The sequence below is a fragment of the Pelobates fuscus genome, chromosome 5 (genome assembly GCF_036172605.1).
Source record: "Pelobates fuscus isolate aPelFus1 chromosome 5, aPelFus1.pri, whole genome shotgun sequence".
In the NCBI taxonomy this organism is placed as follows: Eukaryota; Metazoa; Chordata; class Amphibia; order Anura; family Pelobatidae; genus Pelobates; species Pelobates fuscus.
In genome coordinates, this window is record NC_086321.1 from 152,982,604 (window position 1) to 153,053,732 (window position 71,129).

The 71,129-nt window shown below is 40.7% G+C and overlaps 1 protein-coding gene across 1 annotated transcript; it reads left to right on the forward strand.

Moving 5' to 3' along the window:
- Positions 1 to 17,264: 17,264 nt before the first annotated feature.
- GGT5 (gamma-glutamyltransferase 5) lies at positions 17,265 to 59,991 on the forward strand. The gene is made up of 12 exons (XM_063454518.1): positions 17,265 to 17,547; positions 25,319 to 25,449; positions 32,555 to 32,650; positions 38,961 to 39,156; positions 39,892 to 40,049; positions 42,508 to 42,654; positions 44,015 to 44,154; positions 47,346 to 47,533; positions 48,730 to 48,830; positions 49,728 to 49,840; positions 55,440 to 55,550; positions 57,159 to 59,991. Exons 1-12 carry the CDS (start codon positions 17,378 to 17,380, stop codon positions 57,303 to 57,305), a joined length of 1,698 nt encoding a protein of 565 aa, XP_063310588.1. The 5' UTR covers positions 17,265 to 17,377; the 3' UTR covers positions 57,306 to 59,991.
- The last annotated feature ends 11,138 nt before the right edge of the window (positions 59,992 to 71,129 follow it).

Below are 71,129 nucleotides of genomic sequence, written 5' to 3' on the forward strand. Positions count from 1 at the left end.
CCTGCATAGCAACCCCCCAACCATTGTGGCACCAACAGTCACTGATGCGACTCCTTGCTCTCGCACCGGGTTGGCGGCTCCTTGGATACTTACTCCTCAAAAGGAAAAGCTATAAACAAATAAGGGTAACAAGGAGCACTCTCTAGAACACCTACCCTGCCCCTCAAGCAGTATAATGCTCTCAAGGTATCCAGACTTCCCATAGTGTTGTGAACTAAGGCAGGCAGTTAACATATGTCTTGCTACCCTAGATGCTTGAGAAGTTTTTTTTTTTTGTAAATCTTTTTATTTGTTTACGGTATAGTTACAGGAATGTTAGGCTCGTAGGCCATCATGGAAGTCAATTGGGAAGGTACATTTCAGATTTGGTAATAAACATTTGATCATAATATAACATTCTGTGTAGTAGTGCTTAATTACCTTATTGCATTATGATTCCTTTTTTATTTTTTTATTTTTTTTATAGAAAAACATATGTATGGAGAAGATAACAGGAAATGTAGGCTCGCAGGCCTTCAGTAGAAACACTCGTAACTTCAATACATGTCCACATCTTATATTTCTCTGCCTATAAGTTACCAGTATTTCAACATATTGTTCATGTTTATACCATCGTTATGCATAAGATATAGTATTCATTTCTGTAAGTGTATAGTGGAATTACGTCAGGACGTTGTTCTACTGTAGTGTGTGTGGGTAAGCATAGATACCGTGCTCCCACGGTTAGGGTATGTCATATCGTACATGGGTACCTATTTTCCTCCGGGTAGAATATACGTGACAGTATCTATGTTAGATGTCTTTGTTAGTTAGGGAGAGGGATCAGAGTGTTGTTAAGCGATATGGAAGGTAGAGTGGAGTAGCGTTTGTGTCAGTGCCCCCCTCCGTGTCCCTGCGGCGCAGCCCCCATGGCAAGCAAATTCCAAGGTCAAGTGAGAGACGGCGTGTCTCACTTGGGTCACTTGTCCCCAGCGTCAAATTATGTGTGTGGGAGATTACAACATAAGTCTAATGTTGAGGTTGCTATTCTCGGGGATATTCCCTTAATATTAAGGTGTCCATGTTTCCGGTAGTGTTATCGTGCGGTGTTATGTTCCAATTCCCGACCTCTGGTCCCCCGCCCTTGCGCTGCGCATGGGTTGTTTATTGTCCTCTAGCTTTGTACATGAACCATGGCTGCCATATCTCCGCGAGCCTGGTTTTTCGACCCGTTAGAGATGCCTGCAGTGCTTCTGCCAGTTGTATGTCTCCGACCCTTTGGTGCCACTCCTCAACCGTGGGGGCCTCGGTACGTTTACAGTACACAGGAATAAGGGCCTTGGCTGCGTTCAATAGGTGGCGATGTATGGACTTCTTATATCCAGCTATGGACTGAGAAGTGATATGGAGGAGGGCCAGTTCCTTGGACCACTCCATGTCATCCCCCTGGATTGTCTTGATTTCTGATCGGATTCGTTCCCAGTATGGTATAATGATTCTGCAGTCCCACCACAGGTCTATCACCGCCCCTCTTTCCTCCTGACATCTCCAACAGGTTGGGGACACCGCAGGGAATATCCTGTGTAGGGCAACTGGTGTTCTGTACCACATGGAGATCAATTTATAATTGACCTCCTGATAGTGGGAGCTGGAGGAGCTCTTGTGCTGCCACAGGAGCGCTGTGTCCCACTTCGACGGCGATATGGGTTCTCCTAGTTGATCTTCCCATCGTCTTTTGAAGGTGTGATTATTCGTGGCGGCTCCCACCAGTAGGTGCTGGTAGAGTTGTGAGACTGCCTTGTCGAGCGTGGCTCCTTGGTGTCATAGGTCCTCAAACCAGGTGAGGTCTCTATGCAGTTTTTCTTTGTATGGGAGCGATTCGTAGTAGTGTGTTAGCTGCATATGTCGGAGGGATGCCATTGGCATGTTAGGTCTATTGGCCAGTAACGCGTGTAGGGGTTGTATCGTTCCCTCCCTGAGCACTGTGTGAATCGGGATGTATTCCCTCTCCTCTAGGAATATCCAGGCCCTGGCCGGGATGCCCCCCCCCCTATTTCTGGGTTAGGGGTAATGGGGATCAGGGGGCTAGGAATCGGGGAGACCTGCGTGGTTTTCCTTATATTTCCCCATGTCATCAGTGTCTGTGCCACTGGGTTCCCCGTTCCACCGCCTTTGTGACGTCCCGATCCCCCTTGCCACACCGCCGCTTTAAGTTTATCTTTTGAGTCTCCTCTGTCCAGAGTCACCCATTGCTTCGGGGATGCTTGAGAAGTTTATACACATATGCTAGGTGATGCATATGCTATAAAACTTGAACCGTGTGATTAATAGGATATGGTTGCAAATTTAGTGTGCCGTATGTATGTAAACTACATTTCACGTGATGTTCAGCTTCACATAATTATGTCAGGCCTAAAGCAGCACAAAACCTAAAAACATCACAGCTCAAGGCCATTCATTCAATGTTCACTTTGCAGGTGTAACGAGAATATACTCCAACACGCAGGATCCAGCTAAACAGAATAGAACTGTGTTGTCTTCTAAGTTAATTTTAGAAGTTGGTATGTTTATTTGTAGGTTTAGTAGCCATCACAGAAAACAAAATTGCGACACAAAAGTATATATTTATATAAAGTAGACCAGTGTTTCCCAACCCAGTCCTCAAGGCACACCTACCAGTCCAGGATTTAAGGATTACCCAGTTTTGTCTAAGGTGTTTTTAGAAAAAAAAGAAAAAACACCTTAGACAAAACTGGGTAATCCTTAAATTCTGGACTGGTAGGTGTGCCTTGAGGACTGGGTTGGGAAACACTGAAGTAGACATCACAGGCTATTTACCTAAAGTTAGTTTGAGACTTTTTACATAGCCATTTCATCGCCAATCTCTGCTAAATATTGGAGTAAAATTGTGTTTTTTTTCTCTATTTTGGCATATACACATATAGCACGGTTTTTGTAATGTGTATTTCGGAAAGCTGGTGTGTGCTATTCCTGCACAGAATTGTGCTCAGCTACATCTGCTGAGTATAACGATACCCCCATTGTATGCCTTTGGCATTATTATGTGAAGATACAATGCTATATAAGAGACAATGCTATTTCAGTTTCTATAGTTAGAATTTTCATAGATGGATTTGATGGGCCTATGTCTCATTTTAGGGTATTATAGCAGTGTGCCTGTTCAAATAACCACACAAAAGGCTTTAATTTAATAAAGCAGATACCCCAGGGTATCCTATGTGGTGTATATTGTGCCTTAACTTGTCACAATTTTCTCACCAATTTATGTCAATGTTTGTGGTGAAGGCAAAAAAATTAAATTTTTACATTTATGTTGCAATTTTTCTGAGTATTTCTTACAGCTGTTGTTTATGAATAGCCAAATCACCAATGTAATATAGTAATTTGCCTGAATTAAAGACAAACAGAGAAGTAATGGAGGGATCAATAATTTACCCCTCGGTTACGTCCATGGCTTGCCATCTTTTTTGACTCAAGGGATTGCGCTTCAACAGTATTTCTTACAAATTATATGAATATGTATACAGTTGTTTTATAAATACACGTGTTAGAAGATACAGTTGTTTTAAAGAGTTACTCCATCCATCATGACCACTTCAGTGATTTAAAGTGGTCATGGTGGGAAGAGTCTGTATGTGTAGTTTTTCTGCAGCAATGCAATCGCTTTTGTGCTGTTGGCTATTTACACCCATGGCTCATGTGACTTAAGCTATCCAATATCAAATCTGTGCAAAAATTACATCTAAAACTCGACCGAGAGAATGATCTTCAACCTTGCAACCAGCTCTCATTCCCCATGTGCACTTCATGCCTTCACTTAACAAATTGCTATTTTTTTTTTTTCTTTAAATGAAAAATTACTTCTTCCCTTCCCTCGCTAGCTCTGAAATGGGGAAACGGTCCAATCAAAGGGAACAGGGCATTGTAAATCCAAAAATGGGTTACATTAAAAAGGGTTGGAGTAACACTTTAAATTCTTTTCAGAAGGGACCATGGCCTTACTCAGACATTTGTTTCACTAGTATTGTTTTAAGTTTCCTAACACAAATTTGGTTGAAATAAATAATTTGCCTTTCGTAAGCAGCCAAATTGCGACAACTGAACAGCATTGGTCTTCTGTTTGAAGTTTAGTGAATAGACCATAAATCCGTTAAACCTGTAGAGCTGGGGGGCCCAAAAGGTAGATCCCCAGATGTTTTAAGACTAAAACTCCCATGATGCTTTGCATGCCTTTTAGAATACCTTTAGAATGGCAAAGCTGACGTTTTAAAACATCTGGGGAGTCTACTTTTTGGGCACCCCTGCTGTAGAGCAATGACATGCTGAAAGCACTGGGGGCGATTTTATTCACTGAATGAAAGTGAATGGAAAAATAAGTTGCTATATTTAGGAGGATGGGGGAGAGGAATTGTAAACTTTCTTCAACATAGCTATTGTCACAGTCAATTAGGGATTATTCTAGCTTTAGTGAACGAATAATCTAAATTTTATTAACGTCAGGAGGCGAATATTTGCTTGTCTTTCTTTACTGAACCTCCCAGCAGCAGAAATAGTTAACAATGATGTAAACATTTTAACCAGAGTGTATAACAAGATCATATAATGTCATCAAGCTCCTCCCAATTCCTCTTTCTTGCTGTAGCAAAGTGTAGCAGAGATCAACCATGTAAACAATAAAAACAATATAACTTCATGAACAATGGACAAAACTGAAGGTCCTGTGCTTGGTCAACCTTGTAAACCGAGAACTGAGTTGCAGACTCCACTTTATAATAATCGTAGGAGGTCTTCACACTAAAAGGAAACAGAGAGAATTCCATGAAAGTATAAGTTTAGGAAACACATATAGTGAACAGCAATCCTTGGCATACTTCATATTAAAGATTAGTGAAAGACTGATAAATTCCTGAACATAATACTAGAGTGTAAACCTATGTCAGATGTTGCGTAGATTGTAGCGTTGGAACGGATATGCACCTTTAACTTATCTAATAACTTACTTTAAAGGGTGGGAATAAGCGATATAAAGGGGGTGGAGGAGGGAATATTCGCCTATATGATAGACGATACAGCATGTGGCATAGGTTTAAAATAGAAGGTACGAAATATCAACTCTCTGGACCAATCTGCAGAGGATAGGATGTCTGAGAGGGAACTGCCTGCACGAAAGGCAGAGGTAGGTTGCAGCTGCTACTCTGACTGAGAGTGCTCCAAAGGAAGGGTCAATCCCTGCCTGGACAAGGATCCATCTGATCCACCATACGACAGTGGGATGGAAGACCGGCTTGTGCGGTCTGACGTAAGAAACCAGAAGGGGCCCCGTAGGGGAACGCAGCGTGGACGTGGTATCTATATAACGCGCCACACAGAGGGACAGTCTGAGAACCAGTTTCCCACGCAAACGAAGTCCCTCAGAAGATGGATGCCTTCCATGTTTAAATGGCGATATCTGATATGCCGATTCAGATCTTTCAGATTGATAATTGGGCGAAGATCTCCTGTCTTTTTGCGGACCAGGAATATGTTGCTGAGAAAAGTATGTAGGAAAGGAGATCTTTTGATGCTCCTTTTTCCACCAGTTTGTTCAATTCTTTGTAATGCCAGATTGTCTGTTATAGACATCCGTAACGGCGTAGGTGGTGTGTCCTGGAAGGGAATGGAAAGGAAATCTATTCTGAAACCCTTGACTGTGTGTAGGATCTATAGATCTTGTGAAAGCAATTCCCACTGTTGGAAAAAATGGGTTAGTTGACCTGCTATAGGTACATTGAAAAAAAGGAAAGTTGATTACCTGGAGCAGTGTGTCCGCGTAGGGAAGTAGATCCACGTCCCCGGATGGATCCTCTGTTGGTGAACAACTGTCGGTGGTATGGTCGGGTGGCTCCCAAATTCCAGTAATTTTGTGTGGGACGAGGCCTGTAGTCTGTAAAGGCAGCTCTGCTGGTCGTTCAGCCCCTATAATGATCAGTTCTCCCAGAAAAACGGTGTGACTGGAAAAGAAATACCCTGCGTTGGGAGGATTGGGCTTTATTTAAGGTAGTAAATACAGATACATGTTTTGAGAGATCTCTCATAAAAGAGTCTCCAAATAATAAGCCATTGGCTTCTGGTCCCAATTCTCTGGAACTCAAATCCACTTATTTAGTGTCAATTTTGTATAGTGCCGCCTTACGTTTCTCAGTGGATATAGCTACATTGGCATTGCCCAGGAAGCATTAAGCCCTCTGGGCCCATTCTCGCACCGTGTGCAGATCAAATTCTCCACTAATAATAGCTTTGTCAGCCAAAAGAAATATCTGGATAATGGGACCAGCAATATCTAGAAGCTTGTCCTGAGTTGCCTTGAGATACTGCGCCCAAAGCATCCAGAAGGGTGTCTGAATCAGGCTCCTTGGGTTTAGTATTACCCGAATCTGGGTCTCTCTTGGCAATAAATGTCTCCTTGATAAATTCCAACGAGGGGTCCCATAGCGCATTCGCCGAGGACTCCTCATCAGAATAGCCGAGGTAGTAATCACCTACCACATTGCCCTCTAAGGGGTCTAAAGTAGCCTGGACTGGGCGAGTGAAAAACAATTTAAGGGACTTGGCAGGAGCCTTGCCTGCAGATACACTATCCCCTTTCCAAGGGCGTTTGCGCGTGACTTTCTCCTGATCTGAAGGCTGAGAGTCCTCTGAATTAGAGAGCAAGCACGCAGTGGGGTTAACTTCGGTAGAAGTTTTGTCATGAAAGGCTACTAACGACTTGGGAATAGATTCCACAATAGTAGAAACGAGCCATGCTCGAAGTACTTGTGAGATGGTAGCCTCAGTGTTATCAGACATGTTGAGTCTTATCGAAATAGGGGATGTACCAGCGCTAATGTGAAACACCGAAAATTATATATCCCAATTGGGTGTAATAAAATATACTTCAAGCTGCTATAACACCAAAATCTTATCTTTAACAAACGGATAAAAATGTGGGGTGAAGGTGAAGCGCTATATATTGAATAAAATATAAGAAATGGAAATATTGGAGATAAGTGAATATACCTGAAAATCACTTCTTTCTTGCAACCTTAACCTTGATCTAAGATTCCTTAAAAGTATAAACACAAAAAATATCTCATAGTGTAAAACTGTAGTGTACACAATAAAATATATACATAAAGTCTTTCTCACTCACACTTTTTAGAGCCAAAAGATTTTAGCTCAGTTCAAGCGTCTGTAGGGTCCGTAAAGGCGACCCTCTCCCTTCTTGGGAACCTTTGTTCTTCTTTTTCCAATCTAAGATATAGAGTATATATAGTGCAGTACCTTTAGTAAAATTTTCTAAAATGTGAAAAATATAAGGAGGGGTACTCACAAACCTAGAGCCTTCAATCTAGGCTCAATGGGACAGCATATGTGGTTAAGGACCACAATCCTTCTTTCTTGTAGCAGGAATAAATTTTGCCAAATAGTGTCTTAGTAAAAATATATATTTATTGACTATCACTTTAAAAAAGTATATAAAAGTATAAAACAATTTCTATACAAATATCACTATATAGGCAAAATCCAAAAAAAGTCCAATAGTTACAGTCTTTTCATATTCCAGGACGCGTTTCGCCAAATAGGCTTCCTCAGCTGGATCGAAAAAAGTCTTTGTGAAGATCCTTGGACCAGTTCCTGCTTTTATATCCCTTCTTCTTATCCTAATTATTGCTGTTTGGGCTTTTCTATTTCGCGGGCTATTACCATGGTAACCGTAATGCCCTGCGTGTCAAGCCTCTCTCGTGTGTTTGCTTCCGTGTTCGTCACTTCCGGTATGACGTCTTTCCGGTTTTTCGTGCGTTTCAACTTGCGGTTCATTCACGGGTATTTCCGGATCGGCATGATTATGAAAGGAGAGAGGGAGAATGCATCCCGTAAACGTTCAAACATATTTTCTATTTTCTTTCTATGACCCATAAGGGTCTTTAGATCTATACATTAAAGTCTAAAGCCACAAGTTTAAAGCGTACAGTTTAAAATAAACCACTAGAACTACTCCACATTTATATTTCTTCAAAATTGGTGCTAGAAGTGGGTAAATATTATACATAAGAGAAATGGACAGTAAGTTGGAATAAACCACTATAGGTGCTAAACTTTCGTTTCCTAAAAATAATATAGCTCTAAAACCTTACAAATAAGATGGGCACAAATACATATATATTAAAACAAACCACTTAAGGTGCTTAGGATTTAGTTAAAATTATATAATACTAAAACTACCCAAACTAAATCCCTTAAAATGCTCTGCATGGATAAGGGTAAAACATAGAATAAAATCAATCGTGGGCGGGAGGTTCTTAATTCCAAAGGAATTATGTTATTTGAAGAGTTACCTTAACATATGGCCTGCTAAAAGACTTAGTGGATTTATAAGGGCTGGTAATGTATATGTATACATACAAATCCGTCTATAACAGCGTCCATAAAAATGTCCATTTTTTAATAACGGAAGGGGCAAAGATTGAGTCTATTTAAGAAAATGGCACATCTCAAAATCTGCGTTCAGCCCGTTTGGAATGAGGGTATCTAGTTTGAAAATCCACTCCATTTCTTGTTTGCTCATTTTTGCATCAAAATTGCCTCCTCTCCAGTCTTTCTCTACTTTTTTTATACCTAGGAATCTAGTGTTTTTGAACTCACAGTTGTGAACAGATTTGTAATGTAAAGAGACGCTGTGATTTTCAAATCCTTTTGTAATATTACGGCCGTGTTCCTCTATTCTGATATGTAAGGCTCTGGTGGTTTTGCCCACATAAAATAAGCCACACGGACATATTAGTGCATAAATCACGTTATTTGAGTGGCAAGTTAAAAAGTCTTTAATAGAATATTCTGTACCATCTTTGTTTATGAAGGATTTTATGTGTCTCTTTTTGTTCGTAGATCTTTTACAGGCCAGGCATTGGCCACAGCCGAAGAATCCTTTTTCAGAATTTAAAAAAGAATTCTCTATTCTTTTTTTCTTTTTAATAAAGCTTGATGTTAATGTGGTGCGTAGATTATTAACTCCTCTATGTATGAACCTAGGTTTATCTGGAAGAAATGTTTTTGCAATGGGGTCCTGTAGTAAGATTGGCCAGAATTTGGAGATTATCTTTCTTACTTTAAAATTATCACTACTGTAATTGCATATGAAAGGGATATCTTTTGTTGTATTTTCTTTTTTCTCCTTATATTTTAAAAGGCTGTTTCTTTCTACTCCCTTCACTTCTTCTCTGGCTTTTTCTAGTTTCTGTTCTTCGTATCCCTTCTCTAAAAAGTCACATTTAATTTTATCTGATTGGACTTTAAAAACATTAAGATCAGTGCAATTCCGCCGAATTCTTAAAAACTGGCCTTTCGGGGCATTTTCCAGCCACGGTGAAAAATGACAACTTTCTCTTTCTATATAGCTGTTGGCTTCTACAGTTTTGAAATGATTCTTAGTTTTGATGGTATTTTCCTCTATATATATTGAAAGATCCAAAAATATAACTTCTGTTCTACTCCAATTACTTGTGAGTTTAATCCCCCATGAGTTCGAGTTTAAAAAGTTTAAAAACTCCCCAAGGTCTTTTTCTTCTCCCTTCCAAATGAAGAAGATGTCGTCGATGTAACGGCCATAGGTGACCAAATTGTCCCTCCAGCTATGTGGGCCGTAAATGAATGTGTCCTCCCAATGGGCCATGAACAAATTTGCATAGCTGGGGGCAAACTTGGTCCCCATGGCCGTTCCATTGATCTGTAAGTAGAATTCCTCACCGTACCAGAAAAAATTATTGTTTAAAATTAATTCAATCCCTTCTAAAATAAAATCCATTTTCGTCTCGGTTAAATCTGAAAAATTGTTTAGGTGATGTTTTACTGCATTGTATCCATATTTATGGGGAATGTTGCTATAAAGTGCTGCTACGTCACTTGTAACTAAAATATAATTACTCTTCCAAATACATTTATTTAAAAGATTTAAAACCGTAATTGTGTCCTTTATATAGGAGATTGTATTCTTTACTAGAGGTTGGAGATGTAGATCCACATAATGGGACAGTCGGCTAGATATGGAGTCTATCCCCGCCACTATGGGTCTACCTGGGGGATTGCTGACATCTTTGTGGATTTTCGGGAGAAAATAAAACACAGGAGTTTTGGGGTGCTTAATATTTAAGAAATTAAATTCTTTTTCATTCAATATATTCATTTCTAGACCTTTCTTTAAAAACTCTTGAAACTTTAAAATCATCTCATCTCCAGGATTAAAATTTAACTTTTTATAGGTAGTGTTATCTGCGAGTATTCTGCCAGCTTCCTTCTCATAGAATTCTTTAGACATAAGGACTGTTCCCCCTCCCTTGTCTGCGGGTTTAATCACTAGGTTTAAATCTGTTTTTAAATCTTTTAGAGCCTTTCTTTCTTGTGAGGTCAGGTTATGATTGAAATTGTCTTTTTTGTCCAGTTTTTTGATTTCCGTCATAACCATCGTTTCAAATGCCACCATTTTTTCTGAGATCATTTGTTTAGGGTAAAATTGGGATTTTTCTTTTAGACTTGTATGCCTTGTTTTATCTTCATCATTTAATTGGAGCTCTATAGGGTTTTTTACAAAATATTTTTTTAAACATAAGTTTCTTTTAAATTTATTTAGATCAATATAAAATTCGAATTGATTCAGTGGTTTATTCGGGGCGAATTTAAGTCCTTTAGTTAATACCTTTTTATGATGTTCTGTTAATACTTTTTGGCTTAAGTTATAGATACCTCTCATTTCTACTAATTTCTCAGTGGTTTCTCCCTTTTTCCTTTTTTGGACATATTTTCCTCCTCTAGTGCCTCTATGCTTGAATCTCTCCTTCTCTTGTATGGAGTCATAGTGTTTAAATCCTCTCTTTTGTGTCTGTCTTTTCCCCTGCTTCTCCAAAAATCCTGGTCTTCAAATTCATCCAGAATTTGGAAGCGATTCCTAGTAGCCAGAGGTTCTTCTTTCCTGTATTCTGTAGGTAGGTTATACGGCGTTTTTTCTCTTACTTCATTCCTGTATTCCGTTTTTCTTTCTTGTCTCTCTCTCTCATATCTAGGTCTCCTGTCATATCTCTATCTTTCATAATAGGTATTGTTTTCTTGGTATCTATCTTTATATCTATATTGTGGATATTTCGGTTTGGGTTTATAATTCCAGTTCCTATATGGACGTTGTTCATAGTGATTTCTCTGGTAAAAATGGTATGGTTTATTTTCTCTTTGTCTTCCAATGTTATTATCTCTTTGGATTTCTAGATCAGGATTTCTTTTGTGAGTTATAGGTTTAAGTGTCTCTCCTCTAATTTCTAAATGTGTCTCTTGTTGGTTATGTTTGGAAAAGGTCCTTTTCCAAACATAACCAACAAGAGACACATTTAGAAATTAGAGGAGAGACACTTAAACCTATAACTCACAAAAGAAATCCTGATCTAGAAATCCAAAGAGATAATAACATTGGAAGACTAAGAGAAAATAAACCATACCATTTTTACCAGAGAAATCACTATGAACAACGTCCATATAGGAACTGGAATTATAAACCCAAACCGAAATATCCACAATATAGATATAAAGATAGATACCAAGAAAACAATACCTATTATGAAAGAGAGAGATATGACAGGAGACCTAGATATGAGAGAGAGAGACAAGAAAGAAAAACGGAATACAGGAATGAAGTAAGAGAAAAAACGCCGTATAACCTACCTACAGAATACAGGAAAGAAGAACCTCTGGCTACTAGGAATCGCTTCCAAATTCTGGATGAATTTGAAGACCAGGATTTTTGGAGAAGCAGGGGAAAAGACAGACACAAAAGAGAGGATTTAAACACTATGACTCCATACAAGAGAAGGAGAGATTCAAGCATAGAGGCACTAGAGGAGGAAAATATGTCCAAAAAAGGAAAAAGGGAGAAACCACTGAGAAATTAGTAGAAATGAGAGGTATCTATAACTTAAGCCAAAAAGTATTAACAGAACATCATAAAAAGGTATTAACTAAAGGACTTAAATTCGCCCCGAATAAACCACTGAATCAATTCGAATTTTATATTGATCTAAATAAATTTAAAAGAAACTTATGTTTAAAAAAATATTTTGTAAAAAACCCTATAGAGCTCCAATTAAATGATGAAGATAAAACAAGGCATACAAGTCTAAAAGAAAAATCCCAATTTTACCCTAAACAAATGATCTCAGAAAAAATGGTGGCATTTGAAACGATGGTTATGACGGAAATCAAAAAACTGGACAAAAAAGACAATTTCAATCATAACCTGACCTCACAAGAAAGAAAGGCTCTAAAAGATTTAAAAACAGATTTAAACCTAGTGATTAAACCCGCAGACAAGGGAGGGGGAACAGTCCTTATGTCTAAAGAATTCTATGAGAAGGAAGCTGGCAGAATACTCGCAGATAACACTACCTATAAAAAGTTAAATTTTAATCCTGGAGATGAGATGATTTTAAAGTTTCAAGAGTTTTTAAAGAAAGGTCTAGAAATGAATATATTGAATGAAAAAGAATTTAATTTCTTAAATATTAAGCACCCCAAAACTCCTGTGTTTTATTTTCTCCCGAAAATCCACAAAGATGTCAGCAATCCCCCAGGTAGACCCATAGTGGCGGGGATAGACTCCATATCTAGCCGACTGTCCCATTATGTGGATCTACATCTCCAACCTCTAGTAAAGAATACAATCTCCTATATAAAGGACACAATTACGGTTTTAAATCTTTTAAATAAATGTATTTGGAAGAGTAATTATATTTTAGTTACAAGTGACGTAGCAGCACTTTATAGCAACATTCCCCATAAATATGGATACAATGCAGTAAAACATCACCTAAACAATTTTTCAGATTTAACCGAGACGAAAATGGATTTTATTTTAGAAGGGATTGAATTAATTTTAAACAATAATTTTTTCTGGTACGGTGAGGAATTCTACTTACAGATCAATGGAACGGCCATGGGGACCAAGTTTGCCCCCAGCTATGCAAATTTGTTCATGGCCCATTGGGAGGACACATTCATTTACGGCCCACATAGCTGGAGGGACAATTTGGTCACCTATGGCCGTTACATCGACGACATCTTCTTCATTTGGAAGGGAGAAGAAAAAGACCTTGGGGAGTTTTTAAACTTTTTAAACTCGAACTCATGGGGGATTAAACTCACAAGTAATTGGAGTAGAACAGAAGTTATATTTTTGGATCTTTCAATATATATAGAGGAAAATACCATCAAAACTAAGAATCATTTCAAAACTGTAGAAGCCAACAGCTATATAGAAAGAGAAAGTTGTCATTTTTCACCGTGGCTGGAAAATGCCCCGAAAGGCCAGTTTTTAAGAATTCGGCGGAATTGCACTGATCTTAATGTTTTTAAAGTCCAATCAGATAAAATTAAATGTGACTTTTTAGAGAAGGGATACGAAGAACAGAAACTAGAAAAAGCCAGAGAAGAAGTGAAGGGAGTAGAAAGAAACAGCCTTTTAAAATATAAGGAGAAAAAAGAAAATACAACAAAAGATATCCCTTTCATATGCAATTACAGTAGTGATAATTTTAAAGTAAGAAAGATAATCTCCAAATTCTGGCCAATCTTACTACAGGACCCCATTGCAAAAACATTTCTTCCAGATAAACCTAGGTTCATACATAGAGGAGTTAATAATCTACGCACCACATTAACATCAAGCTTTATTAAAAAGAAAAAAAGAATAGAGAATTCTTTTTTAAATTCTGAAAAAGGATTCTTCGGCTGTGGCCAATGCCTGGCCTGTAAAAGATCTACGAACAAAAAGAGACACATAAAATCCTTCATAAACAAAGATGGTACAGAATATTCTATTAAAGACTTTTTAACTTGCCACTCAAATAACGTGATTTATGCACTAATATGTCCGTGTGGCTTATTTTATGTGGGCAAAACCACCAGAGCCTTACATATCAGAATAGAGGAACACGGCCGTAATATTACAAAAGGATTTGAAAATCACAGCGTCTCTTTACATTACAAATCTGTTCACAACTGTGAGTTCAAAAACACTAGATTCCTAGGTATAAAAAAAGTAGAGAAAGACTGGAGAGGAGGCAATTTTGATGCAAAAATGAGCAAACAAGAAATGGAGTGGATTTTCAAACTAGATACCCTCATTCCAAACGGGCTGAACGCAGATTTTGAGATGTGCCATTTTCTTAAATAGACTCAATCTTTGCCCCTTCCGTTATTAAAAAATGGACATTTTTATGGACGCTGTTATAGACGGATTTGTATGTATACATATACATTACCAGCCCTTATAAATCCACTAAGTCTTTTAGCAGGCCATATGTTAAGGTAACTCTTCAAATAACATAATTCCTTTGGAATTAAGAACCTCCCGCCCACGATTGATTTTATTCTATGTTTTACCCTTATCCATGCAGAGCATTTTAAGGGATTTAGTTTGGGTAGTTTTAGTATTATATAATTTTAACTAAATCCTAAGCACCTTAAGTGGTTTGTTTTAATATATATGTATTTGTGCCCATCTTATTTGTAAGGTTTTAGAGCTATATTATTTTTAGGAAACGAAAGTTTAGCACCTATAGTGGTTTATTCCAACTTACTGTCCATTTCTCTTATGTATAATATTTACCCACTTCTAGCACCAATTTTGAAGAAATATAAATGTGGAGTAGTTCTAGTGGTTTATTTTAAACTGTACGCTTTAAACTTGTGGCTTTAGACTTTAATGTATAGATCTAAAGACCCTTATGGGTCATAGAAAGAAAATAGAAAATATGTTTGAACGTTTACGGGATGCATTCTCCCTCTCTCCTTTCATAATCATGCCGATCCGGAAATACCCGTGAATGAACCGCAAGTTGAAACGCACGAAAAACCGGAAAGACGTCATACCGGAAGTGACGAACACGGAAGCAAACACACGAGAGAGGCTTGACACGCAGGGCATTACGGTTACCATGGTAATAGCCCGCGAAATAGAAAAGCCCAAACAGCAATAATTAGGATAAGAAGAAGGGATATAAAAGCAGGAACTGGTCCAAGGATCTTCACAAAGACTTTTTTCGATCCAGCTGAGGAAGCCTATTTGGCGAAACGCGTCCTGGAATATGAAAAGACTGTAACTATTGGACTTTTTTTGGATTTTGCCTATATAGTGATATTTGTATAGAAATTGTTTTATACTTTTATATACTTTTTTAAAGTGATAGTCAATAAATATATATTTTTACTAAGACACTATTTGGCAAAATTTATTCCTGCTACAAGAAAGAAGGATTGTGGTCCTTAACCACATATGCTGTCCCATTGAGCCTAGATTGAAGGCTCTAGGTTTGTGAGTACCCCTCCTTATATTTTTCACATTTTAGAAAATTTTACTAAAGGTACTGCACTATATATACTCTATATCTTAGATTGGAAAAAGAAGAACAAAGGTTCCCAAGAAGGGAGAGGGTCGCCTTTACGGACCCTACAGACGCTTGAACTGAGCTAAAATCTTTTGGCTCTAAAAAGTGTGAGTGAGAAAGACTTTATGTATATATTTTATTGTGTACACTACAGTTTTACACTATGAGATATTTTTTGTGTTTATACTTTTAAGGAATCTTAGATCAAGGTTAAGGTTGCAAGAAAGAAGTGATTTTCAGGTATATTCACTTATCTCCAATATTTCCATTTCTTATATTTTATTCAATATGTTGAGTCTTATTGTTGTAAACTGACAGTCGAATAAAGGGAACTGTGCAATTAATGGGGGTCACCCAAATGAGATCAGTGATATTTGTAAGGGCAGCAACACAAATAGTCAGTGGGATTAGCCACTAGAATTACAGTAAGTGGGTTAATCCACTATAATATTAATAGAAAGTTGGGTCACCACTTGTAAGGGGTCAAACAAAGTGGGTATGTCCACAATAGTAGAAAATAAAGAGTGGGGTTACCACTGTTAAATCAGAAGGTGGAATTCACCTGTAAGTAATATTTCTGGAAATTAAGTGTGGGTTACCCACTGCAATATTGGTGTTGGTACACCTTAACTGAGTAAAAATAAATTATACATGGGGGTCACCCACAATAACACTCAGAATATATACAGAAAAAGGTAAGTGGCGGTCACCCACAAAAGCCCTCCTTTATTATTGAAATAAAATTCATAGCAGGTCTGGTAATTTCGTTGTGATCTGTTAAAAATAAAAACAGATAAAATAAAATGAGTAGCTAATAGAATACTAGCACAGTAATTGTGCTAAAATGAATAGAAATTAGTACTTGCCAAATCCTGAAAATCCTTGAAAAGCAAGCAGTGGAATCCCGACCGTTGTGCTGGGTCTGTGTCCGAAAAAGAGCGGGAACAAACCGATTGAGAGATGGCCGCCGTCAAAGTTTAACCATTCAGAGTGCATAACAATATCATATAATGTCATCAAGCTCCTCCCAATTCCTCTTTGTTTGTAGCTTGCCTTTTCAGTAATATGTGTCAGTTTTAGTCTTGTTTCCTATTGAATTAACAGCCTTCTTGCGTCAATCAAGTAGGCCGGAAGGGAAACGCATCAGAAGTGCAGACGCGAATGGGCGGGAAAGCATAAAGGGCACGAAACAGCGTTTAGCTGCAGACTCATGGGAAATAGAGTCCGCGGTATTGAGGAAAAAAGAGTGAGGAAGTTGGACCGCGGTCTTTTACTGAGGAGAGAGTCTGTGGCTATTAATATAATAACGATCGCGGGGAAAACCCCACAAACACCCGCTGGCCGTGGGATTTAAAGAGATATGTGTATGTGCGCTATAAATAGAGTACCAAGAAGGCTGCTAATTCAATAGGAAACAAGACTAAAACTGACACATATTACTGAAAAGGCAAGCTACAAACAAAGAGGAATTGGGAGGAGCTTGATGACATTATATGATATTGTTATGCACTCTGAATGGTTAAACTTTTTACATCATTGATAACTATTTATTTGCAGCTGGGATGTTCAGTGAAGAAAGATAAGCAAATATAAAGCTTCATGTCCTGCCATAAAATTCACAAGGGTTCAGTTTCCCCCTCACTAGCGTTAAATGTTTAGTGAATAAGCCCCTTCACATTGTGCGCATCCTAAAAGTGCTTTCGTAATAGCAGAGTGCCTTCCCAGTCAGAACACGTTTTCCGAGGATTCTGTGCTCCTAGTAAAGTGGGAGTGGATAAAACGGTGGGAGTTACATTATTGTTATTTTTCTCCCCATAGCTAATCAGTGAACGCACAAAAAACTGAAGTAAAAAGATAAAACCATGAGTGAACGGAAATTACAGTGAGGAGGATTAAGACAGAGAGTTGGAGTTCCAGTGTGAGGGGACTGATAGAGGATGGCGGTCTCCCGTGCCCTGTGGGTGTTTTTCAGCATTCTGTTGCTTTCACTTGTGGTTGCAGTCACTTTCACTGTGATCCATGTTCTGAGGCAACAGAAGTCGTGTTCAGGAGGGTTCCGTCATGGAACAGTGGCTGCAGACTCCAGGGTGTGCTCTAATATTGGAAGGTTAGTGGGTGCAGCCAGGCTGGCTGGGTGCTGAGAGCTAGGGCTGCCCATAAAAGGAATGCCGTGTACTTACTTTACTCGCTCTCGTTACTGTGCCGATTATCTGTATATGTAGATTATTATTGCACGTCATGAGTTACACATCGTGCAAGCTGCTCGTATTATAGGTATTAGTATTTTATATGCTCACTTATATTGGATTTAACCTATTTAGGATACAAACAATTCAGTTTGTTTATTTTGTACAAAAGAAAGCGAGCAACTTTTGCCAAGTGTGTTCAACCTCAATTTTTAGCTTTGTCATTTATTGCACAACCACTTTTTATGACTTTTTTTAAAAGGATAAAATAGGCTTTAATATGATTTGACATAAATATAGCAATTATTTGTAGAAATATAAGGAATATTCTTTTTACAGTTTTGGCAATTATATGTGCATAATTAGTGCAGTTTAAGAAAAAATATTATTCAAAATAAATTCATTCATTTTTCTCTGATTTACAGAGTGCATAATATATCTAGGGTTTCAGTGTATTTTTTATTTTTTTAGTTACAGGTCACAAAATACAAGGAGTAAAATAAAATTTCAATGTAGAGCAATTTTTAGAATTTGTTTGTATTGTAAACTTAAACGAACACTCCAGGGCCATAACCTCTTAAACAAAAGGAAGTTATGGTGCCAAGCGGTACCTGGGTGTTTTCTTACTTGAAGGAGTTGAAACATTCTCTAAATATTTAACCACAAAGGTTGTATCCAGGAATGGATTTACAATTCCCCCAGCTTCATCATGCTTCTCCAATTAGCTTTCAGGAACCGCTGAGTGCCGCAGAGGCACCACTGATTGGCTAGAGCGATCAGTTTACGATCTAAACCAATCAGTAGCACCCCATTTACAAAAGAAGGTACTTAACTTTTTTTTTATGATGTATGGCTTTGGGTCTATGTTGCAAAGTTACAGTGCCATATAAGAGACATGATTTTTTTGGGATGAATTTGGTGGCCCTTTTCTGCATTTAGAGGCATATAATTATTCGACACTTCAATTTTCCCTTAGATGCATACCATTTGTGAAAGTAGACAAAACGGTTTGTCTTATGCTATATTTTGAACCTTATTAAATAGCCATTTTAGCACCAATTGCTTTCAAGGATTATGGTATTTTTTATTTTTTTTACATGCGCTTTGCAATTTAGTGGTTTATTTTTTAATCTTGTTATGTGATACTGTACTAAAAATCACTAAATTGTGTTCGGCTATATCCCCTAAGTACAGAATGACCTTTAGCATACCCTTGTCAGGGTTTTTCTTGTTTTTTGTTGTTGTGTTTTTTTAAAATATTTTTTTTAAACGGCAAATTCAAGATGGACTTTGACTGCATTTTCGTAGCTCACATATTCAAATTACTCCATAAATGTGGACACCATGGGTACTCTCACATGATGTTTTGAGCTTTATTGTGGGGCCATTTTTTCAGTTTGTGGTTCTTTTTAAAATTTTACATACACATTGTATTTTTGCTGCCTATTTTTAAAAAAATCTCATGTGAGCCACTATAACAAAATTTAGCTTGCTATGTACTCTATAACATCTCCAAAGTACAACAGTACCCCGTATGTATACTTGCAAAGTAACAATCTTAATCCTAAACCAAACCAGTTATTCTAAACCAATTCCTAATCCTAAATTTAATCATAAACTTAACCCTAATCCTAAACACAACCTTAATCCGATCTTCATCCTAACCCTAGCAATAGAATTAGGATTTCCCTTGCTGATTTCAGCAGAGTGATTCACTTGCTGGTCCAAACTCTAATCCTAATACTATTCCTAATCCCAAGTGTTTCCCTCTGCTAATATCTTTACTGATATTAACAAAGGGAATTGTAAGTTAAAACAGAGGGGTATGGGGGGTGGGGCCTAACAGCCAAGATGGCCGGACGTGCTCTTGGTGAGCTCCTGCATAACTGAGCAAAAAATCGAAAATCCCGACTACATCTACCGATATAGCTACACAAACGACCCCAAAAACGGTGCAGAAACATACAAGGCACAGAAGGATGCCCATTCAGCACCACAGAACGATGCAGACACTCTCACCAAGCACGAGGCCTACAAAGCAGCGGGACCCGAGGCCTGGAGGAGGCGGCCGACCCTCCAGCACGAGACCTGCACGACAACAAGCGTCGAGTGATGCCCTGCTACCCCCCCCCTCTGGACCGGCGGGGGTCATCCCGGTCCTCGCTGGGGGTGATCACCCCAGCACAGCAGCCTAAACAGACGACCAAACCTGCACCTCACCGAGACGGTAGGGGACCAGGCAAGATGGCGATACGAGCGCGCCCGGCGCCAAAAAGCCCCCTCTCCAAGCCACCCAGGGACACCCTGGAATTCATTATCAGGCTAAGTAACAGCCTCAAGGCACAGTCCAGCAACATGGGCCAATCCCTCCACCAAGCACTGAGGGTGATAGCGGCATGGATTCGCCCGACGATCCGGCGCCACATAGGCAGATACCTGCCTTGAGCCCCCAGAGCGACTTCCAGCCAGAAACAGGGAACAAACTGGCGGGAAAAGGCAAGTGGTCCCTCATGTGCCGACAACCGACCCCACACACACCAGGGAGAGCCCACTCACCACTCAGCTACACCGGACACCTCTGACCACCGAGACACGAGTCCACAGCTAGGTCGCCGCAAGGCCGCCCGGGAAGCAGCACAGTCTCCTCCTGGTGAACGGCACAAGCGAAGAACCCCACGGAGGCACTTGGGACAAGGACTTCTGCCGCAACACCAACTCTGCTACTGCCCCTGGCCCACTCATTTGGCCTCCAAGGCCGGCATCGGCTAAACGGAACTGACTACACCGGAGACAAGTCGTGCCCCCACAGGCACAACTGCAGCAATGCAGCGCAAGCCCACTCTCTGGACTATAATTAAGAATAATCAACGCCGCTGAAACAGGCTATGTTTGTTATAGGCTTTGGCATAACAGTTTTATGTTTTATAGTTTCTTAAAACCCACCGAGCAGCACAACTTAGCTTAGCCTGGTCACAGTCTAGGATGTCAAATATTTTAAACATTAAGCAGGCTGGACATGTATCACCTTACTGTTAAACCCATACAGTTCCATTTACTCATACAGCCATCTGCATATAAGGAATAATCGTATTAGAGTAACCTCATCCATGGTTAGCCAGAAACATAGGCTGCATAGCTAAATGTACATAGCTCCTGACCCAACCAATAGATACTAAGCAGCAGGTGATTACTAGCAGAACGTTTAACATGTGCTGGAGGCTATTTTTCGTATTTGCATTGTTATACTGCCTGTGACCTGTTATTTTGCTTTTTTGCCCTATCTACTAAGCGGTTCAATGAAGGCATTTTATGGTCCGTCTCTCGAGCAATAAGCATATATCGCGTATTTAAGCTTATAATGATCTAGTCAGCAGGCTTAGCCAGATACAACTAATCACTAGCATGTCTATTACATAGTAACATCAGCTTGAACGACTAGCCTGCAATGTTCTCTGTTACCATTATAACCTGTATTACACTAATTTAGTTTATTTTTACTAACAGTCAGACTAGATATAACTCGATAAGTGTTAAAAATTTAAAAATGTGCAAAGTTTTTCCACTGCCTAATTGATGTAAACCTTTGTTCAACTCTGCATACCCGGACTATTGTGGCACGGTGTGCTATATGTGAATTTCCATGCACAAATAAAATAAAGAATTGAAAAAAAAAAACAGAGGGGTATGTTGCTGCCTTTTACTGGCTGTTTTTGGTATGACAGGCAGACATGTTACACTGAAAATCGCATGCCCAATACTTTGTGATAGGTGCTGGACAACTGACAATAGTGTTGTGGCATGGAGGGAGATGCTTTAGGGTTTGTTCAGATAGTTAGCTACCAAGCATAGCCAGGTGAAGCCACCTTATATTGATACACAGTCCAGTGACTTTCCACATGACTGGAAAATCCACACGTCCAGGTAACAGCTAATTAAATTTATATGACGTCAACCTTAGGTTTGGATGTTTACTAAGCAAATGTCACCACTCTATATTTCTATGTCTAGCACGCTTACTCTTTGCAAATCTATGTTTAGATATATGTACATAGCATGTTCTTATAATCTTGTTTCTACTATAAAATTGTGCACGCCTCTCTAATACCCCAAATGTAACACATGATACTATGCCTGAGGATTGCCCTTGGGATACATCAGGCTTGTCTGGTATAACCTTATGCACTGCAAAAAAAATTTTTTTTTTAAATTGGTTTCGTGTAGGTACCTTGTGTTGTCAAAACAACTCTGATACGTTGAGGCATGAACTCCACAACACCTCTGAACATGTCCTGTGGTATCTGGCACCAAGACATTAGCAGCAGATCCTTTAAGTCCTGCAAATTGGGAGGTGGGGCCTCAGTGAATAGGATTTGTCGTTCCAGCACATCCCACAGTGTGCTAAATTGAATTAAAATCTGTGGAATTTGAGGGCCAAGGCGCTACAATTATTTCAACACCTACTTTTCCTGTCACAATTTTCTTTGAATTATGCAGTTTGTGGTAAATGGTAACACATTTTATAAGGCTAATGTAAACAGGGGATTTTTAGTTTTGTTAATGTACTTTAGAAATATTCTTGGCTGTATGAGAATCCGTTTCCCTTTCCTCCCACTCAGGTAATATTACTTGTAGCTTTGAACTATTGTTTCAATAAAGAAATGGAAATCTCTTTACTGAATCACTAGCTACTGGTCATTGTAGTAAATATGGTGCTATACGGCTATGGGTGGCCAACCTGCCCATTGTTACTTATTATCATTTTTGTTTTTTCTAGGTTATCCCAGTGCTCTTAGCCTGTCATTGCTATTCAGGTTGGATAGAATCCCATATGTATCAAAATAACGATAGGATTAACATTTCTATTTCTGTAAAAAAACTAAGCTTGTCCGGAAGACAGCCACTAGAAGCTGGCTTAACCCCAAATGTAAACATAGCTTGGCTAGCTGCTAATCATTGTTCTAAGGTCTGTCTTTTTCTGTCATTGAACATAGTACGTGAAATTGGAGAAAGAGAAACCATTTATAAACACGTAGATACATTGTATATGTTCCTTTTTTTACTATTACATTAAATACTTTTTTTTTTCTTTCTTGTATAGTGTAGCGGAGCCCTAGTCCTGACCTGGACTTTCTTCCGCTGGATCACCAATAGTAGAAATCAGGAACAAGATACTGCCAAGTAAATAGCCCACCTCCTCCCCAGTAACTGGACGACACACAGTTCTGGGAGTACAACTGCCTTTATTCTGCCAAACACGGCTTTTATGCACTGGCCCCTAGCATGGGGTTTACACATCAAAACCACAGGGATTTCTTCCCAGGAGCCTATGTGTTTGAGAGATAATTGAGCTCAAATTAGGATAACTCAATTATCTCTCAAATACACACATTTTAAAACCCCCAAATATACATGAAAATAATACAGGAACCCCACAAAAATCATATCCACCGAATAGCTGTGATCTGAGCGCACAACATTTCCAAAAAGCTCTCAGATTGGTTCAAAAGAACAAATTTGCTGTTCAAATAAAGTTTTGACCGACCGGCTACGAGGCGATAGTACAAGACAATTCCAAAGGATTGGGCAGGGTGGCTGTCGGCTTTCGGGGGTTCCTGTGCGAACACTGATGAACGCTCCCCCTGACTTTTATGAAGCGAATGCTCCCCCCAGTCTGTAGATCATATCTCCTGAACGTTGTTCGTGTGGGTGGTCGGGAAGTTGAACGGGCAGCGGTACGAACTCCGTCCGGGTTCACGGACTTGCGTGGCCGAATATAGTTCCAGGCGTTAGACCATGTACCGCTGCCTGTGTTCAGGAAACAAAATGGCTGCCATGCACTAGACCACGTGTGTTCAGTTATACGAATGTGGCAACCCAGGAAAAGCACTCAAGCTAATGTGTCAAGTTGTTAATTTGTGGTTAACAGCCAGGGGAGGTTGGTGTTCGCTGAGGTAAAAAAGGGGGACCACAGACCAGTCATTTGGGAGACAAACAAGGGGGTACGGCCAACTGAACACAATGGAATAGACTCTGCTACATATAGTATGTGACGAAAGCCACTTAGCCACTGGGCTTTGGAGAGGACTACTTGCCAGCCTTTTGCCCTGTGACTATGGCCCCTTTAATTTGTTTTGGCTGAGAAACCCTATTTGTGGCTATTGGGACTTTAAAATGGTTCTTTGAACTCCCGAACAGTCGAAGTGGCCGCAATTCGACAATCGAACACATGGTGGTGGCCATCTTGTTCGCACGGACCAAAACCGGGAATATACTTCAGGGGGACTTAGCCGCGAATGCCCTGGAACTATTTTCGGCATGAAAACCTCGCGGGTCCCGGTTGGTCCTCAAGCGGCACTTAGCCACAAATCTATGGAACTGTTTTGGGCATGAAATCCTGCGTTCGCCTGTGCAAAAACATGACTTCCATAACATTTCTGAATAAATTGTTCACCCAGATCAGAGCTATCAGGGGATGTAACATTGGGTGGGGATGGGGGTGTTGTGTTTGGGCGTACTTATGCTACTTTATAAAAATTTGTGGTTTTTTTCTGCCTGGGGATAATTAAGTTAAAGCATTATCTGCCTTAATTATATCACAGGCAGAGGGGATGGACTGTGTACTGTATGTGGGAGTGTTGTTCATTGTTACATTGTTTTTATTGGTCTGTACATTTTGTAATTCGGTGCCCCATCAGGTCCAGAGGGTGTTCCTCTGGCCTGGGGAATTGTATATAAATCCAACCTGTACCAATAAACCTTCAGACCTTCTTACCCTCAACTTGCAGCCGCGTCTCGTGTTGTAGGGAATTACTATATCACTACAAGGGATTGCTATGATCATCATACTCCCTTGGATAATCACTAGCTCTTGTAAGAGCTGTTCCTTCTACGCTCTCTGAAGGAAGAGAGGTTCACCCACTGGAGCCTGGTCGTAGGTCCAGGGTGGGTAGGACCCCAACCAAGCTGCGGCGGTTCGTGGGGTCTGCTGTGCTTATGGTGTCTGGAGAAGTGCTTGTAGCCCTCGGTAAGCACTAGTAGCATCCGTCACATAGTACATTTAATTTACTAGTATTTTCCACTTTTTTTCTGTTCTTGTTTATCTTGGCGTAAAAATAAACAAAAAAATGAGTCAGAATACTCTTGTTTTTAGCTAGTGGAACATAACTGCAAAACAGCAAGAAATTGATGCTTTTCCAACTATTTGAACACTAATAAACACTGATAAAACTTCCCCGCAATGTGTGCCCTGGACTGAGTTAAATTATGACTTCAGTTAAAAACTTTTTAGTTCAGTTTATGGACTGCATACTTCCTGGTGCTAAACATAGAAATCTTACTGGTGCAGTCATAGACACATGGTGGCCAAAACCTTGTCAAAGTGGATAGAAATTAATGGATCAGAGCACAAGACGTTAGGGTATGGCAGATATTAACTGGAATGCAGTATCCAGGCAATGAAGTTTTGACCGATTTAATGTGTTTTTTTTTTTTTAAATCAAATTAGTAAATCTTTAAACTGGCTCTGATGAGTTCAGATGTGAGTCTTCTCAACCTTGGAAATAGTTAAATTGAGTTACTATTGTCATTTTGCCCAGTTTGCCTGTTCCACAATTTATTTCTAATTTAAAACTAATGTGGTCTGTCATTTTAGAGTTATTTGTAAACCATAGCTTTCTTCTCATCTCCACACAGAGATATTTTGAAGCAAGGAGGGTCTCCTGTGGATAGTGCTATAGCAGCTTTGCTGTGCACTTCGGTGATTAACCCACAGAGCATGGGACTTGGGGGAGGTGTGATATTCACAATATACAATGCTTCAACAGGTAAGTACGGAGCACATACATCTATCATATACTCTGTTAACGTAAAGCTAATGTCAAATATGAACTTCAATTTTCAGAGGTACATTCAAGAAATCTTGTATTGTTATGGTGCATGAACGACTAAAAGTTTCAGAACTAATTAAAGCGCATTAAAAATAGCATTCAAAAGACCAAAAATTGGAAAAAAAATCTTCTGAAAAAATAAGAATCCTTTTCTTAAACGTAATAGTAAATAAATATTGATATGCTGCTTCACACTTTAGTGCCTACACCCAAGGAGGCAAACCCCTAGCACACACCAAGATAAATATAAATAAATATAGAAAAGTGGAGTGCAAATATACTTAAGTTGATTCTTTGACTTCAGGATTCCATAAACATTTAAAAACAGGAAAATAATGCAAAATAATGTAATTCTGTTAAACGTGAGACGTGTATTAATACATAGCTTAGTAATGATAATATTAATAAAATACAAAGATGTAGCAATAAATGAATATACTATTTATTTAACACATATTAAAAAAGAATATATATTAAAAACTTATATGTATATTGCACATAGTATGGAGATGAGTATAACTGCCTCTTACTGGAGATTGGTGGTGAGCATATGCGGTATGGAACACCGCTTCTCACAATCGCTTGGATCTTCAGACGGTCATCTATAGTTGTCAAGATTCCTATCTGGTCTGCTACCTCCGTGCAATGTCTGTGGAAACCAAGCTCAGTCTCGTATATTTCTTGTATCTCGCGGCTTACACTGGCTCTGCCATGAAAACCCCAGACCTTATTCCACTTCCAAGATAATGTATAAATTTCACTTCTGCATTATTTGTACATGTTTGTCCGTGTTTAGATAGGAAATCATAGTCAGTGAGTGCTAGGTAATGCTAAACCCTGTGCCCACATCCTATTCTTTATGTCCATATTTGCATGTGTACTACAGCACACTAATAATTGTTTTACTGGTACCGTATTAGCTAGTAATCAAAATAAGAATAAAAAAAAAAATTTGTGTAAGTGCTACCGTTATTGGCTGATGAAAGAGGAATATTTTGCTAAATTTCCCTATATCATGCATTTCTGTTGGGTGAAGCTCAGACATGTTCGTACATAGTTTACAGGAAAAAGAAAAAATACAAACAAATAACATTAGGATGAAACTGTTCGTTTGTGATGGAAAATTATTTCACATAGATGTGTGTAGTGTTTCCTTTTGGTAATGTTGGTGTCTCCAGATTATATTTTGAGGACAGTTAAGATATGCTAGAACAGGGACATACATGACCACCATTTGGCTTCTGTGCCAAGGATTCAAAACCGTGCATTAAACATTAACATATAGTAAAACATAAAGCACAATAGAATATATGACGGTAACACCGATCATCAGAACGAAAAATATACAGTTGTGCTAAAAAGTTTGCATACCATTTGAGAATTGGTGATATATGTACCATTTTTTAAAAAAAAACATGAGTGAGCAGGCAAAACACATTTATTTTATTTCTTATGGGATTCATATTCAACTGTAGGTTATAACAGAATTACACAATCCTAAAAGAAAACATGGCAAAAAAAGGATATGACCCCTGTTCAAAATTCTGCATACCCTTAGTTCTTAATACTGTGTATTGCCCCCTTTCTCCCTTTAGCATCAATGACAGCGTACAGTCTTTTGTAATAGTTGTCTTCTATGAGGCCGACATAAGTTGGGCATATTGTAACCAGGCTTTTTTGTGGCATTGGCTCAGTAAAGGCTTCTTTCTGGTAACTCAACCATGCAGCTCATTTTTGTTCAAGTATCGTATTGTGCTACTTGAAATAACCACACCGTCTTTTTCCAGAGCAGCCTATTTTTCTTTGTATCCCGAAAAAAATCTGTCTTGGTCTACTTGACCTTGGCTTGGTGCCAAGAGATTCACAAATTTTCCACTTCTTAGTAATTGATTGAACAGTAATGGCATTTTCAAGGCTTTTTATATCCTTTTCCATCTTTATAAAGTTCCATTACCTTGTTATGCAGGTCTTTTGATAGTTAATTTCTGCTCACCATGGCCCAGTATCTAGCCTGCTCAGTGCATCCACTTGAGAGCTAACAAACTCATTGACTATTTATACATAGACAATAATTGCAATTTAAAAAGCCATAGGTGTGGAAATTAACCTTTTAATTGCCATTTTAACCTGCGTGTGTCATCTTGTGTGTCTGTAACAAGGCCAAACATTCAAGGGTATGTAAACTTTTGATCAGGGCCACTTGGGTGATTTCTGTTATTATGATGTTAAAAAGGAGCCACACAACTATGTGATTATAAATGGCTTCATATGATCACTATCCTTCAATAAAATGCATTTTTTTTTTGCATAATCAGTCATATTTTCAAAATCAATGCAAACATTTCACAAATTTTGCCAGGGTAAGCAAAAAGTAAAAAAAATATTTTTTTACTCTCTAGCATATTTCGATAAGGTGGTTCTGAAATCATAGACTGAAAGAAGGATGTGGGAAATATAAACTTATAAATATTTTCGTTGCACTTAATTATGGGTTAAATATAAGTTAGGGGAACATGGTTGCCTATTTGACAGAATTCATACATGTATTCAGTTTAAACTAATCTACCGTATATACTCGAGTATAAGCCGAGTTTTTTAGCACATTTTTTGTGCTAAAAAACCCCAACTCGGCTTATACTCGAGTCAATTGTCTGTATTATGGCAATTTGCATTGCCATAATACAGACTGGGGGAGAGTGGGGCTGGCAGAGCTGTACTTACCTCTCCTGCAGCTCCTGTCAGCTCTCTCCTCCTCTGCGCCGTCCGTTCAGCACCTCGGTCAGCTCCCAGTGTAAATCTCGCGAGAGCCGGGGGGACGAAAAAAAAATAATGAATAATAAAAAAAAAAAAAAAAATAATACAATACTAATAATAATAATAATTAAATAAATAAAAATAATAATTAATAATAATAACAATTTTTTTTAAATAATACAAATTTAAATAATAAAAAAAAAAACACCCACCCCCACCAAGGCTCTGCAACTCTCACACTCTCACACTCTCACACTCTCACACTCTCACACACACTCACACACTCACTCACACACTCACTCACACACTCACTCACTCACACACTCATACACACTCACACTCATACACTCACGCTGCACTCATACACACGCTGCATTCATACACACGATGCATTCATACACACGCTGCACTCATACACACACTGCATTCATACACACACACACACTGCATTCATTATACACACACTGTAAATAAATATTCAATTAATATATTTTTTTTAGGATCTAATTTTATTTAGAAATTTACCAGTAGCTGCTGCATTTCTCACCCTAGTCTTATACTCGAGTCAATCAGTTTTCCCAGTTTTTTTGGGTAAAATTAGGGGCCTCGGCTTATATTCGGGTCGGCTTATACTCGAGTATATACAGTATCTATCGGCTTATACTCGAGTATATACGGTAAGTCTTGTATAACTCACAGGACAAATGGGGCCATTTATATTCCTAGCTTATCTTAATTGCCCTCATAAAAACATAGAATATGACGGCAGATAAGAACCATTCGGCCCATCTAGTCTTCCCAATTTTCTAAATACTTTAGTTAGTCTCTGGCCTTATCTTATAGCTAGGATAGCCTTATGCCTATACCACGCATGGACAAAGGGGAGAGTTGGGACTCTCTGGCACTCTCTGAAACACACTGGGACACAACAAGTACACTCTTGGACTGTACTCAAGACTCACTCAAACACTCTCTTGGACACTCTGACTCTTAGACTCACTAAAACTCACACAACTTCAGAACTGAAAACTTTTATATATTTTCATACAATCCTCTCATCATAATTGCTTTCAAAATTCCTGGAATATATCTACACATCTGATAGAAAATCTACAACATAATTGGTAATTATGCTGGTTTTATTTAATTAAATTAATTACTTTTACTAATCGCAGGAATATATATCTGGATAAATCTTGGTCAGATTTCAATTATCGAAATCATAATTAGCCAAGGAATATATTGTTATAAATTCCATTCCTGCAGGTGGAATAAAGATAACGTTATATTAACGGTAAATTTGCCAAATGTTAGCATACCAAATTTTTATCCAGTATTGACTTGTTCTGATATAAGATAGTGAATCTTATTTAGGAAAGTTAAAATTTGGCAAACGTAAAATCTAGTTAGATTTATTCTCATTGGATAGTCTTAAGAATGGTGAATGATCTGGTATGAGGATTACTTTAATTGTAAAATTGCAATATAATTGAATATCTTGCCTATGAGGATTGTAGCCAGCAGTGGAAGAGTTAATTCAGTGTGATTTGACAGTCAGACAAAGTTTTTATTGCTTTACGCTGTGCTGCTATGTTCTGTGAAGTTCTGTCTTCTCTGTGAATTTGATTTCTTTTTTTTTTTTTAATTCTTTATTTTTGTTGTGCATATTACAAAACATAGGCTTGTGCAGCCAACAACAGTGTGTACATGTAGTAGCAACGTGGCACGTCTGTACATTTTTGTATTGTGAGAGAGAAAAAGAAACATAACACAGTAGAGGTACATTTTTGGCACAAGAGTCCCTGCAGATATTCACAGCTTTTGTTTGGAGCGGGCTATTCCACAAGGTGAAACCGGCCAGCGGCATGCTACACTTAGTTAACCTATGGGGACAGACCTGTTTTGCGTGTCTAGTGGTAAAGGTCTGCCCGGTATTTACGCTCAGGCTGCCACGAATCCATCCTCTATAGAGTTACCTATAGGCGGTAGTGCTTTACTTGGTTAGCTAAGAGTGGCCCCATGTTGTTTTCAGTCCTATCCCCAAACCCGTATCTTACTGTAGTCTGCCGGGCCTGCAACCTAAACCGGTTCAGTGGGCTACGCAACCGGTCCAGCCACCCACACTACGTGCCTTAAGCTATTGGCCGCTCGGTGCGCCCCCACCTGCAAGACGGGTCAGCCGCGCGCGGCTCATCCGACTCTCCTAACAGGAGGACGGGCAGTGACCGCGAGATGCGGTCACGTGTCCCGCCTGCAGCTAAGAGCGCGCCGCGAGTCTCGGGCGCGCTCTTAAAGAGACAGTGGGAGCCTAAATTGCAAAAAGGCTCCCATTGGCTCCTGTCATGCCAATCACCCCATACACTTACCTATTGGGGGTGTGGAAGTGACAGGAGCCAATCACATTAGTTTGAAGGCTACTTATACTCACCCTTTTCCCTTAGTTCCTAGCCCTATCGTGGTTTCTGCTACAGTTCCCTTTAGTGCTTGTTGTGTTCAGTTGTGTTTCTGCGTATTTGACCTTGGCTTTGTATTCTGACTTCGTTTTCGCTTTATCCTTGTCTGTACTGTTTGCCGGCTTGCTGATTCCTGTGTACCAGACCCCGGCTAGTTCTCGTTTACGCTGTCTCTTTGTGCCCTTGACCTCGGATCGTTCCTGACTCTGTACTTCTCCTATTACGTCGAGTCCGGCCACTCTAAGGTCCGGTAGACGTATCTCTCCTCTGTGCTGTCTTCTGTTTGGCTGGATCCTGCGTGTAGGGGTATATACTCGTTACAGTCTCCCGGTGCCTGCCAGTGGCACCCAAATCCAGGGCGTAGCTGGCTTGTGGGCCCTGATTTCCACTGTCTGTTCATCTAATGCCCTGCGGGGTTAAGCGGTGGGCGCTAGGATAACATCTGGCCTGCTAGTCTACCTGTCCAGTCGTCTGGATGGTTTGTAGCTTGCTGTGTGTTGTCTCGGTACAACCCGTGGCCCACTGGTGCCCACACCGGTCAACAACCTGTAAAACGTTTTGGCAGTGTTCACGTTGTGTGATGCTATTATAGGCTGACCTTGAACATGTGGCGGTAGCCTACTACGCGCTCTATAGTTCGTGAGGCTAGCCTAAAGCCGCTTGCCTTGTTGTGTTTGTATGTGCGATAGTCAGCTACGCGGCTTGTGTGTGGTGTGTAAGGTTTTGCCCTATTCCTGGTGTGCCCCCCTTGCATGCCAGGCCGCTAGTCGGTTTCTCTCACTCACTGTCCCTGTTGTCCGTGTGCCCCTAGTGTCTGGTTTCGTGCGTATGGAACGTTGGCCAAAGAGCTTTATAGTATGAGATATAGTGGAAGGAGATAGAAGATATAGTCACGAGAGAAGGGTGGGAGGGAGGGGAGGCTCCTGCTAAGGTCGTTGGGACGTCTGGGGGGCCTGGTTCTTTCTTAGTTGCCCAGGTTGGAGTTTTCCCAGGGTTCCCAGATCTTGTGAAAGTGAATTTGATTTCTAAGTGAAGTGTCCCATCATAAATCTTGTTGACAACTGTGTAAATTACATTTTTATAATTAAGTTGGGATTAATGTGTGGAATAAAAATCTTCTGGAGAAGCTTCCTCTAGGAATTAAGAGAATTAAAATAGTGGGTAATTCTCAGCTTTATATAATTAATCGGGGAGACAGTACCAATATATAAATTTTTGATATAATAGAAATTATAAATTTTTTGATAATTTATATGAAAATATAATTTTCAATATGTATCACCCCATAAATATCCTCACAGTACAAGTTGGAGAGATTTTAATGTAGATTTACTGATTCAAAATCATCAACATTTTAGATGCAAAATAGCCTTTCTCAAGCTCTTAGCTCTTTGTAGCTGAGATGTTGATTGTGATTCAATGAATCTAGTTTGAATCTTCAACTTTTGCTCAGTCCTTTAAAGAGTTATTTTAAAGAAGAAGCAGGACCTGGCTTTGAGTGGTATACAAGAATCCAGTGATCTCCTAACACCCAAAAAATGAGATCCATCAACTTTACTTATTTATAGTGACCACATTAGCATTTTCACTTCCTGAACTATTTTTTCTGTACCAATGGTAGACAAATTACTTTTAAAATGTAGGCCATATAGCCATGCTGGAAAACAAATCTCAACTTGATGGATGAATTATTTTGGTGCTGTGTTTTGTATTGTGTTTTTTTTTCTTTCTTCAACCCAGGTCTTTGCCCTAAATGTTTTAAGCTGGATATTAATTTACAACAACTCATTATGTAAACATCTATGTAAGCGTTTCTGTATCTTTCTCATACTCAGGACAGGTAGAGGTTATCAATGCACGAGAAAGGGTCCCAAGTCGATTAACTCCAGGCTTTATGGAGCCATGCAAAATACCCTATCCAGTAAGACCTGGTAAGTATTAAGATATAAATTAGATCCTAAAATACATGATATTGGTTGTGTGTGCACTTGATCCCCAGCCATCATTTTGTATGGCAACAGCTGGGTAAGGATTATTGAAGCTGCAGTCCTGTATTAAGTGCTAGATTGTTGAAATATTTCAAATAAATGGATACTTGCATTGTACTTATAGCAGCAATTGGTTAGTCAACATATGACTCTATGTTTTGTAAGCATCTTTTCAACTTTAGTTTGAAATGCCTTTTCTAGTTAGTGTGTATTTCCAGCTCTGCAGTTGAAGGAAATATCCAGTGTTTTACACTCGACACAGCACTGAACAAGTCACAACTAGTAATACAGAAGATATTCTTATTTGTCAGATTTCATCCCAACTGGAACTAATGTAGAATTTTGATCTGGAGCTTTGGTTCTGTTGTGGATCAATGCAGAATGGAATGTTGCAGGGTTTGATAGTAATGGTATGTTGAGGCTTTCTAACTTTACAAAAAGAAATAAAAATAATACAATTTAAAGAGTTACTCCAGCCTCCATGACCACTTGTGCTTTTAGAGGTGATCAAGGAAGAAGCAATCTGTTTGTGCAGGATTTCTGTTTGAAATGCTACACGTACAGAGTAATCTGCATTTTTGTGCATAACACGTGACATTGACAGGCCGGAACTCTGAGCAAAAACTACATCTGTTGTCCGCACGCATGTTCTGGCGGCAGATGTAAATCCGCTTTTACCCTTGCAGACAGCGCTGTGAGTACAACTGAAAGGAGAAGCTTGTATGTTTCCTCATGTGATCCTTCCCACCTCTTTACATTGTCTACAGAATTTTCTTTTAAAATGCCCATCCAACACACCTTCCCTCCCATCCTTGGCTCAGAACGTATGCATGATATGCTCTAAGCCTGGAGATCGGTTCAATCAAATTGTTCTTTATGTAAAGCCTTTGATTGGACCTCTAGGTCAGGATCCTGTCCTTACAAGCAAGACTTTTGTACTGTATATCCTGTTCTTTTAAAAAAAAAAAAAAAAAAAGTTTCTACATTGATTTTGTTTTACCACTAGTGGCCTCCCTTGCCTCTAGTTTGACCACTCACCTTATCATTCTCACCTGCCTGGACTAATTTGGGTTCCAACAAAAGGTTACACCCAACACCCAACTACTTTTCCTTGACATTGAAATCAATGATTGTCTGAAATACTTCATATCCTGGCTCCTGAGTTAACATGTGGACTTTCCTTATTGGCTTCATAACCTGCTATACTCCCCAACCTGCTCCAAACTTACCTGTACAAATCTTCAATCCTGCCTTATCTACAAACCTGCAGCATACCAACCTGAACTCGATATATTCCTGCTGGACATCCAACTTGCTTAAATCAATACTGGACTTTAATTTACTTTGGGGCTATCTATGTTACTCCTATATCGGATTTACTGGTATTCCAAACTATATTTGCATCTATCAAAAAAGACCTGCTACTACAATATAACCTCTTATCCAAAGAGACTGAACAACTGCAACCCTATTTAAGCATTCCTTATATTTCTGTCTAGTTCTGTTTAGTTGTTTCTTTATATCCTGTTCTGAGGCATATTGTCTAAATCCTATTTCCTATTATCCTTCTATATTGTACCTATAATCTCTTATAGGTTTATCTTCAATTATCCTTCCTATAACTTCTTTTTATACATTTAACTTATTTCTACTTTGGGCTTGTAGTCTGAATCCTTTATTTCATAGGCTTCTTACTTCCCTGTAATTTCAGACATTATGTTCTGTTCACTATCTTTCTTTCCTATAACTACCATTATAGGATATCCTGTTCTTACTAGAATGTCTACGATTACAAATAAAGACCCTGAAATTAACCCTAGTTTCAGTCTCATCCTTGACCTGCACAAGATCACGACACTCTATGAGGGGTAGTGTAGAGCATCGAGAAGAACCTGGTGCTAACTCTTATTTTACAGATTTTTGAAATTTTTTTTTTTTTGAATTTTTTATTTTTGCAGTGCATAAGATGTTACAGCGTTTCACGGGGTACCCCAAAGGCATTCCTCGTGTTATTCATACAATAATTACATTGAGGTATACGTTTGTACTTGCACAATTTTATGTTAAGGTTGCGTACTAACAAAAAATATACAACGTTATTTAGTTAGTTTGCTAAAACAAAAATCGCTTATTCAGGGTTGCTCCTAAGTAGCTCACCCGGGGAGGCAGGGTACGTGTTTTAATTACAGGCAGCGTGTGGGAACAGATAGTAGACATTAAGCTTAAATCATGACTATTACAGGCAGGGTATAAAAGCGGGCTGCGTGATGGTTTCAGCAATGGTAAGGTGTCTTGAATGTTAGCATGGTGTGAGTTTTGTGAGTAAAATGTAAACGTTATGCTGTGGTCAGAAATGCAGTATGTTAACTGAAGCCTATTAAATCCAGGCAATTATTTACTGCTATAATATATCATAATCTTAATATCACCCAGTCCGTTTAAAAGTTCATACAGCAACATACACTTCAGGGGTCCGGTGCTTCAAGGGTAGCAGTGGATCTATAGTTAACCCATGCGGTCTTCAGCCCGACGCGGTGTTAGTGTCCCTGTAGGCTACGGTACCTCTGTGAAATGTCGAGAGGAGCAGTCTCCGCGGTCGGCATTGAGGGTTGCCTCTTCTGGCATGTGGCTCCCTTCGGTTAGCGGCAAAGTCGTAAATATAAAGCTGAGTCTCTGCGGGTTGGTGTCTCCGCCGCTCCGTGTCTGGTAAGCCTCCCTTGCTGCCTGTCTTCTCATCTGTATATTGCTCTGGCAGGTGAGAGGTCGCTTGGCGAACTGTGAGAGAGTGGGGCCGCCGTCTTCTCATGTTTCCTGAGCCTATGCTTGTGTGTTACCTTACGTGCACGTGGCAGTCGCCATCTTGTGCGATATGGTCGGGCCCTCAAATGCATTTATGGCGCCTGTGTGCTCGAGCTGCTATGCCCCCGGGCGGGGACCGGGATCACCCCCCCGGTCCATAGGGGGGGGAACAGGGCCGGGTCCACTCAGGTTCGAGCCCCAGGCTGGGTGCTGTGTGGCAGGATAGTGATGCGTCGGCCGTCCGCACCACTCACCGCGGGAGAAGGCCGGGTATCGCAAACCTCTCCTCCAGGGGACTGTAGCTTAAGAAGCCAGCCTCTCCCTGGCTCCAGCAGGTCCTCTGCTTAGGGCACTACAGTGGTCGGTCAGTTCCAGGCTCAAGTTTGAGTCTTTCTCGGCTTTTTGATGCTAAAGCAGCAGGAGCTCCTTCTGCCTGCGACCGTCCAGCTCGGCGGTCCGGCCCCGCCCCCAGATTTTTGAAATTTAACCCCTTAAGGACCAAACTTCTAGAATAAAAGGGAATCATGACATGTCACACATGTCATGTGTCTTTAAGGGGTTAAAAGAAAAATGGGATGGGCCAAGTAACTAGTGCCCAATAGAGATTCTTTTTATTTTTTAAAATTCTTTATTCAAAGAAAAAATAGCAAGACAATAGAGAACTTCAGTATGTAAACAGCATAAACCTCAAATACTTATGTGAATAAAGTGAAGTAACCTGTAGAATGTCAAGCAAGTAATAGAGCGCAACAGTATTTGAGCTGCAGGTACATATATGCCAATACATTTTATACAGAAATAAGGAGAATTGGGTGGCACACCCGGAACATGCATTTCTCAGCGCTGGTGTTGCCATAAAAAACATTAATACAAAACGTAGATTAAGGAACAGCGAACACAAAAATGCAGTTTAAAAATGTACAAGGCTACTTTAGATCACCTATCTCAGCAAACAAATCTGGGGATTTAGTTGCACGATATATATTCATCATGCTCTTACAACAGATTGATTAAATACACATTTAGAACTAGTACTAATTAATTTCTCTCCCATATTAAAATTAGTGTTTGACCCACCAATATTGGGGTACTGTGACGTAGTGGTGGACTTAGCACAATATGGATATATGGTAGCATTGAATCCCCATATTTAGATAGGTGATTTTTAAGTAGCCTTGTAAAATTTGACTGTATTTTTGTGTTTGCAATGTTCTTTAATTTGTGTTTTTAAATAAATTTATACAGAACTTAGCATGCCAAACAGAACTGACGGTAAACTAGACGATACATCATAATAATGGCAATACAGGATCAATGTGCAGTTTTAGAGTAGGTCTCTCGCATCTAATATCATTCCTTGCATATCAAGAAGAAAACAGAGAACAACAATTATAGAAGATAAATGGGAAGTAGACAAAGAGGGGTATGAAGAGAAGGGCAGAGAGGGGGACAGGAAAGGGAAGAGTGCGTAGGCTATTTCCATAACAATCAACCTTGTATGCCTCAGGAGACATACTCCAACCAAGGAGCCAGAGTAATAGTTGGAGTAACGCTTTAAAGTCTGAATTCATTTTTCCTTTAAAAAAATAAATAAAATACCAACCCACTTTAAACTGACTTGTTGTGAACTGACTGCTGGAACAGTATCCTTGGTACTACTGCTTCACCTCTTCTCAGATTATCAGTGCTAATGATCACTGGCTAATCCGATGCTTCTCATAAGTAACATTGGGAAACTATGGTGCAAACATGCAATTGCTGTGTCCTACCAGTCAGATGCATCTCATAGAGAAGCATTTAATCCAGTGCTTTTCTATGAGAAACTTTAACAGCCACTGCTTGGTTTCTGTGAAATGTAAACCATTCCATTTCTCTGCAACAGTGCTTTACATTGGCCAAATGTTTTCTTATTAAATCAAATCAAAGATGATGAGCAGCAGACCAAAGCTCCCCTGAAATATTAATATATTAGATAATCCATTGTAAATTCCAACCTTGATATTGAGAGTCTACAGCAAGGCTCGACAAATCCAAGGTGCCAAGTCGCCATGGTTACTAGGATTTTTGTCCTGGCACCTGGGATTTGCAAGCTCATTTAGCCCCCAAGGTGGTCGGCTGCCTATGAGTGCGGCCGGTTCATAAAGAGCATAGGTTTACGTGCGGTTGGACGTTCAGCTCAGGTAGAACATGGGCATGCAGTCTGTCGGCCTGCTGAGGGAGAGCATTGCCGCGCGTGCGGTTGGCCGGTCATCTCAGGTAGAACATGGGCATGCAGTCTGTCGGTCTGCTGAGCGAGAGCATGGGCTTGCAGGTGGTCAGTCATCCTGCTGAGAGAAAGGGTGGGTGGGCACACAGGCGGGAGGCTCCTGGAAGATTGAACCAAACGGGCAGGCGCGCGAGGGAGCTGTAACCTCCCTTCTTTGCTCCCTCGCACGCCCTCTGGTGATGACGGGAGCCAGAATATGACGTCATTCCGGCCCCGGCATCACTAAACAGTGTTCTATGGAGCAGAGCAGGGAGATGACTGAAGCCCCACTGGACCACAGGTAGAGGTGAAATGAGCGAGTGTGTGTGTCTGAGTGAGTGTGTCTCTGTCTGTCAGTGTGTCTCTGTCGGTGTGTGTGTGCGTGTCAGTGAGTGCATGCGTTTGTCAGTGAGTGAGTGTGTATGTTTAGGTGCTCCAATCACAAAGGAAAGAGGGTTTTTACTCACCTCTTTCCCCTTACTCCCCTCTCGCAGCAGCTGGCCCTGCCATCATGACTGTGATCATCAATCTTGATGATCTCAACAAATTCAATGCTTTCCACTAGGAAAGCTTTGGGAGGCAATTACGCATGTGTGGCAAAATGCCACACTGCACCATTCAGCATCTCCTCATAGAGATGAATTGAATCACTGCATTTCTATGGGGAACGTTCAGCGTCTCCACGCAGAGCATGGAGATGCGAAACGTAGGTGCCGGGCACTGTACAGTGAAATCCTACATTAGGTGTACTATCGTTGAAGTAGCATAACACCATTGTAATTTGCCTATTACAGTAGGGCAGCATGGGTGGAGGGGGGGGGAGGGGAGGAGCTTTGTGAGTCCCTGTACACAACAATCCTAGTGTTATATAATCCCCTTTCCCCACCGCACGCCCACATTTTTAAGAATGGTATCTGCCTTCACCCAGCAATGCTATGGCTTTTATCATTTTTTTCCCAGACCTGTTCAGTCTTCTGAATCTGGCAGTTCATCTGGGGAACGTATAGACATGCATTCTGTTTGCCCATCATGATTAAACCCAATTTGGACAGTGTTTTGGGTCTCTAATGAGATTATCTTCTTGTATTTTTTTTTATTGAATAGCTAAAGTACCATTTCACACCAGGAGAATCACATTATTCATCCATCTGAAATTTGATCGGATATATTTGCTTTGGGTAATACTGATCTCATTACCATATCCTGTAGGGGTGCAGTGGATCGGAGTACCAGGTGAAATCAGGGGTTATGAAGAGGCTCATCGGACATATGGACGCTTGCCATGGAAATCTCTCTTTGAACCAACTATTCAATTGATAACAGAAGGAGTAAAGGTTTCGTCAGTCTTACACAGGTTCTTGAGTTTTAGCATTATCAAACCGAAAATTCAGGAAAGCTCTTTATGGTAAGTAAAGATATCAGGAGTGGTGCTAAAACAAACAAATAAAAATGGACTTGCAGGCTGTGGAGCTCTGACTCATAATAAGGAAATGATGACCATCAGATACTGCCCATAAAGCAATTTGTTGGCAAAGAATTGCGCAGTGAGACTGTAGGGGCATGATCTAAACTCTAAAACAGCTTCAATAAACTAAAGTTGTTTTGATGGCTATAGTCTATCCTTATAGGCTATCCTTTAAAAATGCACAGTATGCGATTTTGTGCAAAGTATAATTACAATGCGTATTTATTCCCTATTTTTTCAGAGTAGCAAATCTATTACACCTTATCATTTTTTATGATTAAATCACAAATTAAGGAAATTAGCTTTTTTCCCCCACAGACTATTTATGATTTCATTTTATTTGAGAAAATGAAACACACACACACACACACACACACTATAAACGTCACAAAGGGCAAGGTAAGAACAGGATATTTGACAGGTATAAAATAGCATAAGAAAGACAAAAGACAGCTGAATTATGTGCCACAGACCTGGATTTCATTCAAGTAGCAAGTGGTCCACTTAACAGAGACTGATATATGTAATATTGAATGGTGGAATATGTGATCAAACTAAAACATGCGCTAGCTGGCTGAGTCAGGGAGCCTCAGAGAACCTCAAAATTATTGACAAAAATAACATAAAAATTACTTTTTAGGTAAATGTTGTAATACTATAGTGTGTGTCTTTCAGCCAGCTGTTCTGTAAGGGCACAGAGGTGTTAGAAATTAATGATACCGTGAATTACACCCAGCTGGCACACACTCTTCGAATACTGGCAGATGAAGGAGCGGACAGCTTCTACCAAGGGAAAGTGGCACAGGGAATGTTAAGAGATCTCTGGGATCAAGGTGAGCTTGACAGCAAAAAATCATGAATATAGTTGACTTATATTATACACTTTGCTCCCTTATTTCTTCTGATTTGTTAACACCCCTTGTTTTGTGTGACGGTTTATGTCCATTTCTAATCCATGTGGCTTTTTAAAGTCTGTCAACCCCTCCCTATTTGTGTCTTTTGGGTTTATTCAATTTTTTTATTATTATTTACTAATATGTGATTCTGTGTTTAGGGACAGATACATGCTGGAACAGGAAAGGGTGTTTACAAAACTGTTACCGCAAAGTTTGAAATACTTTATTGTGTCTAAATGTCTTTGTATCCTATAGCATTAAGATGACCCTTCAGTGAAACAAATAGGCCTGGCCCAAACTCTGAAAAGAAGCGTGCACTGACCATTATACCTCGTCCACCAAACTTTACAGTTTGCTTTATACATTCTGGTAGTCAACATTCTCCTGACATCTGCCATTCAGATTCTTCCTTCAGCCTGACAAATGGTGAAGCATGATTTATCACCACAGAGAACACAACTCCAGTGTCCAATGCAGAATGCTTAACACTTTTATAGCCACCACTTGGCATTGTGCATGTTGATGTGAAACCTGCGGAAGGCAATATGGAACTCTGTAGTGAGTGATGCAGCCAGTGATCGAGTTATTTATTTATTTTCTTTTTTGCACGCTTCATCAATCTTGATGAAATACTCATATTGACTGTTGGAATTACACTGAAATTCCAACCCAGTCAATAAATATAGAAACTACTTTGTCTCTGTAGATTTTCTAGGCCTGACACTTCTAGACACTTGGCAGAACTACCGCAGTTTAGAAGTGTCAATCTCCCCATCCATATGCAGTGATGGCTACAAGGAATTGGCTTTATCTATAGAGGATCTCGCAGGATCCTCCATAGACATCAATGTGGTACTCTCGCGCATGCATGTGAGTTCAACAGTGACTTCTGCTTCTGGCCCGGAAGTGTGAGGTGCTGAAGAGAACACAATGGGAGAAGATGGCGAAGCCCACGAGGGACAAGTTCAGATAAGTAAAAATCTCCTTTGCCTGCCCCCTCCCTTAGACAGCGGACCCCCAGAGGATATGTCACCATCGGGAGTCTTTGCAAATTCTGAAATGTGCCCAGACAATGATAGTGCCGTTTTAACCCCTTAAGGACACATGACGTGTGTGACATGTCATGATTCCATTTTATTCCAGAAGTTTGGTCCTTAAGGGGTTAAACTCCCTGAGTTCATGGCTATGTGCTGGATTTAATGCAACTGCAAGGCTGAAACATGTAAAATGAACAATTAGTAGGACTGTCCTCCATATACCTTTGGCCATATAGTGTATGTTCCACTTATGGAATTCATTCACTGTTTTGTTTTAATACTGAATATAAGCATCAATGGCTAACACTGTATATTTTGTGACCCTGAGGTTAACATATCCCTGTTAAAAATTCAAATACTGGATTAGCAAATTTTCATTTGCTACTAGTTGATGACAGAGTAAATCTGCTCTATAAAAGCTTTGTCATTCTATGATACAATGACTAAGAATAAATGTAATGACTTCAATAAGTTCAGCCAGTTGGCCTTTAATATTGAGCTGTTTAAACTACTGGGTTTGAATTTTCTCTTACATTACCTGCAGACAAACGTGAATAATTTCATTGGTGAACTAGACCTTATTCCTCTTAAGATGGTCTCTCTAATTGGTCAGTGGATGTATGCCATCAGTTACTGCAGTGTGTATACAAGACCAGGATAAATCAATATTCAGGTGATCTAGGAATCTAGCCAAGTTATTCGTTTTCCATAAGTTATACATTGTTTTGCATGCTCAAGCAACCGGGAAAGTGTCGTCTACATATTACCGGATACTGAACAAATCCTGGAAGAATGACTCAATTCCAAAATAGAAAGGGCAAAGGACATATTACGCATCTGGTGACCACTGAATTAGTACCTGCATGTTACAAACACAAGCCAGAATAACATGGGAATATCAAAGATGTTTTTAAAGTGGATCGACAAACTCTTAAATCCATAGATAATCATGCATCAAACTAGGTGTAGGAGCTCTGCATCCGTTACACTGCCCACTTTTAGTGAAAAGGTCATTACACCGTAAAATGCCAGTAAACCACGTGTCTCTTCCTAAAAACATTAGTCAATTATCTCCAAAACGATTCATCTGGGGCTGCTACAGTTAGATCAAGAGCTTTAAAAAAAAAAAGAAGCTGTTTAGTTACACAGGAAAAGCAAATTGTATGGAAGACACCTGACCAAATTTGGATTGTGATTAGTTGTTGTTTTTTTTTTGTTTTTTGTTTTTTACCTCCTGAAACCTCTGTCATGTATTAGTAAAGAGTTGATAAAATAATAATTTTATTTATCTGTATTGTAGCTCATTCCTCTTTCTATTTTCTTTTTTGATCCCAATTGTTGTTTTTCTCCTGCATTAGGCAGCAATCTGACATTAGATGATTTCCGAAATTACAAAGTAGATAGAACAAAAGCTCTGGTTATGCCTCTGGGAGACTATACGCTGTACTCGGCGCCCCCGCCAGCTGGAGGTGCTGTGCTAAGTTTTATTCTCAATATTCTTCAAGGTAAGATGACCTCACTCTGAATGTCATATGTGTACAAATGGGAAGGTATGAAACGTGATTATTATAAGATATCTAGTCATAAGCAGCCAGGATAATTAATATAACTAAACAAAACAAAAAAAGCAGGGTTATTCACTAAAGTGAATTTCAAACGTAAAGGATCACTATAGTCACCAGGACAACTTCAGCTCAATGAAGTGGTCTGGGTGCCAGTTCCCTCAGGTTTTAACCCTGCAGCTGTAAACATAGTAGTTTCAGAGAAACTACTATGTTTACATAGCTGGTTTAATCCAACCTCTAGTGGCTTTCTTCCTGACAGCCGCTAGAGGCGCTTCTGCGACGCTGAATGCGAAAATCGCATCCAGCATGCAGAACGTCCATAGGAAAGCATTGAAAATTTTTTAATTCCCTTTGAATTCTCACTTTAGTAACTAACCCTGCTAGTGCAGTATTTCTTGTTGATATTCTTAGCACTATAGTTCCCTCGCACCACCCCCCCACGCACCCCACAGGTTAATAAACTCTTACAGTACTTGCCTAACACACTCGCGCTTGCTTGCTGCGCATACACATAAGCTTTCCCCTCTTGGGTGACGTCACAGGGGGCATAGTGCCGACCCAGGGCCGAAGGAGATTGACGCTGGATCCTTGCTCTGCCCCCTCTGACTTGAGCAGGGGGCCGCTAATGCGTATCCGCCGCAAGTGCCTTGGGCACTCCCTATAAAAAAGCATTGCTGCAATGCTTTCCTATAGGGATTTTACCGACGCTTGATGTCCTCATGCAGAGCTTGAGTACGTTCAGCGTCACGCAACCAAAAGTTGCCTAGCAAGGAATTGCCTATTGTTGCTTTCTATGAGTTTTAATTTTGTTTTGTTTCCTTTATCCGTTGCATTTTAGGGGGATATTTGTAGTAAAGCTAGCATTTTTAAAGGGACACTATAGTCACCCAGACCACTTCAGCTCAATGAAGTGGTCTAGGTGTCAGGTCCCTCTAGGGTTAACCCTGCCTGATGTAAACATAGCAGTTTCTGAGAAACTGCTATGTTTACATCTGGGGTTAAGCCAGCCTCTAGTGGCTGTCTTCCGGACAGCCACTAGAGGCGCATCGGCAATAATTGAGGCATATTATGCCTCAATCACGCAGAGCATCCATAGGAAAGCATTAAAAAGCCCGGCGGGGGAAAAGGGTGAGTAGCTGAAGGGGTTTTAACCGGAGGAGGGGCACCCTCAGGGTACTATAGTGTCAGGAAAACCAAGTGTCCCTTTAAAACTATAGTGTCCCTTTAAATTCTTATTTTTGTACACCTCAGATAGAAGCTTCAAAATATGTATGAAACTGTTGTTTGTCTTTAATTTCAGGGTATAACTTTAGTGCACATTCCATGAAGGATGTGAATGCCAAGACTGAGACCTACCACAAAATTGCTGAAGCCTTAAAATTTGCAAATGGACAAAAGGCTAGACTGGCTTTATCCCAAACACAAAATAACGTTAAACAGGTTTGTGTGTTATTTATTAATTTGACAGCAGTTACTAGAGAAAAAGATTGATAGATTGACTGTTGCACGGAAAGTGTTCAGGATAGGAGTTGGTCAGTGTGGGTGGTACCAATTTCACCCAGGGCATAACCCTTAAAATTATATATGACTCGAAAGTAAGGGAAATCCCTATTGACAGATCTCTAATATGGTATTTCAACAAAAATAAGGTAACTGTTTGGAGTATACTAAACAGTAAATAGTGTGTGATGAAATAGATACAATTTAGCAACAGATAATCCACTTGACTGTCAAGTCAATGACTTGTTAGGCTTTATTTCTCTTTACCAAAACTGAACACTTGAACAGCTGTTTTATCTGTTTGCTAACTGACTAAAATTCTAAAGAACGCCAAAGGCGTTTCATAGTTCCTGCCACTAAGTTGACAAAAGTCTGTACTGAGGAGATAAACTCCTTATCTCATTATTTTGACACTTCCATATTTTCAATAACCAAAAATACGCTTATGTACAGCCCAACCTTCGTTTAACCCCTTAACCCCTTAAGGACCAAACTTCTGGAATAAAAGGGAATCATGACGTGTCACACACGTCATGTGTCCTTAAGGGGTTAAGGACACATGACATGTGTGACATGTCATGATTCCCTTTTATTCCAGACGTTTGGTCCTTAAGGGGTTAAGGGTATGAGATGACACTTGGCTAACAGCTGGAAAAAAAAGTAAAGGAAAAACAAACCATGGGAATGTGAATATTTTAAAATGATTTTTAAAATGTTTGTGAGGTCTAAAAGAAAAAAAAATCAATGTAGAAATACACACAGTTGTTTACCTCTATCTTGGGACTGAACACCTCCAACTTGACCCCCTGTTAATCATTGTTATTAGCTTCCTTTGCACCTGTCAGTCAGCATGCTTAGCGTCCTTCGGTCTTAAATCATGAAAGGATAAAATACTTACATTTTGACATAAAATATACAGCTAAACAAAGTACACACACTTGGTACACTACAGGTTTTGTGTAGATAATTGATATATATATATATATATATATATTTAGAAATAAACCAATCTATAAAAATTCATCAAAATAATCCAATTTCCAATAAATATTAGGAAAATGTGGACAGCACTTTTAATATAGGTATTTTGTGAATTTCCTGATCTTTGTTTCACATTTTAAGAAGAACCAACAAACTTCCATCCTTCCCACTAAGAAAAGCACCATTTGTATCAAGCATTATTGTGACTTACAGTAGAAGTCAAAGAATTTGCTCATAAGTGTTTTTATTCATTCTTGTATCTCCCTGCCCTAACACCTCTGGGATGCCTCTTAGATGAGACTGAAGTGAACTAAACCTCATACAAAATTAAACGGGGTACGATCTGTGTTATTGAAAGTCAAGTTTGCCAGAAGACCGTGTGATTTAAATTTTCCTATGCTACATGTTGCTGCCTTAAGGCATTTCAGAGGTTGCCTCTCTTTAGAACAAGCCACGGCGCACAGTACACCGTGTGCTTGCGATGTGGTTCTGTCAGTTCCACAACTGACAATTCTGCATCAAAACACACTATGAAAATCCCTAGATGCAACACTATGACTAGGAAAAAAGGCACAAAATACAGATAAAAGTGTCAAATAAAAACACAAGAATACGTAGTCAGGCCAGATAGTAGAGGGAGTAAAAGTAGATGAAAAATACATAAACAGCAACTAAAAACAGCAAATATAAATAGATAGCTCTAAAACTAGAGAGGGTCACCAATCCTCTATAAGTCCACAAATATACAAATCTCACTTATGTAGATAAGATGAAGAAAAATTCCAGGAGCTACAATAAATAGCGATAAAATATAAATACAAAGGTCACTTTAATCGATAAGTCCCCAAAATGGAAAGTGAAATAATCACAGCCGGCTCATGCGATGAGTCACTTCTGGTCTTAAGTGTTGCTACTCACGTGTCTCCCTCCAAGTCAACGGCGCCACCATTACCTCCACCTCGCAGGCTCGCTGCCTAAGTGTTTACATTGACTCCCACCTCTCCTAAACCCCTCATGTCCAGTCAATCTCCAAATCCTGTCGCTTCCATCTCAAAAACATAGCTCGCATCCGCCCCTATTTAACACCAGACGCAGCTAAGGTGCTGGTCCATGCCGTTGTTCTTTCTCGCCTTGACTACTGCAATCCCCTTCTCAGTGGTCTAACGTGTTCCCAGATTGCACCGCTGCAATCTATAATAAATGCGGCAGCTGGGTTATTTTCCTGTCCGCCCACACCTCCCCCTATGTCAGTCCCTAGATTGACTTCCAATTAGACATAGGGCTCAATTAAGATTCTGGTGCTTGCTTACAAGTCCCTACATAATGCTGCTCCAACCTACCTATCCTCCCTGCTCTCTGCCATAGACCTACGTCTATCCTCTGACTGTACTCCCACATCTGATGCTCGCCTCCAAGACTTCATTTTCTGTGGAACTCCCTTCCCTTCTCTGTTAGACTTTCACCCAGTCTCCACTCCTTCAATAAAATCTTTGAGAAAACACTTCTTCAGGAAAGCATATTATTTAAACTGTTAGCGGATTTTCATTCCCCCCCCCTGACCCTCCCATGACTCCTGTCAAAAATAACCTACTAAGTTCTCAGCAATTACTTTTCTAGCAACCTGTTTCATTACACCTACTTATATCCTTTGTGTCCGTATACCCCACTCCCTCTAGCATGTAAGCTCATTGAGCAGGGCCCTCAACCCCTCTGTTCCTGTACATCCAATTGTCTGGTTACAATTACGTGTCTGTTAGTCCACCCATTGTACAGTGCTACGGAATTTGCTGGCGCTATATAAATAGTAAAGTAATAATAATAATAATATGAAGCAAAAGAACATACAAAAAATTTCTTAAAATAAAAACAAGACTTGTAAGAAAACACAGAAGCAACACTAGTGCAAATACCACTAAGAATCTTAAGGTAGGCTCATGGTAGCTTCTTTCTCTCTGTTGCTAGCAAAGCCAGCCCTCCCTTCAGGTTACTCATGTGGACTCAGCTCTTTGATGCAAAGCACTTGATTTTACTTTCTTCCACAGGCACAGACCAAGGAATTAACAATATTTTTTGTTAATTTACTGTTGCCGCCTCCCCAATTATATTTCCCTTTACTCCTTTTGCATCAATAGTGCTTTCTCTCCTTGCAGATTACTACATCCCTGCTGTCGCCGAGCTTTGCACAGGACATCCGCCGACGGATCGATTTATCAGGCAATCACACGCTCAGTTACTATGATGTTTCGACACCCCAAGGGGAGACCTATGGGACCTCTCATGTGTCTGTCATTGGCCAAGATGGGAGCTCTGTGTCTGTCACCAGCTCAATCAACCACGTGTAAGAAGGCCCAACTGTGAATTTATTTTTTACTCATTAAATATTATTGAATACATAATATTTTAAAATACTAGTGGTGAGTGGACACATTTGGGAACTAGTTACACATTTCCTGATTTAACTTTTCATATGCTTGTCAGAGATAAATAACTCCAGTGTTCCATATTTGCAGCTATTTAGATGGCATGGCATCAAAGGCCATGAGTGTTGGGAGGAGGGGGAAAATAAAATATAAATGTTATTTTAGCTATACATTTGCAAGCAGTTTGGCTAGCTCTGGAAATAGTTGTATTTTATAACCCTGTAGTGCACAGTGATGTAAGGGGCCAATATACTGTATGAAACTCAAGAATTTACAACTTTCCCTGACACCAAAGGAGTACATAAACCGGTAGTGGAGCTTCATTGGGGAGATATTGGGAGGTTTGCTGCCCTTGGGGCACCTGGTTGTTGTACTTGTGATTTGATTTTGATTTATTTTTAAATCTGTATAAATTAAATAATTAAATACTACACTATACTATTATAATTATGGTACATACCAGTTCCTTGGATGTAAAGATAAGCTGGTTTTCTTATTTACTCACATATAATGGTAATAACAAGAAGAAAAAAAAATATTTAAACCCATTTGTGCCACAGACATTTATCTGTTTCTAGTTTGGCTATTTTTGGCCTTAAATGTGAAATTCACTCTGTGTTACTTTGAAAACTCTGCAATTATCAGTTTAGTAAATAACCCCGAGAGAGTGTCATTTTTATACAATAGCATTTTATTTTGTAAGTTATTTATTTGTTTATTTCGTTTTTGGTAGTATAGATTCTCTATTTTGCATATATTCTGGTGGTGGTGGGGGGTGGGGTTCTAATTCAGTGAGGGTAAAGTGTTTATTGGTATTTTGCACTATAAATCACAAAACAGGACAATACACTACACGGTCTTGAAAAACTCTAACATATTATATATATATATATATATATCACTTTATTTTTGCACTGAATTCAGATCTGTTTTGGAATTCTACAATTGGTGACCCTATTATGCAGGTTATTCTAACACCGTGTGCACTGTGTTTAAGTCTTTATTAGAATTAGCTGTTAACTATGTTTTTATGTAAAATTCTTGGAGTACAATATTATCAGTAAATCCCTCATCATAGGTCCTACTCACTCGTCCCATAATTTCCCTTCCACAGATTTGGTTCTTTGGTTTATTCCGCCAAGACTGGAATTATCTTCAATAACCAGTTGGCTGATTTCTGCTCAACTTATCCCAGGAATCAGGATCCCTTACAAGGTGGGTCCTTCTCTGGTAGGAAGATCTTTTAGAGATTTTTTTCTATCTGAGCACAGAGCTTTTCCCGTTGCATGCCTTCTCTCTCCTGTCCATTTAAGTAAATAACTTGAAATTTGTATTTCTCTTTGAGTTGCCCTGTGACCTCTTGATTCTGCACCATGTCTACTTATCATTAGGTGTGTACATACTATACCAGTCAAACACACACACCATGTCCTTTCCGTTTTATTTGTTTGTGTTTGTGTGTGTGTGTTTGTGTGTGTGTATATATATTTATTTCTCATACATTTTATTATTTATTTATTTTTATCTTGTTAGCACTTTGTCCAATGGGGGACAATACAGTTCTCTGTAAAGAGAGGCCATGATAGGAGACTGACCACCCGGAATAGGGAAGTTATACAGAGAACAAAGATATCTTAGAAATAATGATCCTCATTCTGTTAAAATTAGGCATGTATACTACCTGCCCAGGTGGGTTGAGACTCTAAGAAATGGTAATAATTACACTTTTCCTGGCACATGTACTGTCCACAGTGTCCTTGGGTTCTAATATGATTTGTGGATAAATTACTTTAGTAGAAATTCTAGGTCTGTCCATTTTATACATGTAATGTAAAACAGGTATTATTAGTATCCAGTGCCAGCTATGGGCAAGGTGTGTATCCCCTCTGTTTTCACTGTTTATGATTTCAAAGTGTGAACACTTTGTAGTTCTGGTTCTCTTTGGGTTTATAGGAACCATGTCTCTCTCTAAGTCGGGTATCAAAATGAGTGACCGAACACCGGGGAGGGTGCCGGTAGAGCTAGCCATTGTTGCAGATATTCATTACCTGCTTCCCACATGCTGTGGCTTAACACTTAATAGTGTGTATATAATCCTTTTTTTCAATGTAGGGGAGCAGCCCCCATCTTCCATGTCCCCCAGCATCCTCCTATCCCGTGACAAAAAATCTCAGCTGGTTATAGGTGGTTCCGGAGGAAGCATGATCATAGCTGCCACTGCTTTGGTGAGTACCAATGTATCCATCCATTCTTCGCAAAGCCAAGATAAGCGTGGCCGTGCCAGCGTGTTTTGTGTACTTGCCATACACTCATGTCTTGCTTTTAGCTGTAGAACTTCAGAACTACAGAGATTTTTTTTTTTTTTTTTTTTGAATTCTTTATTTTTTTGTGCAGAGGAAGTACAATACGGTCCGCAGTGCCACGACAGCAGAGCCAACCAAGATATACATCTAGTAGTACAGTGTCATGTCACATAAAAGCAATGCACATTTTACATTTTTAAACATGTTCAATTTTTACATTGTAGTAACGTAGCGACCCTGCACAATGCTAGTGAGTAGCTCATTTACAAGAGAAAACTTAAAGCAGGGGCTATGAATGGTGATTCAAGCTTTTGTTTCAAGATGTTGCATTATAGGTTTGCTTAAGACCTAGGTTTCATTAGGCCAGTGAATAAATTGCAGTTATACAGGCTTATACTTACATGGAACATTAGCTTATCTTAAGGTGAGTAGTGCCCTAACAAGTATGACTACATAATCTTAGTAGTGTATTGGCTTGGGTATATCATAGTTTGCAGACTATGCTAGGCATATCATTTAAACTGTAGTTAACAAAGAGGAAATCATATTTAACACTTGTAAGGCTTAGAACATAAACTTTAGCTGTATACCAGTCCGAGTGTGAATTTTAAATGCCGTGGAGAGTAGAGGGGAGCAATATATCAGCTACTTGCACGAGATTACCGGGAAGACATCATCACTGCATTTGTGCCTGCAAGGGCACGTCCTGTCTCTGGTGTAATCCACCCCGTTCAGCCGATGCCGGCCCTGGAGGCTTGATGAGTGGGCCAAGGACAGTAGTAGCGTAGATGTTGCGGCAAAGGTCCTTGTCCTGTGTGCCCCTGAGGGGTTCTTCGCCCGTGCCTTTTGCTAGGAGGAGGCTGTGCTACCTTCCGGGCAACACCATGGCAGCCATCGTGAGTTCTCGGTTGTGGAGTTGCGTTTCGGTGGTCGGAGGTTTGCGGTGCAGCAGGGTGGTAAGTGGGCTCTCCCTGGTATGTGTGCGGTCGTTCGTCGGCGCCTGATGGACCTGTTGCCTCTTCCCGCCAGTTTGTTCCCCGATTCTGGCTGGTGGTCGCTCTGGGGGGTCGAGGCAGATATCTGCCTATGTGGCGCCGGGTAGTTGGGCGAATCCATGCCGCTGCCGCTCTCAGTGCTTGGCGGAGGGATTGGCCCCTGTTGCTGAGCTTTGTCCTTAGGCTGTGACTTAGCCGGGCAAAGAATTCCAGGGTGTTCCTGGGTGGCTTGGAGAGGGGGCTTTTTGGCGCCATCTTGCCTGGGCCCCTACAGTCCCGGTGAGGTGCCGGTTTGTTCGCTTGATTGGGCTGCTTTGCGGGGGTAATCGTCCCCAGGGAGGACCGGGATGACCCCCGCCGGTCCAGAGGGGGGGGGGGGTGTTATCAGGGCAGTACTCAGCACTTGTTTTTCTGCCGGTCCCGTGCTGGGGGGTCAGCCGCCTCCCCCAGGCCTCGGGTCCCGCTTCAGTGTAGGCCGCGTGGTCAGTGCAAGTGCCTGTAGCGTGCCGTGGAGCTGGTTGAGCATCCTACTGTTCCTTGTGTGGTCCTCCACAATTTTGGGGGTAGTTTGCGTCCATATGTCGGTTGGTTCAGTCGTGATTTTCAGTTTTGTGCTTATTACTGCCGGAGCTCTCCAAGAGCACGTCCGACCATCTTGGCTGTCAGGCCCCGCCCCCCCAGAGATTTTTTTATAGTTAACTTTTCTAGCATTTTTGTGTTTTTTTTAGATTATTCATGTATCGATGATTCCTCAGTTATAGATTTAATTTTATTTTTTTCAGTACAGGAATTTGATTCAGACAATGCAACCATTTGCTCTTTTTGCGTTTTCTATTGCGTGTCCGTTTGCAGCATATATGACCTACGCCTGTGTCAGATCTATGCTAAACACAAGCAACTTTGTATTGACTGTATGTACTAAGCATTTTTTATTTAATGTGACTGTATTCGTGAAATGCATTTTGGCAGCACATATCTTTTACGGAGTGACTGTGCACAGAAATAAAGGTTATATTTAACCACACAGAGAGTTTTTTGTAGGCGTGTGCCCTAACAACCCTTGTGCAACTCTCCCCCACCCATTTTTGTTTCAGTAACTGCACTTTTTTGCCATTTTAAATTAGTTTGTCATCTGCATGGAAAAAAACAAACTCTTGACATGCTTATCACTAGAGCATACATTTTAATATTTTGTGCAGTCATTTTTTTGGTTGAATGTTTAACAAATTTCGATGAAAATAAATGATCTATTGCACATGCATTAAAGGGAGACTATAGTCACCAGAACAACTCCAGTTTATTTGTTTTTGTTCTGGTGAGTAGAATCATTCCCTTCAGGCCTTTTTCCAGTAAACACTGTCTTTTCATAGAAAATGAAGTTTACATTACAGCCTAGTGGCCACTCCTCAGATGACTACTAGAAGTCCTTCCTGGGGCAGTGCATCACACTGTGCAGTACTGCCATTCAGTGTCTCCACCTTCTGCATGCTGATGCTAATTGGAGACGCTGATTGGCCAAGGCTGTGTTTGACTTGTGCTGGCTCTGACCCTGATATCCTTGGCAATCTCATCCAATCCTATGGGGATGCATTGTGATTGTCTCAGAACAACACTGCTGATGATTTCCGCAAACAGCAGGCATACAGGGGCAGCAGCTGCAGACTTGGATGCAAGTAATATTTGACTATATTTAGGGAGGCAAGGGGGGCCACTGGGGCTAGATGGTGGTTTTAACACTATAGGGTCAGGAATACATGTTTGAGTTCCTTTAGAAATGCATTTAATCTGTGTTTTCCTATGGGGAATTTGAAGACGTTCAATGTTTTCATGCAAGAGAGCATCCAGCATCATTTCATAGAGTAAAATGCTGTTGGGGAACAGGAAGCACCTCTAGTGGAATACAAATTTGGACCTAACCCTACAATGTAAACATTGCAGTTTTGCTGAAACACCAGTGTTTTACATTGCAGGGTTAAGGCGACATAGACACTGCACCCAGACCACTTCCATGAGATGAAATGGTCCAGTAGACTCAGTTCACATTACAAACCAGTATAATGAACAATATCAACTGAATGCAGGTATGCCTCAGTGCATCCACTTATTGTGTAATATAGTAAAATATTTTGTGTAGTACCATGTGGATGTACAATTTCCAATAAGATAAAATGTATTCAGATCCAATAAGATAAAATGTAGTCAGGTCCTAACTCTGAATGGCATGTGGACTAAGGGTTGACATTTATCAGTGCAAAATAGATGATTTTCAAGTGCTAAATTAAGATCAATCACCATGGAAACCAATTTAATATATACCCAGGATAGTGAAAAGAGCAAGAAATGGTGTATCTAATGTATGATGTAGAGTATATACATCCAGGGGATATCAAGATGGCCAACGGCAACCCTGCTAAGTAGACCAATTGTTGTCAAATAAGCAAAAATAATAAAGTTTTATTAAACATAACTCAATAACAAAGAAAAAAACCCAATCAGTGCTGTTAAATGAACACCTAAAGACTGTGAATTAAAAATCTGGTGCAAGATCAGTATCAATGTAGTTAATAGATGCAAATCAATATAGGCAGCAAGTAACTATCAGTAAGGGCAAATGGGTAATGCTGTCAGACTAAGGAGAAGAACACCGAGCTAGTGGTTTAATGGTTGATTTACACAGTCTGTCTCTTCAGATGTCAGTGGTTTGCTGCAAGAAATCCTCTAGAGACCGGCAGCGTTAATCCCTTGATAGGTTGTTATTATGATAAATATCAAACATCGAACCGGAGGGGAATTAAATAGTTCCTAAACTGGCATTAGAGACAGTCTGAGATATAGCTTAAATGAATATCACCGGCGTTTGCCTGTGAATAGCCATACCGACTGTTGCATAGAGAGAAACTTGTCACTGTCTGTGGTAGACTGTCGGTAATGTTTAAAGTAGAACACTAGTCTGATGACTTAGTAATTTGTTAGGTAGTCTGTCTAAATCACATAGCAGTGTGGTATTTTGTACACTCCGAGAAGCCTCTATATTCCTTCCTAAAATCCGTATAGCCTGTAACTGCCTGCAAACGGCTGGACTAACAGTTACAAAAAAAGGAAAGGAAACTGTTACTTTCAGTGATACATAGTAGGTAATATTAGAACAGACAAACAGAGCGCTAGATAAATGTACCCAACATCTGCCAACAGTGAAGAGCTGATAGTTTTGCTAACGATGTAGAGCTAGACGATACAAGGAAAGGGGAGGGGGACGAGGGAGCAAATATAAGTGGGGTCTCGGTAGACAAGGCTATAAAATGTCCATAGAAGGTAACACTCTGTGTGTTAGCAAATTGCAAAATCTAACAACCCTCGTAATAATGAGTCCCGTGCCTTCAAGGGCACCTAACGCCAACCCCCCAGGTATCTATCCTGGAACCAGACAAAATGAAAATAAAATAAAATAAATTCATAGATTGCAAATAAGTTGAATCACAGTGTGTTACCTTCTATGGACATTTTATAGCCTTGTCTACCGAGACCCCACTTATATTTGCTCCCTCGTCCCCCTCCCCTTTCCTTGTATCGTCCGGTTCGATGTTTGATATTTATCATAATAACAACCTATCAAGGGATTAACGCTGCCGGTCTCTAGAGGATTTCTTGCAGCAAACCACTGACATCTGATGAGACAGACTGTGTAAATCAACCATTAAACCACTAGCTCGGTGTTCTTCTCCTTAGTCTGACAGCATTCCCATTTGCCCTTACTGATAGTTACTTGCTGCCTATATTGATTTGCATCTATTAACTACATTGATACTGATCTTGCACCAGATTTTTAATTCACAGTCTTTAGGTGTTCATTTAACAGCACTGATTGGGGTTTTTCTTTATTATTGAGTTATGTTTAATAAAACTTTATTATTTTTGCTTGTTTGACAACAATTGGTCTACTTAGCAGGGTTGCCGTTGGCCATCTTGATATCCCCTGGATGTATATACTCTACATCATACATTAGATACATCATTTCTTGCTCTTTTCATTTTCTATTTGGGGTTACCCCCCACTTTTGTGTGTATCTAATGTGGCTCTACTAGTTCGCTTCTTTTCAAATTTATACCCAGGATTGCTTCTTGCTTTGAAAGGTCTTTCCCTGCATCTGTTTGTGCTAGGGAGGGTGGTACTGCCCTTACTATATGTGTACTGTGTGGTTCTTCAAGAAGGCAGTTCTATAATACATTTGTCTAATACAAATACTATTTATGTGTGATATGCATGTTGGCATATGCCACGGAGGATTACAAGGCATATTCTGTATTTATTTCATGCAGTGTGGGTCTGGGCAGACGATGATGGACCTTCCACTGCTTTACTAGTGCAATCTGGGATTGACATATGCAGAGCATGATTGCAGTCCCCATATTAGAAAGCTAGTAATGTGTATTTCTCACACTATTATCCATAGCCTACAATCCTGTAATTGTATGCTAGAATCAAGGAAGGACGCTAATTATGCCTGTTTTTCATTAATTCTTTTCAGTCTATTATGAATAAACTTTGGTTTGGAAACAACCTGAGTGAAGCCATCGCAGCCCCCATTCTCCATGTAAAGGCTGATAATGCACTTGTTTTTGAAAGTTCTTTTGATCCGGTAAGCAAAGCCCTTCTCATAGAACCCTATGGACAGGGACATTTCTCTCTGTCAATACTTATAAGTATTATACTATCCTCTATGTATGTAGTGCTAATAATACATCATGCAAGTCCTGTATTGCTCAGACTGTTTGTAGTCCTGTTGTGTAATGTTTAATACCAGGGCTCAAAAAAAAAAGTTCTGTGCTTCTAAAAAAAAAAAGCCTAAATGTTACTTGTCAATAGCTAGTGAGCAAGTGTAAATTTTACTTGTTCTAATTTGTTTACTACACCTGCATAGATGGTTATGATATCTAATACAATCCTTGATCACAATTGTTGCACTTCTATTAATTTGATAATTGTTTAGGAACTTTGTCTGGTTTCCGTGATAGATTTAAACATAATCACAATCCCAAAAAATTCTTAAGGGGGCACTCTAAGTGGCTACAGTTGTTCTGGTTCCAAGAGTTCCTTGGTACTCTTCCATTTGACATTTACCTGGTTGCCTTGGCGCCCGTTGTCAATCACTCTTGCTGATACCACGAAAGCATTAGTTCCTTTTCCAAACAGATACAGCTAAAGTGTAAGATCATCTTTTACAATAGATATATCCCTTTCATATGCATTTTGGATTGATTCCTACTTTAGTGAAATCAGTGAAGAAATGCATACGGTGGGAACCCATGGGTTACAGGTAAATGTAAAACCGTTCAAAAATGGTTTGAATCGCCACCTTGAGATCGGTGCCAGGGGACACCTGGAACCATAACATCTTCAGTGGGCACTAGTGGTTATGGTGCTTAGCGTGCCCCTTTTATAGTTTTGGCAGCATTATTGTTAGAAAACTGTTAATCATTATCAACTTAAAGGACCACTCCACACTTGAAATAAAAGCAGAATAAACCCACAGTTTAGTAGATATACCCCCAATAAATTAATGCATGTATATTTTTATCTATGTATGCATTGGGAGTATAATCTAAAACAGCTTGCAAAAGCTACAGTTCTTATGACTGCAGCCTTTGTAAACCCTGCCCTTTTTTTTTTTTTTTTTACAGGAAATTACTTTCAGTCACTTCACAGAGAATTGTCCAATCAGAAGCTTCTGTTCCATTCTATTGCAGGTGTCTCTCTTCCCCCCCAATCCCACCATGGGTCTTAAATGGGCACTTTTATAAACTGGGATTTTAAAGGGATACTCCACATCCATATAGCTATTCAGAAAGCTGAAGTGCTCTATGGGTGTGGACTGTGGAGTGCTGCTTTAACAGCTAAATTTAGAAATTACATAAGAAAAGAACACCGGCCACCACTCAAATATATATATTTCTGTGGATTTTTATGGCACATATTCATGCATACATGTACAATTAAGCCCTGCACTCCAACCCCCAATTTCCGTGGGCGGCAGCAAAGACTATAATACTCATTAGCCACAATACATAAAATAAAAACCAAAGAAAATGTACCCATCCCAAATCTCTATGCATATTTAAATAGCTGGAGGTTTTTAGTATCACTCTAATGGCCATTAAAATGCAAGCTCTCCTGCCATGTGGTATGCAGTATTTAGTATCTTGTCCAAATGTTCACCCCCAGTTATTTTGTCTTTGTTTTTTTGCAGATTGTAAAGACAAATCTGAACGAGAAGGGTCATAAAGTAGTTGAATATTTGTATTTCATGAATGTTGTCCAAGGGGCATCTCAAGAAGGAGAGTGCCTCTTTGGGCAGTCTGACCTGAGAAAGAGTGGCAGCGCTGCCGGTTATTAGGTCTTGAAGGCAGCTTTCCAATCATTGTATGAACCTGCATGGTCAGAACAAGAGTAAAGACATTCTCTGGACTATGAAAAAAAGGATGTGACAAATCATGACTAACCATTACAGCACAGGATAATGGACCATGAAGGGTAAAGACGCCTTGCTAAAAGACTTGAGTCTCAAATATGTTTTTTATTTTTTTATTTTTTTTTATCTCTTAAACTGAGAAGACATGTATTTTATAATTCATATTTGGACAGTCTGTCACCAGGAGATTGGACTTGCTTGATGCATGTTAAATTGCTGATCACCAGCAGACCGTCACCTTCCATTCCATTTTATTAAAGGAACAGTACAGCGTAAGAAATACAAGTCTGTATTCCTAACGCTATAGTTTTTCTGTCCCTGCAAAAAAAATAAATTGTTTTTAAAAATGAAAATGGATTTACCTTGTTCCAGCGCTAAGGCTTCCTTGGTGCTGCTCAGCTCTCCTTCATCATGGAAGAGGCAAGGCCTCCTCCGTTGTGATCCAATCCAATGCTTTTCATGTTTAAGCGCTTCTAGTGGACTCTGTGAGTGGACAAATGCAGGCATTCCCCGGCACGCACAAAGAAAAGGACTTGCAGTAGCGCTGCAGATACTAGATTTGCAGCTGTTGCTAATTAAAATTCTATATACCCTCAAAGAAAACACGAAAAACAAATTTCAAGCAAATTATTTTTTAAATGTATTTTAAAAAGTTTTTGGTTGGTATAACTACTGAAGTTTTTTTTTTTTAACGTAGTGTTCCTTTAACATGCAGTAGTTTTGGTGTTTAGCGTCCCTTTAATATTTTAAACATGTGCTCAGCACTCGCTGTATATGTTGCCATCACTTTACTGTTATAGAAGGTTGATTGACAACTCCCTGCAAGTCTCATACCATCATATATAATGGTATCACAAATGTTATTCCCAGAGGAATACAGACCCTACTAACCTTGTATTGTCTGTGCTGAATGCTGATACTTTGTGGTGGAGGAGTGGCAGACGTCTGGCTGGATATAGGATCTTCTCCTGTGACATCCAGCCGTCTGCAGAGGTATTCTTTGCTTTTATACATACCTTGTTCCTTTTGCTGCAAATGCTCCCTCTTCAGGTGTAATCTCAGGAGTGGGCTGGAGTAGAGATACACAGCACCGATGTCTGATTTACTGTAGAGCTCTGTGTGCAGCTATGCCATTTCAATACTATAGGCCTTGGCAGTTTACCAATATAGATTGGTTTGGAAACCGACATTAGGAGAGCATGTAAATGGGAATGGGCTGAGACATGGCAGCTGTCATAAAAGTAGGAGTACTATGTGGGAAGTGATCTAAAAGGAAGATTTAGGCATTAAATCATCATCATCATTATTATTATTTTTTAATATATAATCAAAAGTTTAAATGGCTATTCAGCATGAGAGATGTAAAAGTTTCCTGTATGTTTGTAGATGTGATAGTTATGGTGCCGGGAGTGTCTTGGCAGCCTGCCCAATGTAAGGAATCAAACTGTTTGGTAACTTGACTTCTTAACTGGGTCTGCCATTCACCAATCCACACCTACTCTTTGCTGGAAGAACTATTAGAAGGTCTTAAGCAAGTTCTGCAGTGCAGGGCCTTCTCATTGCGGAGCACATCAGTTGATCGCTCTCAGCCAATGAGCGAAGCCATGCACCACCAGGCTTAGAAGATAGTTTCTGGCAGAGAGTAGGTGTGGAGCTGAACCCAGAGAACTCCAGGTAAGAAGTCAAACCTTTGATAAATAGATTTACTCCTTACATTGAGTGTGCTATGATGGTTATGGTGCTTTAAGCAAAAGGAAGAATGAGCTTGCATGACAGTCGAATAAAGTGTAAGTAGGGTTGTAAATAATTGAGAGTGGGATTAAATGGAAGGGTAATGGGAGTACTAATCCACACCAAGTTTAGACCACCCAGGTGCATTATATATACAATGAATATAAAAAAGATAATTACTTCCTTTTTGATTTGGTATAATAAAGGATTTCTCTCAATCCTCAATATAAATGAAAAAGTAAGATATACCTAATCACATAAACAGAGAAAAAAATACCTCATGGGGCAATAATGTTAAACAACAATCAGCCCCTTATTTCAATGTTGCCCTCACAAATTGGATGAATATTCAGGCTCATCAATAATGCATGGACTATCACAGGTTCACCATCTCTCAGATATCCAGTGATGCATGAAAAGGAATATAAATAGACCTAGTACAGCGCTGATGTAAAGTAAAATCACACGCTTTAATAAATGATAATAGGAGTACTACAGTAAAGGTATGGGAGTCCAGTGAGTACTTGGCATGGTGAGAATAAATAGTAAGAACTGCATACCTCTTACCTTTCACTACCATGAATCATTGTCAAGTCGCAGAGGCTTCTCAGTGGTTATCTGAATGCGTTTTCAGAACATAGTCAACATGTGGACTGAAGATGGACTGGCATGAAGAAAGGGGGCTGAGACCAGTTTGACTGTTAGTAGGGTTGCCTTGGTAGCAGAAAAAAAAGAGTGGACCACAGTAGAGGCTCAAAAATGCAAGTAAGCAGGGCACATTTAATATATAATCTCACATTGTGTCAATAAGACTGTTGGCAGCCACAACTCATGAAGAACTTCCAGATTTTTTTCTTTCAACTGCCAGATTCTAATTATTTTAGGAGAGAGAGATTGTGGTTTTGGCAATGAATAGGTAGGGTGTGTGTGTGTGTGTTTAAACTAGCTATAGGTAAGCAGGATTTAGAGACATTGGAGTGGGTTGGGTTGATTGCCTAGGTTTAACCTACTGTTCAGGAATTATGGCCGCATGTCCACAAGGCAGCTTGTGTCTTTGTGTTGTAAGATGTGTGTTTTTTTAATATTTGATAAATCTAGATTGGTTTTGTATGCATTATAAGACACTTATTGTTGCCTGGCGAACCTATGTATGTTTGAGTTTTGTTTTTCTTTCTTTTTAGGAAAAAAAATTCTCACTTTATTTTGAGATCTGTGGAAATGCAATCCGTGTGTGTGGAGGCCTACTGTCGATACATAACACAGACTTCATAGACATTTTTATTTGTCTCTTTTCTAATTTAAAATACCGCTGACCACACGTGTGAAATGGAAATGCCCTTATTTCACCATTTAATATATTCCCGTCCCAATCACAGAATTATTCGGTCATTGTCATCCCGTAATGGATTTATTATGGCTTTGCACCAGCAGGGGGCATTTCTCTGCTTGCACACTGGTATCACTGGATAACGTGGTTTCCCATTTGCTAGGTATGGCCAGATTTAATGTTAACAGATTGGCTACAGGCAGCTCTCAAAGTGATCACTTCACAAAGCTGTGGGAATTTATCTTTAGTGTAATTCAAGTTAAGGAATTCTCTAACTTTATAAAAGCGTGCATTTATTCATAACTTTAAACTATTTCTCTAATTCTTAGATTTTTGGGCACCCTGTTAAATGATGGTAAAAAAAAAACATGTTAAGTTAAACTCATTTTTAATACAAAGCTGTCATGGTCCCGGAGCTACACCTGCTCCTGTTCTGAGATCATCCTCATGGAAGATTTTGGGCAAATCAAATTCTCCTAGAGAAACAGTGGGGCGCTACGGCACATGTGTTGCAATCCCTATACTCATTCAATCAGATACTTCTAGAAGAGAACCATTGCATTCAGCACTTCTTTATGAGAAGCATTCAAAGTGTTAATCAATGCAAAATGTGATGGTTTCAGTTACTGATCGTGGAAGTGAATCTTGTGGCTATCAGACTGACTGTTTAAGCATTCTGACTAAGCTCACAAATAGCATTCTGTATATTTGCCAGGCTACGGGGACAGGTTCTATGCACCAAAACCACTACATTAAAATGTTGTAGGAATGGTGCAGGGTCCCTTTAAGCTATGACCCAGTGACAACATCAATGATACCATAACATTTCAATCCCAAGCAGCACCTTTTAACTTGGTTTTACCTGTTTCTTTTAGCCTTAAATGTTTGAGAAAATGTATTCCATATTTAAATGCTTATGTTCAATGTAGTGTGTCCGCGAAACACACAGACTGAACTATTTGCCACTTTGTAAAATGTGTTTTATTTTCTTGGAGTCAAATGATTTATTTTATAGAGGCACTGCATACCTCCCAGCATTTCAAATGGACAAAAGGACAATTTAAATTTAAGGATGTGACCAGGGCTGGGGCTGTTCTGGGAAATTTTAGGTGAGCTTAACAGACTAACACCTACAAAACCGGGTACATGGCGGTGCTGGAGGCGAGTTCATATCTAACTAATACATAATTTATCTCTGTGACCAATTATGGGGGATTTATTGTAATGTGAACCAATACAAGCTAAGGCAGGCTGTATTGCTGTGTGCCATCACTGTTGTCATGGCTACCTGTGCGACTGTAAAGCTCTTGCGCTGCAACAGGAGAAGGGTAGACTGGTCCCAGGCTAGACCAGAGCTGATTCTGCTACAGAGTTCATCCCTTCTCCCTGGCTGCAAAAACTCTCTGAAGCAACCTCAGACAGCCACTGGAATGAATACCTCTTTTGCATCTCGCCACTCCAGGGGGCATGGCCACCGGCATAATATATTTTTTAAAAATAGGATTCTCTCTTGGCTAGTCTATACAATTACATTTGCTAGCACAACGTATAGATAAAATCGTATGCTCAATCTGAGTATAAAATGTTTGGGGCACGACCTGAGAGCTTTAATTTTATTGACACCTGGCTAAGTGAAACACAACTTTAACTTTATTAACAATGGATTGGTGTTTAAATTGTAATTGTAGACCATTATAAAGTTTGTAACATTCTCCAAGTGAACTTTTAATTTCACAATTGGTTTCTCAATAGTTTCTCAACTTGTGTTGTGTGAGAGTGCCACCTAGGGGCTGTTGCATTGGTTATTTTACTGCCCTGACTGGCATTTCCTATTTTAGTTCAGTAATTTTCTATGAATGTTTTTTTTTTTTTAATTCTTTATTTTTGTTGTGCACACATAAACATTGCGCTTGAATAGCCACGACAGCTATAGCAAGCTTTAGTCAATAATATAGTATAACAATATAGTATGGCATTTGAGTGTCGGCACAATTTTTAAAAAGGGTATATAAAAGAATTAACGAAATGCAACAACTGAGGGTAATATAGAAAAAGAGCAATTTCCATCTGGGCCATATGGTTAGTGTCGGCGTATATGCGTATGACCTGGAGTATGCCTAGAGTGGAAGGCAAGGTGTGTGCTTATGTGTCTCGTGCTTCAAAATCGGATTGGGACCCTGTATTCTATAGGAGTATGTCGATACGCCTGTGTTGTGGAGCATACAGAAATTCCATTCGTAGGCCATGTGTATGGTCATAAGGCATCATGGACGATGAGGACTATGCATAGCCTAGGTTGTCGTATGTGTGAGGGGGTTAAAAGAGGATGCTGACGCGCAACCTGGTGGGGTATTTACGCAGCTCCTAGTCAGTGATCTCAAGGCAGAATAGGTTTGTTGGAGCTGGGGGGTATTGGTGGTAGAAGGAGCCAGTTAGACAGGGTTCTGACCGGTTCTGTGGCAAATAGACGCCGCATAGCAATCCTGCTATGTGTGTGTAAGGGAACTCTGGGTTACCCCTCAATAGGGGCCTAAGCCCTGGGAGCAAACATTTACTTGTACGGTAGTAGGTATAAGAGGGAGAACATTAAAACAAAAAGCAAAACATGAGTAACTCAAAAGTCCCAGTTCAAGTGATCTTCTCTCCAGGTGTTCCCCTGGATGCTGGAACAAATGGGACAACCCTGGCTGAGTCCCAAGCAGTGGTGGTCGGAGAGGGCAGGAGTCCCATGTCGGTCAGGACAGTGTCCATCTCCGCGACGTCCGTCGCTTTGTATTCCTTGCCTTGGTGTTGGATGAGGAGTATGTGTGATGGTCCCCAGCGGTACTTCACTCCCTTAGCCGTCAATGCCGCTGTAAGTGGTCGGAGAGATTTCCGCCATTGCAGTGTTGTGCGTGAGAGGTCGGAATAAAACGTTAAGTCCATGTCTTCAAAGCGGTCTGGATTTTTTCCTTTGACAGCGCCCATTAAGGCAGCTTTGTCTTGCCCGTTTTGAAATTTGATGAGGGATATTACTATAAAGGGCTGTAACATCGCTTGTAACTAAGAAACAATTTGTGTTCCAAATGCAGTTCTCTAAAAGGTTTAAAACCATAATGGTATCTTTGATATATGAGGTAGTTTTTTTGACTAATGGTTGTAGATGAATATCTACATAATGGGACAGTCTGCTTGACTGTCAAGTTGGCCCACAGATTACCCAGTGCCACACAAGAGCAGATACGCGCTGACATAAACCAGCGACCACAAGACAAAGGAGATGCGCGGGAGGTCGGGCCAGCAAAGCACGCAGTGGGCCAAACACCAAAGCAAAGGCTTAAAGGAGGCACGGATGGTGTCCCCTCTCCTCGGCTACTCTGCAAACCTCGAAAGCGGCACTCTACTCGACCTAACTGGATCAAACAGTGCACAGCCCTTTTGGCGCGAAGCATGAATCCAGGACTCTCCTTGTACAGACAGCTCAATCGGGGAAGCCTTGGGTGAAGAGCCAGGATGACCCTCGGGCGTACACGAAGACCTCAGGCTACTCTGTGGGACCCTGCTGAACCAATGAAAGGTGTGGGCTGACTGCATGGACTCTCTTTAGGGCCCTAGGCCGCAGTCTGGGTGGACACAATCGCTCCACCGCATGAAGGTCCTAATGGCCTCTCTCTGCTGAAAAGCATGCTTTGTAATTTTTACTAATTTCTCATTTTATATTTAAATTAATTTTTTTAACTTTTTTTTATTATTTATTTTCTTTATTCCTCATTTTAGTCAAATTTTATAGCTTTCTTATTTTTACACAGCACATATTCTTGATAATAGAGATCATAATATAGGTTTCCTCCATATCACTGATTAAGCTACCTTAACTGTACAAATTGCATCCTGCTTGCATGTCTATTTGTCTCTACCTATATTTTACCTTAATACCTGATACAGTTTATGGCATGTCAAGCTTATCTAAATATCACAATTTGTGTAACTCCATAGAACGCCATGAAGGGGTCTTTGAGGAAAGCACTATGTTCATATAGCTAGCAGCATTTGTATGCATGTAGCCAGTGTGCTTTTTGTAATCCTATGTTTTTCTAATTTCTTATTGCAACCACTGGCCTGTAGCGAAGGATTATGCTCAACAGAACAAATCCCTTAAACTGTAGTTGTTCTGGTGACTAGTGTCCCTTTAATCCAGGGGTAGTCAACCTTTTAATACCTACCGCCCACTTATGTATCTTTTTGATGGTAACATTTCCTTACTGCCCATTGATGTCGCATAAACTCAATTTAAGCACAAAACTTTAGAAACCATTTATTATAATATAAAAAAAAAAAAAAAACACAAACCTGTATATTAGGGGCATTTTTCCTCTTTATTCTCTCCTTCCTTTACTTCTAACTTTGACAAGTTAAGTTCTATCAGCCACTCTAAATGCCATGCTTCTAACTGTCCCTGCTTTCACAGCGAGTGCATCAGCTCCCCTCTTCCTGTGTGTTACATCACCACCCCCCCCGTCCCCTTTTAGAGTGCCACCATGCATGTGCTTCCTTTTAGCCACGAGAGAGATTTAGCAAACAGAGGCAGGTATAAAATCTGCCGTGTTGGGGTTTTTTGGTGAGGTCTCTCGATGGCTGGAGGGAGGCATGTATCTGCGCAAAGCATGTGGTCATTTATTGGCAGTTAAGTCACTGGAGCTTCTCCGGGTGGGCATTAAAAGAGCCGGAGTCCTGAGATGTCCAGAAACCGGAGAGAAAACTTAACCCTCTGCCTGCACCCTGGGCACCTCCAACAACCACAACTGCACCCACCTGGACAGTCATCCACCATGAAAGCCCACTAGTTGGTGGTAAGGACCAGGTTAACCACCACTGCAGTTTAAGGGCACATTGTGAGTATTATTACTGTGGATCTCTGTTATACACTCAGACACCCCAACAAGCTCATAGAAATGAAGGGCAGGGATTCGGGTCCACAACATGGACCGTGCCTTCTTGTCTGCTGCCTTTGGGCTGGAGAAGAAGGAGAAGGCTTGCAGACTGTCAAACTTCCCAATGAGAAGTCTTTGCAAGGCAGGTGCTTTAAGAAAGTGCTGCCACTGAGCTAAACAAACTAGGAAGTAATAAAAAAAAAAAAAAACACAAACACTTCAAGCTACAATTTTGATGTGCAGTGTTCCTTTAAAAACCTAATGGTTAGCACATTTTGTCATGATGCCAGAAGTGTGCCGCGTTTGAGAGTGCAGTATCGTATCACTATCATAGCAATTTTAAATGGTTACCTCTATAATAAAGGTGGTCTTTGGGTTCATCATGTGGTGAACTACCTCCCATCATTCTCCGCATTACTGCACTTCATGACATGGTGAGGGGTAAATGCATTCAACTTTAAAATACGGAGTAGTTTTTAAAAGTTAAAATATTATAGAAAAACTAGGCCATACTCCCATCTATGCAGTCAGCAGGCAACTAATTTCCACATACTCTAATTAGAACAAATTCTCATTGTACAAATTGTAGAAACTCTGATCCGAAGTAACTTGGTCTAAGCCAGTGGTTCCCAAACTGATCGCACTGGGAACTGTGCCTCACTCTCCCCTCTCAGCTCTGCAGGACCGAGGGGAGATGAGAGATCTCCCTCACTAGCACTAATGATGGCAGCTGAGGGAGAGGTCTAACCTGGAGCTCCGCCGGGTTCTCCTCTTGCGAGCTTGGAGCGTTGCCACAGTTACCACAGCAACACTGAATATCACTAGAGTGAATTCTACCAGTTAGAGTTTACTCACACCACTTTGACCACCAGGGACTAGTACTATTCCCCCTCACAGGCAAAGGTAAGCAAAGGGGGGGGGGGGGGGGGGAATATTAATATTTACAAATTAAAAAAAAAAAAAATATTCTACCATCCAACAGCACAGACCAACAATAATTCTCCCACACACTACAACCTTCACAAACACAATGCCCCTCACACACCAATCACGGCCCTTATTCCCTACCGCTGCCCCTATCCTGGCAGATCCCAGGTAAGTTGTCAAACTGTTCTTAAGCATGCTGTAGTGGTTATTGTGCCTGGATTGTTTCTTTAAATAATCTACCAGTTCCCCTCCCGAGATTAGGTTCTGGATCTGCCCCTGATAGGGAAACATTTCTGCTGAACAGGGGCCTAGTATATGTAACAGGGGGTTGTACCTAAGAAATTTGGGAACCGCTGATCTAAGCACTTTCAGGCATTTCAATAGGATCGATTTTAATCAAATTAGCTACTACACATTCAACCAATAGTGGATAACATTGATATGTGAATTTGATGTAGAGCACGCATAGTTTTTATATTAAAGGGACACTCCAGGCACACAGACCACTTCTGCCTATTGGAATGGTCTGGATGCCAACTCCCACTACCCTTAACCGTGTAATTATTGCAGTTTTTTTTATAAACTACAATAATTACCTTGCTGGGTTAACTCCACCTCTAGTGGCTGTCTTCATAGCGCAGAAAACCTGTGCTAGAGCGTCGCTGGATGTCCTCACGCTGTGTGAAGACCTCCAGCGTTGCTCAATTCCCCATAGGAAAACATTGAAAAGCATTTTCAATGCTTTCCTATGGGGAGCTCTAATGCGCATGCGGTCTCCCCGGCCGGTTGGCGGGATCAGTCTCGCCCACCGGCCAACGTAATGCAGAGGAGCGGTGGAAGAAGCAGCGACATGGGACATGTCGCTGCCTCTGGTAAGGGACTGAAGGGGTTTTCACCCCTTCAGCAACCGGGGATTGGGAGGTGGGAGGGAGAGGGGACCTGCATTGCCAGGAAAACTGATTGTTTTCCTGGCACTGGAGTTTCCCTTTAATGCTTTATTTTCTGCGGGAGTCCAGTTGTGGAATTAGTTTTAAAGAGTTTAATATGTCAAAGACCACTACCATTTCTTTCTCATTTCAAATATCAGTTTTTTGACCAGTGTGGAAACAAGTCAGAAGGCATGGGAACAATAAAAATAAAAAAGCCATGTACTGAGCTGACCGCCGACGGTGATGGCTGCCTAGGCGAAGAGCTCTGCGCCCTGCCAGACCCGAAACGCTAAGCAAACCGCTACTCACCCCTGCCAACGACCTACAAACTTGCCTGCTGAAGGGTGGACAGTCAGGGCAATGGCCAACAACAAAAAATCCGGCAAAAAACCGAAGGAAGGGACCCCTTCCGTCGCCGAACTCCTCGCGACGCCCAGGCCGCATGTAACCAAAGATGGCGGCGGCCATCTGAACGCGGGCTCTCCGGACTCCCCACAATCAAGAGAACATGGGCACAGACCTCTGCAGACGACTAATGCCGAAATCCTGCACTCAATTGCAGAGGTAAGACACTATCTGGCTGGGGAGATAGAGAGATCAGCAAGGGAGGTTAAGGAGGAGATACAGGCAGTGGGCCAGCGCACCGAGGCCCTGGAATGGAGGATGGACCACGTGGTAGCAGCCCATAACGAAACAGCCTCCACCACCAACCACCTACTCACTAGAGTGGCTGAACTAGAGGCAGAGATAGAAGATGCCTCTAACAGGTCCCGCAGGAATAACCTAAGAATTAAAGGCATACCTGAAAGAATAAAGGATGCAGACTTAACAACTGTATTGCTGGGACTGTTCAAAGATCAATTACCCGCCATACCGGAACATCTATGGACCATCGACAGGGCGCACAGAGCGCTGAGAGCCAGGGGCCCTCCTGACAGCCCCCCTAGGGACGTGATAATGAGGTGGCATTTTTTCTCCACCAAAGAAGCGATTATTAAAAGCGCACGCCGCCACACTTACACGCTGGATGGCTCCACACTCCACCTTTACCAGGACATTGCACCTGCCACTTTAGCCAGGAGACGGGAATGGAAGCCTGTTGCTGACCTAGTCAGGGCAAAGGGCCTCAACTTTGCCTGGGGACACCCGTTTAAAATGCTGGTGTTCAACGGCCCGCGACCAGCTGTACTCCTGCCCACGGCGGACCCAAAGGCCTTCCTCCGGGGACTAGGTATAGAAGTCCCAGAAGATTTCCGACTCCCCCAACGAGGGACTCAAGCACTAGGCCTTTTGCCCAGGGATGGAGCAGGCCTGGACGGCGGCGCACTATAGGGGTCCCACAGGGGCCTTCCCTCCGCCAAACATTGCTGACTACTGGCCAAACTCACCCTAACGATATCCCCCCCCGCACAAAGCAGCAAGATGAGAATCAGACCCAAATCATAAGCTACAACGCAAAAATGGTCTCCTAAATTGAACACAGACGGCTACAGCTGCGGACCGCAAAACCCACAGACGATACCAACACCAGAGACATTATTCAAAAATCCGAAGTGAACAACACTCGTGAAATCAAGACAAGACTGGACCTGTTGCAGAAGGATTGCTACCACACATCAAAGTACAACACCTAGGGGCCTGAGAAAGGACACTGCGAAAACAAACGGAATACAATATACCATATACAATATATTTTGTATGAAACGCAAGGGACCGATACTAGATGGGTAACTAAGCATCGCCCGTTAACTACATCGCAACAACATACGAAGAAACATGACGCAGAAACGGAACGGCTGATACTTTAACCCGCGACTACAGTCTCAAATTGCTGCGCAGAAACAGAAGCTGTGCAAGGACGAGAACACACTTATACAGAAGACCTACTCGTGCTTGGCCCGTCCGAGATACCACTGTGCTGCACGGATTTGTGACTCTTAAACCACTCTTTTTTAAACAGGACAGTGACAGAGTCCACTACCGAATGGGACACTGGTTTATCCCCAAGCATTGGGACACTGCACAGAGTCGCATCCACGGCCAGAAACGCAAGTGCATACTCCCCCTCCCCCCAACCCTCAGTATTACTCTATTGCTTTATTATTATCTCATTATTGTTTTACTATCTTCTGCTTTTCTGTTTTTACGTATCATTCTCAGTACTTAAGGGAACCTTGAGGGCCTTCTGGTGATGACGGAACTTAGGGGTCACGACTTAGACTATCTGGTGACATGCGGTATGGGACACTGCTTAATACCCCAAGGCTAATCTCACCCCCCCAGACCCGTTTTCGGGGCAACCCCCACAGAGGTGACTAACACTTCTTAATCTCACCGGTCATCCCTGCCCTCCCTTGCCCCCCCCCCTCCCCCGATCCCACGGGACGGGTGACGGAGTAGCACACCCCGGCAGCTCTGACGTAGCCCTTTTTGCTGACCCAGATTGATACCCGGGTAAGGGGATTAGGACTTTTGAGGGGGTGCTAGATGTAATAGCTCTGAATGTATTCAAAGTGATAAATGCCTCAGGTTTAATGTTTAATGTCTAATGTAACTAATGCAAATACTGAATGTCTACTTAAGGTCAAATAATGCTTGCTCCGTAACTGTATTGTAACTCTGTGAACACACAATTGATTTGGCACGAGACTACACATTTCCCTTACCAAAATTGGCAGGGCACTAACGTTTATATCCTAAGATATCTAGATACTCGGGTCTTCGGCAGGGTGCTCGGCGAATGTTTGTCCCCTCCGTGCTACTTGAAGTACTCGCGGAGCGGGCATCCACCCCCCGATACACCCGGCACGAATAAGACCGGAGTGATCCCCTACCCCCCGTTTTGTACCACTACCCCTTCCCTTCCCCTTACCCTCCCCTCGTACAACAAGGCCTAGACAGCTCTTGGGCCTCGTCAGCCCTCCCACGAACAGCCTCCAATTACTCAACCCACAGACAGAACGTGTTCTCCCTAGCAAGGACTCCCTTCCCACCTCCACACCGGTCTCAAAAAGGAACCCGGTCACTGCCTCCCCCCCCCTAGTCCACAAGCACCGCTCCCTGGTGGGGGACGCGGCGGACAGACCTGACCGCGACACTCACGGGACCGACAGGACCTCATTTAAACCGAAACATGGCCACACTTAAGATTACCTCCCTTAACGTTAACGGCCTTAATACGCCGACCAAACGGCGACTATTAATGAGGGAACTAAAAAGACAAAAGACAGACATAGCCTTCGTGCAGGAGACCCATATGTTGCGCTCAGCCCGGATTCAACTAACCGACCACCTGTACACCAGGGCGTACTCTTCCAGAGCTCTGGTGAAAAAAAACGGAGTAGAAATACTCATCCATAAAAATTGCCCTTTTATCACTCATACTACACAATCCGACACCACGGGTAGGTATATCATCCTTACTGGGACCATACACGCCACCACCTATCACCTTATCAACATCTATGCGCCTAATCAATCAGACCCAGCCTTCTGGGACAACTTACACGGGATCGTGCAGAAACTATCGCATGGTATAATAGTATTGGGGGGCGACCTGAATGCTACCCCCAGTCCACCAGTCGATCGTAGCACACCGGCGGGAGGTCGGAGGGCCCCGAGGGTTGGGGGACAAGATAAATTACTATTTCAATTCATGCAAAATACACAACTACTTGACCCCTGGAGACTGCGTCACCCGGGACAAAGAGACTACACTTTTTTTTCGGCGGCACACTCCACTTACTCCCGCATAGACTTATTTCTGGTTAATCAGGCCGGGATCCCGTGGATCCACTCCGCGCGGATCAACCTCATTACGTGGTCAGACCACGCAGATATAGAACTCTCATTACGAATCCCAGGCCCTAGGCCACCCTGGAAATGGAGGTTGAACAACACACTCCTTAAAGACCCAGAAGTAGCA

Excerpts from the sequence above, each read along its gene's own strand:
- GGT5 (XM_063454518.1), top strand. The coding sequence starts at position 17,378 with ATGGCGGTCTCCCGTGCCCTGTGGGTGTTTTTCAGCATTCTGTTGCTT. Across the intron at positions 17,548-25,318 it reads GTGTGCTCTAATATTGGAAG|AGATATTTTGAAGCAAGGAG; the intron begins GTTAGTGGGTGC and ends ATCTCCACACAG. Across the intron at positions 47,534-48,729 it reads ACCAGCTCAATCAACCACGT|ATTTGGTTCTTTGGTTTATT; the intron begins GTAAGAAGGCCC and ends TCCCTTCCACAG.